This window comes from Dasypus novemcinctus, chromosome 30 (assembly GCF_030445035.2).
Source record: "Dasypus novemcinctus isolate mDasNov1 chromosome 30, mDasNov1.1.hap2, whole genome shotgun sequence".
Taxonomy (NCBI): domain Eukaryota; kingdom Metazoa; phylum Chordata; class Mammalia; order Cingulata; family Dasypodidae; genus Dasypus; species Dasypus novemcinctus.
This window is the reverse complement of record NC_080702.1, coordinates 34,445,401-34,517,489: the sequence shown is the minus strand read 5'-3', so window position 1 is coordinate 34,517,489 and position 72,089 is coordinate 34,445,401. Positions and strand designations below refer to the sequence as shown.

The 72,089-nt window shown below is 38.5% G+C and overlaps 1 protein-coding gene and 1 pseudogene across 1 annotated transcript in view; both read right to left on the bottom strand.

Moving 5' to 3' along the window:
- LOC101436905 (olfactory receptor 7A10-like) overlaps positions 1 to 699 on the bottom strand; it is a 972-nt gene extending 273 nt beyond the window's left edge. Inside the window, exon 1 of the mRNA XM_004466685.3 lies at positions 1 to 699. This exon is cut by the window's left edge and continues 273 nt beyond it. Coding sequence (XP_004466742.3) covers positions 1 to 699 — 699 coding nt within the window.
- Positions 700 to 20,398: 19,699 nt separating this feature from the next.
- LOC101440769 (olfactory receptor 7C2-like) lies at positions 20,399 to 44,423 on the bottom strand (annotated as a pseudogene).
- Positions 44,424 to 72,089: the final 27,666 nt, after the last annotated feature.

Genomic DNA, 72,089 nt, shown 5'->3' with positions numbered 1-72,089 from the left:
CCCTTGAACTGATGAGATTGCATGTACAGAGGAAACAATCTTACAGTAAGAGAAAAGGACCCCAGTTAGGGAACCCCCAGCCAGAACTCCAGCTACTAAATACATTGCTAAGTAATTGAAAAAAGTGTCAGAACAGGCAAGTTGGACCATCTGACGAATTTCACAGAAAAAATGGGGGATTTCCACATGTGAACAAAAGGACAGTCGTAACACCATTAGCCCCTGTAAACAGGAGTGCATAACACTCATGGTCCAACACCCCAGAACCAGAAGGACACAGAACTGGGGGTTCATGGTGACCATGTAGTGAAGGGGGTGGCAGATGGCCACGAAGCGGTCATAGGCCATCACAGCCAGGAGGAAGACCTCCAGTCCCGCAAAGACCATGAAAAAGCTCATCTGGGTGAGGCAGCCTGCGTAGGTTATGACTCTGCTCTGTGCCTGGATGTTCACCAGCATCTTTGGGACCACGGTGGAGGATAAACCAATGTCACAAAAGGACAAGTTGGAGAGGAAGAAGTACATGGGCATGTGGAGGTGGGAGTCTGAGATGATGGCCAGGATGATGAGCAGGTTCCCAAAGAGAGTGACCAGGAACATGGACAGGAAAAGCCCAAAGAGAAGATGTTGTAATTCTGGATCCTCTGTAAATCCCAGGAGAAGAAATTCTGAAATTTGTGTTTCATTTCCAGGTCCCATATGGTGGATGTCATTAACAGGATTTATAAAAGGAACTTGGCTAGTTTTCATATAAAGAAACAGCACTCTGAAAATAGAAATGCCAAAAATGGTACATTTTATTGAACATTTTAATCCCCATATTTTTATTTGGAAATCATGCCTTTAGCATATTTCTTGTGCTACCTGTGATTAGAAATTCCATCCTCTAATCTCAGACTTTCTCAAGCATTCATGAACTTTACAGATTTTATGAGAAATTAATTCAAATGTAGAATAAATATAGATTTATGACTAACAGACAAGTATAGTCGAAGCAATGAGCCTAGAGTCCTGTACTCAGAAGTCCAAAACTCAGAAGATAAAGAATATATATGAATAAAAGCATAATTATATTACAAATCAGCTGATAACATGTATTTAAGGAAAAGAAAATTGGCGAATAAGTCAAGCCCTCAATATTAATGCAAGTAACTATGAACCTAATTCTTCAAAAATTGAAAGTTCCTGCTTACCATAGGTTCCAAATGGAGGGAGAGGAAAGAATGTGTGGAGCATAGGGCATTTTTAGGGCAGTGGATTTGTTCCACATGATCTTGCAGTGACAGATACAGGCCAATATAAATTTTGTCAAAGCCTATTAAAGTGTACGGTGTGAAATGTAAACTGTAATGTAAAACATTGATTATGTTTAGTAGCAATGCTTCAATATTTTTTCATCATTTGCAACAAAACTACCATTCTCAAGTAAGAAGTTATTAGTAAAGTAAAATGTGAGAGGAGAAGGGCGTAAGGCATGTGGGAATGGCCTATATTTTCTCTGTGACTTTTCTGTAACCAAATGTTTCTTTGAAAATAAATAGAAAAAAACAAGACAATGGTGAAAAATGCTTTAAGGAAAAGAAAGAAGGTAAAAACATAGTGAAGTGAGCATGATATTTTTCAAACAGTGTTCAGGAAAGACCCGTATATGATGGGAAAATTGAAGAAGCAACCTAAGGAAGAGAAGGCTGGAGACATGATGATATAGAGGAATTTTGTGACCAGAAGAGAGAACATCCAGGGCAAAAACCCTATAAAAAAGACTCGTTTCAGATTTTCAGGGTGAACAAAGTAGGGAGAGTTGCAGGGAAATGAGTACGAGGACAGGGACAAGAGATGGATTCATAGAAGTTTTAAGAGCAGCAGCCTTGCTGCTGCTGAAACTAAAAATGCAGGAATTCCTTTATCCATATGGCAAGAATCTCACATTTCATTAATTTGCTTGGAAATCAATCCCACCAAATAGAATAGAATGAGTCCAGTTGGCATTTGTAGACTTGCATACAGACTCTGTTTTATAGTAGATATCCTCTGAAATAATGAGCTCAGATAACCCGCTCTGAGGACTGGTCACACCTGATGCATAACAGATACGCACAAAAACACACACAGGATGCACACTTTGGCATCTTAGGGCTGAATTAATACCATGCTCTTCTAACACCCAGCCACACTGACATACCAGGAGTAAATAAAATCCTGGCTGACAATATCATACTTTCTATTCCCCAAATATTTAGATATAGTTCTCTGAAATTCCAGCTGACATGCCATTCTTGGGCATGTAAACATGTTTCTCCCTTTTGTTATGGTCACTTTCTGCCCGTTGTTTAAAGAAACATAAAAATCTGCTCAATAATTGGAGAAGAAGGAATTAAAAAGCCTGAAAGGAAGAGAAAAGAAGTAAAATCAAGTATTCCTTGAGAGACAGTGATGAATTAATCCTTCCTTGGTTCTCAGGGCATTCTGATTCCAGTTATAGCTCCTTGAAACCCAGAAAAACAAAAAAAGTATTCATCCAAAAGATAAATGTGGTGATATCTGTTTATAGTGACAAGACACTTTATAAAGTGAACACTACAAGTATAAAATTAACAAAAGGAATAAACAAATATTTCACAATTGAAATATATAACATAAAAAAGTTTTTCACATGAAGCATCTGAAGTCTTTAAAATGATATTAAATGCACAATTTTTTGGAGACAGATAAACCTGCTTTGAATTTCAGATGTGCTGTATATTAGATGGTAAATTTTAAACGTTAAGATTTTCACCTACATAGTAGACATTATGCCATCCATCCTCATAAGGCATTTAATAGACATAATCCATACATGTGATAACCTCAGCATCACTCCATCCTCATGGTAAAAAAAAATCTGGTTATCACTGTTGATAGAAGGCACATTTTTCTACTGTCAAATGTATTATTATTTCTGCATCCCTCAGGGTCTATTCAACAGTCCCATTTACTTCCTCAGGATCCTTCCAGCAATTACATACTGGAAACTGTTCTAGATTATGAAAATAATAAAGGAAACCTGTGGTCCAAGGGAAAGAAAAATTCCTTCCAAATGATGGCAGAAGCTGATGCAATTTCAAAGGTATATCCAACCACAAAATTCCAAAAGGTACAATAAGGAAAACAGATATGAAAGACAAGTGAAAATAAGTATAAAATGGTGATCTAAAATTAAATCAATGAAAGCAGAGATTTCTAAGTTTGAAAAACAGTGAGAGAAACATCATATGTGACACTGGAAAACATTCACACATTCCCCCAAACACATTTATAGGGACATAGAAGACCTAAATGGCAAAGAGTAAAGTTTGAGAAAAACCTGTAGTTCTCTGATTGACAGATTATTTTTAAAAAAGAAGGTAGAGAAGAAAATCAGTGTAAAGAAGTGAATGAATAATTTTCAATAGGGAGAGTAAAAAAACAATAAAATATAGATAACTTCACTTATAAAAGAAAATTGTAAAATAAACATTATAGTATATTCCTTTCTACCCCTTAATAAAAATAGCCTTTTTATGTGAAAAAACAGTATAAGAGTATATGTCTTGAGAAATGCTGTTTCAAGGAAATATGTAACTCAATTGGATAATTCCCAGTCACTTTACACCCATGCTTAAATATACATAATATGAGTTGTTAAAGGAAAGCCTCACTTTACTACACATTATGCCGCAGCTAACTCTCCATTTCCCTACTTCCACTTAACTGCAGAGCTCCTTGGGCAGACATTCTGCTTTTCTTGGAACTGCTTAATCCCTGCAATTCCTTTTTCTGAAGGGTCTTCCATACCCAACTCTTAGTCATCCAGAATGAGCTCTGCAAATGGACACTCCCTTTTTAAAATAATAACAAAATATTTTATTTACTGAGCAAGTGGGTAAACAAGCAAAGGATCTCTCACCTCTGGGCTAGCTTGGATTTGCTCCCAGACAAGCTCAAGTGAAATATCTTGCCACCCATCAAACCTGAGTCTTCTCTGCAGGATCTGCTGGTCTTTCTAACTCACCTGGATGGAAGCTGTAAGAAGGGCTTTTAAAGGAAGTACAAATTTCTCCTTGTGTGGATGGTGATGTAGAAGGAAGTTCTATGCCAAAAACAAGACAGCAGGAAATAATCAGGCATCAGTCCCCTAACCAAAGTTAGGACCCCAAAAGGAAAAACCATGTGCAGTGTGCGTAAAGGTTACCAAGAATAAGGATGGCAGCAGAGGGGATATTTACGGATTTCATATATCTGTTTATTAGGCAACTTTCCTACCTGTTGCTACAATCCCTTAATAATCATTTCCCTGTGGGACAACGGACTGGACAGAATGAAAGTTTTGCTTATTGGTTCTCTGTTTTCCAAACACCAAGTTACGAGTCAGGGGAATCCAAGTTTTATTACTCTTCACACAAGAACACACTTCTATCCCTTATTTCTAACCTGGTAATAATTTAACTCATCCATTGACTCAAAATTTACTCCAAAATTTAACACTGGTAGTCCAATATTGACTAGTCTCATTGTTCTCCAAAACATTGACATGGGCTGAGGAAATAGGTGTAGTATTTGCCATCAGAAAATTTCTCTTTTCCTCTTCAACCAAAGAGAACTGTGTTCACTTGACTTCAAACCATGGATGCTGCAGTTTGATTATGCTATTCCAAAGCAATTAGGAATATTATGCTTGTAACACGAGTTAATTCCTGGAGTTTATTCTCTTAACTCTAAAATGATTGATCATGATGAAATACATATTTAGAAATGTTTATGTAGCATGTAGCTTATATTGAATGTCTCATTAAATTTACTCTTGTATAAAGAAACCTAATTATATATATGTATGTATACATATACATATATTTTTATTGTAGTAACATACATACGACTCAAAAATTGGATTTTTATCACTTCCAAGTATCCAGTATACTGGTGAAAATGGATTAACAATATTACACTATAATCAATATACATTGCATAAATTTTACATCATATCAAAACACAAAATCTAAAACTTACAAGCAATCATTTTCCATTCCCATTGCCCCAATTTCTAGGAAAACAGTAATCTAATCTTTTTCTCTATGAATTTGTTTCTTTTATTTCATGTGAGCAAGATCATACAACATTTCCCTTTTGTATCTGTTATTATTTCACTCATCATGATTTCTTCAAGATTTATCCATGTAGGAGCATTCAACAGATCTTTATTTCATTGTTCCAAGTAATTGTATTGAGGTGAAATTCACATAACATAAAAGTAACCATTTTAAAGTGAATAATTCAGTGGCATTTAGAATATTCACAATGTGTTGCATCCACCACTTCTATCTAGTTTCAAAACAATTTCTTCATCAGTAAATTTTTACCAGACCCATTTAGAATTTACATCCCATTTTCCCCTTTCTCTAGACACAAACAAATACCAATCTGCATATAGTTCCATGAATTTCTCAGTTACGCAAATTTCATATAAATAGAATCCTATAGTCTTTGACTCTTTCTGTCTGACTTCCATCACTTAGCATAATGTGCCCAAGAATCATCAACTTTCTAGAATGTATAAATGCTTCACCCCTATTGACTAGTGATGTTGAGCAATTTTTTTCACGTGCATATTGGCCATTTGTCTATTTTCGGGGAAATACACTTTTTGAAACCATTGCCTTTTTTTTTTCCTTTTTTCTTTTTCTTTTTCTGTTATTTTATTTTATTTTATTCTTCTTTATTTTCTTTTAAATGATATATTTAAAAAAATGAGGTCCCCATATACTCCCCATCCCCCTCACCCCACTCCTCCCACATCAACAACCTCTTCCTTCATCTTGGCACATTCACTGCACCTGGTAAATACATTTTGGAGCACCACATGGATAGTGGTCTACCTTATAGTCTACACTCTCCCCTAGTCCACACAGTGAGCCATGGCAGGACACACAATGTCCAGCATCTGTCCCTGTAGCACCACCCAGGACAACTCCAAATCCTGAAAATTCCCCCACATCATATCTCCTCTTCCTTCTCCCTATCATCAGCAGCTACCATGGCCACTTACTTCACATCAATGCTATGATTTCTTCCACTACTAATCACAATAGTTCCCCAGCAGAACACCAGTAAGTCCACTCTAATCCATACTCTATTCCTCCATCCTATGGACCCTGGGATGGTTATGTCCAGTTCCCCTCTACTTCAAGAGGGGGCTTAGATTCCACATGGATGATGGGTGTAATTCTCCTGCTTGCAATTGTAGGCACTCTTGGCTCCCTGGTGTGGTGGTTGACCTTCTTCACCTCCCTGTTAGATGGCCAGGGTAAGCCCAATTTTAAAATTGTATTGTTTGTATTATGTTGTTGAGTCGTAAGTATTCTGTGTCTATTGCGTATATTTAACCCTTATCAGATATATGGTTTCCGTGTAGGTTGTCTTTTCACTCTTTTTTATTTGAGAAGTTAGAGATTTACTGAAAATCATGTAGAAAATAAAGAATTCCTATATAATTACTATTAACACCTGCATTAATGTGGTACTTTTGTTACAATGGATCAATTATAATAACTATTACCTAGAGTCCATTGTTTACAATAGGGTTCCATTCTGGAGTTGTACAGTCCTTTGGTTATTTTGTTTTTTTTTTAATTTTTATTCTCTTAAGACATATGCAACCCAAAACATTCCCTTTTTTTCTTTTTTTTTATTGACTTTGTAATAATATTACATTAAAAATATATATGTGAGGTCCCATTCAACCCCACCCCCCCGACCCCCCTCTCCCCCCCCCCCCCCAACAACACTCATTCCCATCATCATGACACATCCATTGGATTTGGTAAGTACATCTTTGGGCACCTCTGCACCTCATAGACAATGGTTCACATCATGGCCCATACTCTCCTCCATTCCATCCAGTGGGCCCTGTGACGATTTACAATGTCCGGTGATTACCTCTGAAGCACCATCCAGGGCAGCTCCATGTCCCAAAGACGCCTCCACCTCTCATCTCTTCCTGCCTTTCCCCATACCCATCGTCAACCATGTCCACTTTTCCCAATCCAATGCCACCTCTTATATGTGGACATTGGATTGGTTGTGTCCATTGCACCTCTATGTCAAGAGGAGGCTCAGATTCCACATGGATGCTGGATGCAATCCTCCCATTTTCAGTTGTAATCACTCTAGGCTCCCTTTTAACTGGATTCAATTATATGTAATTAAATTACCTACTATGAATTTTATAATTATCCTCTGGAATAATGGGATCTACCCCTATTTTGGAAATGTTGCCCTTGGAACTCATTTACAAAGATACATTTTGAGGTTATGAGAATTAAATCAACTCAAAGATTTCCCCCTCCTCCTCTGCATCACTTTTCTTGAGACACATCTACTTTACTGAATTTTCCTTTTCATCCTGGTGTGTATTTTCTTATTTCAAGACTATATATCATCACCTTTTTAACTGCAATGTCTTTTCCTTTTTTTCTTTTTTTTTATTGACTTTGTAATAATATTACATTAAAAATATATATGTGAGGTCCCATTCAACCCCACCCCCCCACCCCACCTCTCCCCCCCCCCCCAGCAACACTCTTTCCCATCATCATGACACACCCATTGGATTTGGTAAGTACATCATTGGGCAACTCTGCACCTCATAGTCAATGGTCCACATCATGGCCCATACTCTCCCCCATTCCATCCAGTGGGCCCTGTGAGGATTTACAATGTCCGGTGATTGCCTCTGAAGCACCATCCAGGGCAGCTCCATGTCCCAAAGACGCCTCCACCTCTCATCTCTTCCTGCCTTTCCCCATACCCATCAGCCACCATGTCCACTTTTCCCAATCCAATGCCACCTCTTCTATGTGGACATTGGATTGGTTGTGTCCATTGCACCTCTATGTCAAGAGGAGGCTCAGATTCCACATGGATGCTGGATGCAATCCTCCCACTTTCAGTTGTAATCACTCTAGGCTCCATGGTGTGGTGGTTGTCCTTCTTCAACTCCATCTTAGCTGAGTGTGGTAAGTCCAATAAATCAGATTGTAGGTGCTGGAGTCTGTTGAGGCTCAGGACCTGGCTATCACATTGTCAGTTCAGAGATTCAAATCCCCTAAATATATCTTAAACCCCAACATTAACTGCACCTCCAGCACATTAGCATGAAAGTCTTATGAAGGGAGATCCCATCTGAGTCCAGATAATGTCTTTTAAATATCTTGCATGAGATATCATTTTTCAACTTTTCCCTTTTAACTTTGTCCTTTTTTGGGACTCAGCGAATAAATCTTTTTTTGTCATTCTCAAAATGTTATTATGATTATTTTCCTCCATGCACAGTAGTAGAGAGAACAGTAACATGTACTCCACAATTTCAATGGTCGTCAATATTCTACCCATCTGGTTTCAGCTGTACTTTCCTTCTTTGTAGTTCTTTTTTTTTTAATTAATTAATTTATTTATTTCTCTCCCCTTCCCTCCCCACCACCCTGGTTGTCTGTTCTCTGTGTCTATTTGCTGCGTCTTCTTTGTCCGCTTCTGTTGTCAGCGGCACAGGAATCTGTGTTTCTTTTTGCTGCATCATCTTGTTGTGTCAGCTCTCTCTGTGTGCGGCACCATTCCTGGGCAGGCTGCACTTTCTTTTGCACTGGGCGGCTCTCCTTACAGGGTGCACTCCTTGCACGTGGGGCTCCCGTACGCAGGGGACACCCCTGGGGTGGCAAGGCACTCCTTGCGCGCATCAGCTCTGCACGTGGGCCAGCTCCACACGGGTCAAGGAAGCCCGGGGTTTGAACCACGGACCTCTCATGTGGTAGACGGACGCCCTAACCATTGGGCCAAGTCCGCCGCCTTTGTTGTTCTTGTTCAATTTCTGCTGGAGTAAGTTAAAGCAAATTCAAGACATTTTAAAAATTGATGCACGAGTATTTCAGTATGTATTTCCAACAGACAAGGAATAGTTTTTAAAATAATCATACCATTTCGATACCTAATGAAATTATTTCTTTGTCTCACCTATCACCCAGACTGTGTTCATTTTCCCTGTCTCAAAAAGTCTTTATACAATAGTTTTGTACAGATCATGGTCCAAACAGGTCCACCAGTTGCACTTGGTTGGTGGGTCTCTCAAATCTTTCCACTCTAAAAAAAAATCATTATTATTGGCTGCCATGGTTTTGAAGTCCCAGACTGAATCAGCACAAATGAATTGTATGCTTTGTTAAAAATATTGGCTTTTACTGTTTTTCTGCTAGAGGTATAATAAGGAATGAATTATGAGCGTTTTTTGTTTTATATATTAATAACTAAAGTCCAAACTTTTCGTACATTTTCTTAGTTTTTAACTAATCTCCCTTTGTTCACTGCCCTGCTTCTTTCCTATATAATTGTAGTGAGAGGTATAGAATTGATGACAACATTTCGTTTGATGAAAGATTCCTACATAGGTAGTGCTCTGTTCCCTTGGATCCCACCAGGATCATGGCATCTAATTGCCCCTTCTTTGGTAAAACCATGATTGTTCAGTGAGTCAGTGGGGTGGCACCTTGTTCATCCATTTTAATAAGCCCTGTCAGTGTTTTCTGTAATAGTTTTTGGAATCCTAATCATCATTACCTGTACCCATACTTCATTAGTTAACTCCCAAGTACTTCTGAACTGACCACAGTTGTCCTGGAGGACTCGCTGTCACAAAATGTCTCATGATCATTTGCATATTTCCTGCCAATTTCTGTGTAACCATCCATTTCTCCAAGGATCCCTGTTTCCTTTTAGCGGGTGGTAGTACTTAGTGACCATAATCTTGACACTGAAGTTGCTCATTGTTCATGGGTTGTCATTATATCTAGACTTTGTCAGTGGATTTAGCTACAAAATATTATTTTAGAAAGAGAGGTCATGAGTTCATTTTGATATTTCTAATTAAAGTGAAAGATTATGGGTCACTAACTTCTTTGATTTTATATTTTTCTCTGTGTGGGTTTGGAGCTACATAATCCCAGGAAAATATGTTCTTAAATGTAATCCTTTCCTGTGGGTGTGAACCCACTGTAAATAGGGCCTTTTCATGATGTTTACTTTAGTTATAGTGTAGTCCCACTGAATCATGATGGGTCTTAATTCTATTACTGAATTTCTTACAAGGAATGGCACAGAGAGAAAGACACAGGAAAAGCAGCCAGAAGTTGTACATCAATGCAATCCAAAGAAATCAGGAGAGTCTGTCATGTGCTTTGTTAGGTGTTCATGATGGCATGTAATTCAGGGGGTAACAGATGGCTATGATAGAGTCATAGGCCATCACAGCCAGAGGAAGTCATCCAACCCTGCAAAGAGCATGAAAAAGTATATCTGGGTGAGGCAGCCTGCACAGGTTATGATTCTACTCTCTGTCTATAGATTTACCAGTATCTTTGACAATGTGGTTGTTAAACAGATGTCTACAAAGACAGGGCTGGCATGAAGAAATACAGGGACGTGTGGAGGTAGAAGTCAGAGATGGTGGCCAGAAAAATGACCAGGTGCCAAGGACAGTGTTCAGGTACATGGACAGAAAGAGGCCAAATAAATTCTACAATTCTTGTTCCTCTGAAAATCCCCAAAGGAGAAGTTCTGAAATTCCTGTGTGATTTCCTGGTTCCATGTTTTTGATGTGACTAATTGGAAAGAGAAATAAAATATGACAAATTTTCAAATAAACAACCATTACTAACCTATCTATAATGTGTAAGTTGGAGTCAAGAAAATAATTTATGAATTAGTTTATCAAATCTAAACAGAGTGCCAATCTTGATTAACAATTGCTTCCCTAGTTTCAAAATTTTGCTATCACACAATGTAAGCTTTTTATGGAAATACATTTGCTCATTTGTAGAATGAATATTAGACTACATAGCATGTCACACAGTGACCACTGCTAAAATGAAAAGAAAGCAAGTAAGGGCAAAAGACAGGAGAACATTTGGAGACACCTCAACACAGAAGGCAGAAGTCACAAGGGTATCAGATTTTTATGGCCAAATGAGGGAGTATCCAGGGCAGAAGCACTAAGGAATGGGCTTTATGCGATATTCAGGGTCAATAAATACCGATCAACAGATAAATGGATGCGCAAGCTTTGGTATATTTCCTGGGGCCATGAATCCTGCCTATGGGAGAAACCGCACCATAGATTTGTTGCTGATTTAGATTATCCTGGAGAACATTGTCCAACCTTGCAATGTATTTCTACCCAGCCTCCAGAATAATTGGTATTCCAAAGTTTGTTCCAATATTCTTATCAGGATGATGGTGAACATGGTAAGACCAATGGATTCCATAAGCATGTGCCCATTCCAACATTTTATTTACTATGAGGCTAGAAGTCTAAAATCTATGTGTTAGCAAGGCAACGTTTTGTTGGAAGCAGTCCAAATATCAATCAACAGATGAATGGATAAGCAAACTTAAGTATATACATGCAATGAAATATTACTCACCTGTAAGAAGGAAGGCAGTATTAACACACGGGATGACATGGATGACTCTTGATGACCACACTTTGAGTGAAATACACCAGTCACTGAAGGACAAATATTACATTACATCACTAATAAGACCTAAGCAAATTCAGCAACCTCAAAGTACTAGAGTCTGGAAGATAGGATAACAGGAGACAGTGAGTAGAGTGGGCCAAATCTAGGATAAGGTGGAAGGGGGTGGTTAGGCAGTGAATTGGTGTGAGAGTGGTGCAGTGATGTGAATGGTAGTGCAGTGCTGGTCTGTGAAGGGGAGTGAGGTGGAGGGGTTGTGTTGGATTAATCAACGAACTGGGGGTAGGGTTGGAGGAAGGAGCAGATGATCTCTGGGTATTTGTAGGTTGGTGGTTTAAACTACAATGGTGTGACTGTTCTTTTGGCAAATATGGCAGAGGAGGGTTATTAGTGTAGGGCTTTGAATGTGGGGGGATGAACAGGATAAGTCTCACCTGGGTCATGACTGAATGGAATATGTAAGTGTTTATTTTGTCATAGTGTGTTATCTCAGTGCTTGTAGACCCACACAGTAAACAAGAAAAGATTTAACTCCCATCTTGGAGAGTCCTGATATGTTCTGAATTAGAGGCACAAGCATATCTCAATAATACAGGCAATGCCTAATAAAAGAAAATGGAAAAATACATCATGCTCTCAATATTATTTCAAGTAATACATATTCAAAAGTTGAAACTCAGTGGTTACCCTAGGTTGCAAAGGTAAGAGGAGAGAAAGATAGAACTAATAGAACATAGGACATAATTAGGGCATTAGAATTGCTCTGCATTATCTTTTAAAAAATGATACAGGCCATTTTGAAAGTTGTCAAAACCTGTAAGGTGTACCCTGCAAAATTTTATCCATAATGTAAACCTTTGACAAAGGTTAGTAACAATGCTTCAATTTCTCTACATAAATTGTAACCAATGTACCTTCAACTCTAAAATATTAATAGGGGAAATGAAAAAGTGGAAGGACTTTGTGCATATGGGATTCCCCTATATTTTCTAAGTGATCTTTCTTTAACCTAAAGCCTCATTGAAGATAAAATGAAAAATATTAAGACACTGAGGGAACCTAAGGAAGAAATTATCACTTATAAGATTAAAGATCTTACAGTGATGAAAGATGTGATGTATAATATTTATTTAATTTCAACTTTGTTTTTTATTTTCTGTTGCTTGATACTTGTTAAATTATTATTATTTTATTTTATTAATTTTATTTGGTTATTCTTTGGCTTCATTTTTGGAAAAGCTTTGGATCTCAAAGGTGTCACAACTGTGGCAGGGAAGGTTCCCTGGTGTGGGGTGTTGGTAATGGGGTAATGTGTGGGGAGGGGTGCACTTGGACATGCTTCTATGTCATATGAATATATTCAACTGTTCGTGGGGTTTGGTCTTCATAGGTGGAGACCAACACAGTAACCAGAACAATACTGAATTTCCATCCTGGGGAGTCTGCTACATTCTCTAATAGAATGGCAAGAGTGCCCTGAGTGCAAGGGCAATGACTAGTGAAGGAAGATGGACCATTATGCCAGGCCCTCGATATGGATGATTCTATGAATCTTTCCTTGTGAAATTGAAACTTAGCCTAATATAGCATATTGCCTAAGAATTACCTTCTGAAAATCTTCTTGTTGTTCCAATGTGACATCTCTCTAAGCAAAACTCAGCACATAAATGCACTACCTTCCCCCTCACATGGGACATGACTTACAGGGATGAGCTTCCCTTTGACTGAGGGATTGTTACCAGCACCAACTAGCAATGCATCTGGAATAAGACATTGACCAAAAGTGGGAAATATTAAATACAAATTACTTTTTTTATGGCTAAGAGTTTTCAAAGTGGGTCTGGAGATCATTACAAAGATTATGCTTATGTATATCTTAGGAGACTCTCATTGAGAGGCAGATTAAACAATGCCTCAAATAGTCATTCTCCTGAGGGCTCTAGAGACATCTAGACAGTATAAGTAGGATAGAAAAAATCAGGTATATGGCACCTATTCGACACACTGTATTTGGCAATTTATGTTCCCCAGTGTAACAGAGTTAGAGTCATTTATAGTTTCCTTACATATGGCTCTTCTGGGCCCTTTTATTTGAACCTATAAATATCATTTTACTTGTTAAATATATGTCCCAGAGTCTTAAATCTTTGGTCTCTTCATGTGCCTGGTGAGCCATGAATCTCAGCAAACTTGTAACACCTACTCTCCATTTCTTTGGACTCACCCAAGAGAGCTGGTGATGATGGACAATGACCATCCCAAGGAACAGAGAGAGTCTACAACTGCAAGCAAGATAGCTCCATTCATCTGCCCCATGTGATTGAAACCTCTCTTTGAAAAAGATTGGGCATCACCATCTCCAAATCCGCAAGAGTGGGGATGAACATTGGAATAATAGTCTTACTATTATTCTATTATAGACTTATAATTCTAGCAAGTCAAGAAGTATTATCATTGATATAAAGGTAGTGGCTACAAGAGGTTTAGATGGGAGGGAGAGGAAGAGAAGGCATAGCATGGGGACATTTTGGGGAAATTGACATTTTCCTGCATGACACTGCAATGATGGATTGGAATTATCCATTGACATTGTCCATTTGGTCATAACCTATGAAATTGTGCAGAGCAGAGTGCTAACTAAGCCCAGGTAAGCCTGCATAAAGAGATCAAAATATATCTCACTTAATTAAAAATATTATTTAAATAAAGGACTATAATGGTACTTCTTGACTTATGTTACAGCAGGGCATTCCTAATTAATTGAACAAAATTGTGATTGAGGAAAGAGCTGTGTCCTGTTTTCCTTTTTATATTCTAGGATCACATTTCTCCATTTTGTTTCAAAAGGGAAAAGAATGTCCCGGAGAGAATGTCATGGGCTGTAACTTAACCACAATTCAAGGCTTTGGTGATTCAAAGGGCTAATGGAGATGGCATCATCAGTCATAGATATGGTAAAATCTTTAATTTGAAAGATGGCAAAAGTGCTAGAAGATTAGCCCTGCATGTGAAAGTAGAATCCATGAGGAGGAGCAGTGATGAAAGCTGGATTCTCCTGGCACAAACATAAAGGAGTGTATCTTAGTTCTGCTGATTCACAAACCACACTTTTAAGTACAGCAACTTAAGTACAGCAGTGTACATCAGCTTCAGTGATGTACCCTGTGGTCACACCCACGCTGAACCCCTTCATCTACAGTCTGAGGAATAAAGACATAAATGGGGCTCTAAAAAATTTCTTTGGATGGAAAATATAAAATGATCATTATTGCTTGGCTTAAGCAAGTGCCTGTGAATGCAGGACTCAAGGACATGTCCAGAGATTGTAATTCTTGTATCAGAATATGAAGCTAAAAACTGTCTCTTTCTATTCATTTCAGAATTTCAGTATGCTGGATTTCAAGCTATGCCTTATATGTATGCTCCAGGCGATCCTTCCCCAATGCACACCCATCCCTGACACCCACACCAATGATCCTCTGTTGTGATCCAAAATTTCTTCAAAAATGAAGCAAAAAAAAAAAAATTTTAAAAAAATGCCATGACATCAATGCTTTTACCCCGATTAACTGTCTTCAAATGCTGTGGCCCTATAAAAAAATCATGCCACACATTCAATTATTTTATTATACTCTGACTTCTCCAGTAAAATATCAGATTCAAATGAACAGAGATTTCACCTGTTTTTTCACAAAGATGTGAATATTTGAACATTAAAAAAGAAAGCATACTTTAAGAAAATTAAAAGTTAAAAAAATTAAAAGAATGTAAATGAAAATAACAGTTAAATATACTGGATTCAAAGCCACTGTATTAAACAATAGAATGGAAAATGTAAAACTAAAATTGGAAAGAAAACATGTAGCATAACAGTAATATATTGATATTAACATGGTTCACTAATTCAAAATTTAATTGACAAAGACCTGAGAATGAAAGTATATAAAAATACAGTAGTCTCAAATGCAAGGAGAAATTAGTATCAAAAGTTATACTTTAAACTGTATAAATTGATATTGATATATTCTGATGAAAACATTAAAGGTGATCTTTACTTGAATGAAAAACAAGAATGCTTTTCAACCAATGACATAGTTGCTGCTACTTTTTAAAAAATCTAACCACAAAAGGAAACATGGAACAATGAGAAAACAACATGAACAAACCTGTCGACATAAGCTTTTTTAAACTTATCAGTTTAACAATGCATACAATTCATCAAAAGGTACAATCAATAGTATTTGGTAAATTCACATATATGTACATTCACCACATAAATTATTATTAATGCATTTTTCATTAGTTCAATAATAATAAACAAAGGACAGATAAAAAAGCAATCAAGAAAATTCTTCACCCCTCAATCTATCTATATTATATTATTATATTAATAATTAATATAATTATTAATATATTAATAATTGTTAATATATTAAGAAGTTTCCTTGAGATGAATTTATATACCATATGATTTATTTAAAGTGTATAATCACTGCATTTTAGTATAAGCAAAATATTGTGAGAACCTGCAAGATGGTGGTGGATTAAGTTGCTCCTAGAGTCAGCTCCTGCTACAGGGCAATTAGTAAACACCCAGAGCTCTCTGGAGCTAGCGGAAGCCCCTGTTTGGAGGCTCCAGGAGGTCAGAAGAGCATCCTGCAATGTTCTTGGGGGAGTGGAGGGAGGAGATTGCCCATCTGCAGAGAAGACTCTTAAGTCTTAAGTAAAGTGCTCCATGCCCCAGAGGCCAGTGCTCATCCTCCACTGGAGGCACAAGCTGTTCCACAGCTGGAACTGAAAACTCCATCATGGCCCCTTTCTTCACACCAATGCCACATTTTCTTTGATTACTAATCACAATAGTTCATGAATAGAATATCAGTAAGTCCAGTCTAATCCATATTCTATTCCTCCACCTTGTGGACCTTGGATTGGTTATTTCCATTCCACATCTATATCAAGAGGGGGCTTAGATTGCACACGGATGCTGATTGCAATCCTCCTGCTTTCAGTTGTAGGCACTCTTTGCTCCATGGTGTGGTGGTTGACCTTCTTCAACTCCATGTTAGCTGAGTGGGGTAAGTCCAATAAACTAGAGTGTAGGAGCTGAAGTCTGTTGAGGCTCAGGGCCTGACTATCATGTGGTCAGTCCAGATATTCAGATCCCCTGGGTATAACTTAAACCCCAGCACCAAATACAATTCTGGTAACGTAACAGGAAAGGCTTGTAAAAAGAGATCGCATCTGAGTCTAGCTCCATCACACAGAAACACCAACTCCAAAGAAGGGCCAATTGACATGGCACTGAACTCAATCTGCCATGACCATAAAACCTGTGGGTCTCTATAGCCCTCAGAAGAACCAATACCTGGGATTGTATCTACTTTATCTGTCTCTGGAACTCTGCTCAGGTGTGCATTCGGGCAACCCCTCTCATAACCTCCTGGCTCTTTTTTAGGGACTCATAGCCATATAAATTCATTTGTCATTTCCATTTCCCCCTTGATTTAGGTCAAAAAGCATTTTTAACTACTGTAATTATATGTAGACAGAGATATTCTGCTGGTCTGAGTTGACCATTTTATTCAAGGTCATTTTCTAGTTACATCATCAGCTGTTACTTGGTGGTGATCCCTCAGTGCCAGGGAGGCTCATCGCCGGGAGTCATGTCCCATGCTGGGGGTAAGGCAATAATTTATATGCTGAGTTTGGCTTCAAGACTGGCCACATTTGAGCAACACGGAGGCACTCAGGAACATGCAGCCCTTTTATATAGTGGGAGATGGTACAAATTTCTCAAAGACAGTGTGTCTCAATAGGGATAACATTGGACTTCAAGTAACATAAAGCCCTACTAAAACAGTGACATATTAAGGATTAATAAACCACACATGAAAGGCCTGAGGTTAGGTAATCCAGGGGTGGTGTCGTAGCTCAGTGACATTGTTAGGGACTCATTGTTCTTTACTTTTCCCCACCACGATCCAAGTATAGTTTAATAAACCTGGTTAAAGAATAGCTGCTGAACCTCCCGACACTGAATCCATTGGCAAGGAAGAAAGAACAGGAAATGAATCAAGGGTGTAGTACAAGGGGGGTGCCAGATGTGCCTCAAAAATTCTTTTATTGAAATTTATCAAAAAATGGAAAAGTGCCATATCACAAGCTTAATGTATTTCATAAATGAAATAGTTTCCAGAACCAGAGTAAGACCAAAAAAACAAAAACAAAAAACACACAAACACACACATGCAAAAAACAAAATCATAAAAACAGACCTTGACCAATCTTCCTTAACCCCACAGCTTATTTTGTGCCAATTACAAGGACAACTCCGGCCTCCACCATAGCTACTATTCAGAAATATAACAGTATAGATGATGTTTTCATTTATTGAACTTTACCAAAAAATGGCAGTTTCTTTTGTATTTGGATGCTGTGGGGAACATTATGCCTGTGCCTTTTTAAATTTTTATCAGTAAGGAAAATACATGTTTAATATATTACTTGAGGGACATATCTTCACACCAATTACCATAGTAATTTGAAGTTAGAGGAAAAACCTAAAATAGCATAAGACTTCCACAATAAAATATACTTAAGTATTGGTAAAGAAATACACAGGAATAGAACTGAGAACATATTTGATGGACTCAAGTATGCTAAAAACCTGCATGGCAAAAACATTATAAAGAAAATAAAACATAAATGAAAATTTAGGGTCTGTATTTAGAATATATTGGGTATTAATACACATAAAATTGTAGATCTATCAATAGATGGATAAATCCAATAAAATTTAAAAACTCTTTCTATATAAATGATTAAATGATGCAAGCAAACAATTTAGAATGGATTACTACAAATATCATAAATATGAAAATATGCCCAAATGCACTATTAATCAAAGAAGGAATGAAATAATTAGGGAAACCAAATTTTCCTAGGACAAACTTGTTGAATAAAATTTTTAAAATCCAGGTGTGGTGAGGCTGAGATAAAACAGATAAATTTCCCAATGGAAGAATTAACAATGGAAGGAGGATTGTCAAAGAAAACGGCTTCCACTGAGAGTTCTTACTCCAATATTTTATCTTTCTCTAAGGTGAAAGCCCTAAAAGAGGTAACATTTCTTGGTTGAGAAACAGACTTCTAAATGTGAGTTTAAATCAGAACATATCCTGCTATTATTTTAACTATTATTTTAAATGGTTTATTTAGAGTCAATAAAAAGATGCTTAAGACACTGATTTCAATTTATACAGCCCAGGATTTGACCTTGCCTTGACCTCTTCCCCATCTGTAACTAATGGAAAATGATACTAGTCAGAAGAGTTATAGCAAGAATTAAATGAGGCAATGTGTATAAAATGTTTAATCATTGTTGTCATATAGGAAGTGTCATGGATAGTATTCAATAGATTTAAACTACTTTTTACTTGAAAAGCTTCTATAAATGCAATATGTTTGTATTCCTCTGATGTAGACACCACTTCATATTTAACAATCCACCTGTCCTGGTAACCCCATTCGACAATTAAACACTAAGGATAAACTCCATACCTAGCACTGTACAAGGCATTATGTGTACAAAGGTGGAGAGTTAAACTCGGAAAGTCAAGGAATTCACATTGGGAAGCATTGAAAAATTCAGGAAATTTGACATAAATGAAATGGAAGAAAATAAGATGATAGGAGGGGAAATCTTGAGGCAGACTCAGTTGCACAACCCTAGAAAAAACATCTCTGTAAATGGGTTTGCAGATAGCATTCACATATAGGTATAGATACAATCATCTCTGATGATGATGGCAATGTTATATACGTGTGTGTGTGTGTGTGTGTGTGTGTTAATATAAAGTTTGAGATAAGATTGTTTTTCCTTCTTCCCCCCCCCGCCCCTGCCTTGCTCCTTTAGCTGTCTGTATCCATGTACTGTGTGTTCATCTATTTCTTTTTTCTTCTATTCTCATCTTTCTCCTCTAGGAATCACCAGGTTTCATTCGTGGGGACCTCTGATGTCAAGAGAGGTTCCTTGTCAATTGTGCCACCTCAGTTACTGTGCTTCACCTTGTCTCTTCCCTTTGTCTCTTTTTTGTTGCATCATCTTCTAGCAACAGGAGCACTGGCTCACCACATGGGCACTCAGCTTGCTGCATGGGCACTCTTCTCACCATGCAGGCATTGGCTTGATGTGTGAGAACTGGCTCACCAGGTGGGCATTCACGGGGTCACTTAGCTCACCACTCAGACACTCTCATGGGCACTGGGCTCACTGCACAGGCACTTGGGTTGCCATGCAGGCACTTGGCTCACCATGTTGGTGCTCATGTGGGCATTTGACTTACCTTGTGGGTATCCAGCTCACCATACAGTCACCCACATGGGCACTTGGCTTTCTGGGTGGGCACTAGGCTCTCTGTGTGGGCCCTCAGTTCACCACATGGGCACTTGGCTTCCCATATGGGCACTGGCTCATCAAGCAAGCACGCTTTCTCTTCTCTTTCACCAGGAAGCCTCAGGGATCAAACCCAGGCACTCCCATATGGTAGTAGGGGCCCTTATCACTTGAGCCACATATGCTTCCCTTAAGATTTATTTTAAACCAAATCCAAATCAATAATATAGATAAGTGAGAGTATCAAGTTCAATTCAAATCACTGCATTTACCAATTAAGAAGTGAACAAGTAGATCTAAGTTATGGCTTTATAAACAGTAGAGTGAAAGGTAGGAAAAGCCTAAAGAAAGATCTGAGAAATTAGTTGATTAAAAATTTGTAAATGTGCATATACTCAAAATATTGATTTCTGGCTCTTAGTACTTTGAGCCTGCCTACTATGACAGTTCTCCAATGGCCCCATCATTGAGAGGCAGTTGAACAACCAAGGAGCCTCCCCAGGGTCCCCTTAATGCCCCTGTTCCTCAGGCTGTAGATGAAGGGGTTCAGCATGGGGGTGACAAGGGCATACATCACCGAGGCCACCAGACTTTTCCTAGAGGATGGTGTGACTGCAGAACTCAGGTAGACCCCAATGCCTGTGCCATAGAACAAAGAGACAACTAACAGGTGAGACCCGCAGGTGGAAAAAGCTTTGTACTTACCACCAGCTGATGAAATTCTCAGAATGGAGGAGATAATCTGATAATAGGAGAAGAGGATCCCAATGAGAGGAGAAACACCTGTAAGAGTAGCCACAAAATACACTAATATGTTATTGATGAGGGTGTCAGAACAGGCGAGCTTCAGGAGTTCAGGAAGGTCGCAGTAAAAGTGTGGGATTTCTATGTTTGTGCAGAAGGAGAGCCTCAAGACAGGCAAGGTCTCAAGCAGAGATAATGAGACAGTGACACACCAGGACCCCAGAACCAGCAGGACACAGAGCTGGGGGTTCATGATGACCATGTAGTGCAGGGGGTGGCAGATGGCCACGAAGCGGTCATAGGCCATTACAGTCAGGAGTAAACTGTCCGTCCAGGCATCCGAACACAAAGAAAAAAAATATCTGGGTTAGGCAGCCTGCATGGCTGATATTTATGTTCCGTGTCTCAATGCTCAGCAGCATTTTTGGGAGGGTGTTTGAGGTGAATCCGATGTCAGCCAAGGATAGGTTGGAGAGGAAGAAGTACATGGGCGTGTGAAGGTGAGAGTCTGAGATGATGACCAAGATGATGAGCAGGTTCCCCAAGAGTGTGATCAGGTACATGGACAGGAATAGCCCAAACAGCAGGGGCTGCAGGTCCTGCTCCTCTGTAAATCCCAGGAGGAGAAATTTTGCAAATCCTGTTTGGTTTCTTGTTTCCGTGGAACGGCTGGGTTTGCACAGATTTAGGAAAAAAGGAACAAAACCATCACACTAAATAGGTATTCTCAGAATGATAGCAATATCCGAAACTGAGTAGCTCATGATGTGGTACATTTTGCCTAATAATTGTTTCTCCTTGCTGACAAATTTTGGTTACTTTTGCTACCTGGAATCCAATGCTCTCCTGTTTGCTTATCTCTCCAAGGCTTCCCACCATAAAATGAAGCTGCTCTTGGCCTTTCAGTTCAAGAAATTTCCCCACTCAAGAGCAGATTTTTCCAATCATGAGAAATTTCCAAATTCCTTTCCTCTACCTTTGAATTATTTGTAAATGTTAAATTTTGGGGGACCATTGGCAATCATATGACTAAAAATTAATATCTGCTCTAATGATTAATCATTGCTTACACTTCATTTATATTGCAGTTTTTCCTATATAAATTCAACAGAAATAGAATCTAAATAAATACTGCTCTCTTTTCACATCAGGGAATCCAATGAACATTTTCCAATGTAATGCAATTCTCATCAAATTAAAAACATTCCACGACATGGAAGTAGCATATTCGATTTATGTAACACTATTTTTAGATATTTCATTCAGGTTTTTTTAATGATAAATAATTATTTGTTAAATTTTAATATACAATTTTTTAGACCATTGGTAGATTTACAGGAAAGTTATGAAAAAGTAGAGTTTCCATACACCACCTTGCACATGCAATTTTCCCAATTTTTCATAGTATATTTTCTCTTTGATCTAACTATAAGTCTTGGCTCAATGATTAAACTTCTGGTGTTCCTTTGGTCACTGTCTTAAAAGGATCATCTTTTTCATTATTATTTATGCTTTTAGAGTTATCAAGATTTAAAATCTTATGGTTCTTTTAAAAAATTACCTATCTTCTTAAATATTTAAATTTTATATGGAGAAAGTCACCTAGCATTCTATCCTATTTTCATTCTTGGTCCCAGCTAATTCTTGAATATGAATTCATAATCATTCTGCCACATGAAGGGATAATATTGTTGGAATTTTAATAAGGGTTCCATTAATGATTTAAATTAATTAATGAAGTGTTGGCTTTTTTTTTAGTTCCTTTTCCAATTCCAATAATAGGAAATGCCTTCTAGAGATATAAGGACCATTTTGGTAAATTTTCTCATGGTGTGGATAATGAAAAGCATGATTATTCATGTTTTGCAGTATTTTAGGTTTAATGTGTTTAAGAATGCAATTTGCCCATTTATCATATTCTTTACATTTCATTTACATTAGGGAACACTTTTTTTTTTGGTATTTATTATGTCATGATATTGTCTGCATTTTCTCAAATTTATTTACTTTCTCCAAATAATTTATAAATAATACCTTTTCCATTTAAATTCTAACAGCCACCCCCCCCACCCCCCCACCCCACTCCTCCCACATCAACAACCTCTTTCATCATCATGGCACATTCATTGCATTTGGTGAATACATTTTGGATCATTGTATGGATAATGTCTTGCTTTTTAGGTTACACTCTCCCAAAGTCCACCCAGTGGGCCATGGCAGGTCATACAGTGTCCAGCATCTGATCCTGCAGTACCACCCAGGACAACTCCATGTCCTGAAAAAGCCCCCACATCATATCTCTTCTTCCCTCTCCCTACCCTCTTATATTGTTTAATGTGACATTTAAACAATATTTAATTGTCAGACTTTCTTAAAATACATATTCTTGCCTTTGATTAAAACTAACTTATTACTGAAAAAGTAGAAATTTTTATACAATACTTGATGTTTCTAATGAATGCAGAAGTAATTTCTTTAGCTTAAATAAAAAATTCTAACAGTCATTTCCATGTTAACCACTGCATTGTCTTGAAATTCGAGACAAAATTTAAGAATAACAGAATGTGTGGCAATGATGTTTTTATTTCTGTTTTAAAGGGAATAACATTAGAAACATTAAATTTAATTTGATGCTAACCATTATTTAGGATATATTAAATTTTTCATATTAACCTGAATATATTTATTTCCTAGTTATCTTAGAGAGGTGTTTAAAAATTATGAAAAAGTGATAATTTAGGAAAATGTAACTTTAAATTGTACCTCTGTATTGTTAAATAAATTTCAAACCGTAGAAAAGGAAATCGTAGTTGATAGAAGCAATATAGATGAATGTATAGATATATGAATTATATAAATTTCTACATAGATTGATGTATGCTTTAAAAATCATGCTCATATTGGAATATTAAGTCTTTGGTAGAAATATGAGAGGAAAAGATGAAAAATAGGAACACAATACGGAAAAACTCAATGAGAAAATATTCCATGCAGAAAATTTTAATAGCAAAAAATTTACTTGATAGTTCTAATTATTAAACACAGAAAGGTTATTTATTTTTGAGGATAAAAGATATTGGGAGAGGGGGCAAGATGGCGGCTGAGTGAACATCCCTGTTAGAGTCTTCTGCAGGGAATCGGCTGGGCGGCGTTGGAGACTCTTTGGGACCGGATTGTTTCGGGATTTTTGCTGGTCCGGAGGTGTCTGGACATCGATTTGGAGGGAAGGTAACAGAGAGGATTCGTCTGTGAAATATACACGGAGATCCCAGCTACCTGTAGAGGATTCCCTCCTTGGGTAGGCGGAGACGAGGCATCTAGCCCCGCTCGGTGGGGCTGAGCCAGGCCGGGCCGCAGCGGCGGACGCCGGAGCCGGGCCGGGCTGCGCCGGCGGCGAGCGGGGCCGGGCGGGGCCGAGCCAGGCGGAGCCGGGCCGCGGTAGCGTTTGGAAGCGGGCGGGGCCGGTTCAGGCCAGGGCTGCGGGCCGCGGTAGCGTTTGGAGCCGGGCGGGGCCGGTTCAGGCCGCGGCTGCGGGCCGCGGTAGCGTTTGGAGCCGGGCGGGGCCGGTTCAGGCCGCGGCTGCGGGCCGCGGTAGCGTTTGGAGCCGGGCGGGGCCGGTTCAGGCCGCGGCTGCGGGCCGCGGTAGCGTTTGGAGCCGGGCGGGGCCGGTTCAGGCCGCGGCTGCGGGCCGCGGTAGCGTTTGGAGCCGGGCGGGGCCGGTTCAGGCCCCGGCTGCGGGCCGCGGTAGCGTTTGGAGCCGGGCGGGGCCGGTTCAGGCCCCGGCTGCGGGCCGCGGTAGCGTTTGGAGCCGGGCGGGGCCGGGTCAAGCCGAGGCGGGTACGGAGCCGGGCAGGGCCGGTCCAGGCCGTGGTGGCGGGAGGTGGACGCCGGAGCCGGCTGGGCCGCTGTAGCGAGCGGAGCTGGGCGGAGCCAGGCCAGGCCAAGGCAGCGTGAGGAGCCGGGCAGAGCCGGTCCAAGCCTCCGCGGCGGGCGGAGCCGGGCCTGCGGAGGGGTTTCTGTTTTTTTTTTTGTTTTGTTTTTTGTTTTTTTGTTTTTTTTTAATTTATTTTACTTAATTTTTTTTTTTTTTTTTTTTTTTTGGAGCATCTGCAGTACTGGGGAGTTCGTGGGCCCTGGGCGGCCTATTGGGGGTTTGTGGGAAGGGAGGTGCTTGCAGACCCATTTGGGCAGACAGACGGGGGTTTTAGGGCAAAGCGGGGGGAAGTTGTTGTTTTAGATAGTGTTGCAATTGTGACACGTGTGTACCTGTATCTCTCTTCTCCCTATCCGTTCCCCACCGTTTGCCCATCCTCTTTTTCTTTCTTCCTTTCTTCTTGCCTTTCTTTTTTCTTTATTATAATTAGTTTTTTTTTTTTTCGGTTTTCTCTTTCCCTCTTGTCCCTCATCTTCCACTTATTTTTACTTTAATTCAAGTATACAATAGGTGCTACAGGGAACACCTCACATTTGCTGGGTTTTCCCATCCTCCACTGCCTCATTTCTGTGTGAACTGATTTAGGCTACCTACACTATCCCCCTTCCCCTGCATCTTGATATCCACTATCATCTACTGTCTCTCCTATATTCCACCCCCCACCTCCCGTTCTTTGATCCACAAAGTGTCTAACTCTTAATTTCTAATACCTTTGTTCTGTTTTCTGTCTACTATCCACTCTTGAAACTATTACCTTTCTTTTCTTTTTCCCTCTCTCATGAAAACAATAGCTGTGTAATTCATACCATACACCTCCCAAATTCAGTCATCAACTTCATAAAAGGTACTCTACCTACAGCTATAACTCTATACAATCTACATGAATCTAACCTCCATCCTCCCAGATCTCATATTCTTGCTTTATTAACATACATCACCAATACAACTTTACACTTTTCCCTTGCTTACACAATTGCCTTTCCCCAACACTAATACTTTCCTCTAAAGTGAACTTAACCAACAACAAGTAACTAGAATAAGAAGAAAAAAGTGACAAAGAGAAGATATAACACCTGTGCAAAAATAACAACTAATTAACCTCCAAGAGCAGAAAAAGAAGCTAAGGAACTGATTAAATTCGTCAAAATAAAGAGATGACCAGAAAGCAACAAAAATCTACGAACCAAACCAATAATCAGGAAAACATGGCTGAATCCAATCAACAAACCAATAATCACGAAGGGGAGCAAAACTTGGCACAAGCAATGAAAGATCTCAGAACAATTATCACCGACAAATTTGATGCAGTAATGAAAGAGGTTAACAACATGAAGACATCACTTGGAGGGGAAATTGCAGACATACGCAAAAACATAACAGATATGATGGGAATGAACACCACAGTTCAAGAAATCAAAAATACACTTGCAGCAAATATCAGCGGACTAGAAGAGACAGAGCAGAGAATTAGTGATGTGGAAGACAGTACATCAGAAATCAAACAGATAGTAGAAGGGGTCAATAAGAAGATAGAAAAAATCCAATTAGGATTTCGGGACCTGAATGACAATGCAAAACGCTCAAACATACGTATTATAGGCATTCCAGAAGGTGAAGAGAAGGGAAAGGGGTCAGAAAGAGTGTTGCAGGAAATAATGGCTGAAAACTTCCCAAATCTACTGAAAGAGACAGATGTACATATCCAAGAAGCACAGCGCACTCCACAAGTCATAAACCCCAACAGGCCCACCCCAAGACATATACTTGTCAAATTATCCAATGCTCAAGACAAAGAGAAAATCCTAAAAGCAGCAAGAGAAAAGAAAACCATCACATACAAGGGAAGCTCAATTAGATTAAGTGCTGATTTCTCTTCTGAAACCATGGAGGCAAGAAAACAGTGGTATGATATAGTCAAGGTACTAAAGGAAAGAAATTTCCAACCAAGAATACTTTATCCAGCTAAACTAGCATTCAAATATGATGGAGAGTTCAAAATATTTGCAGACAAACAGAAACTGAAAGAGTATACCAACAAGAAACCTCCCCTTCAAGAAATTCTAAAGGGAGTGCTGCAGGAAGAAAGGAAAAAACAGGAAAGGCAAAGTTGGAGGAGAGTATAAGACTAACAACAACAACAAAAAAGACAAAAAAAATATACAAACAAAATATGACAAACACAAATCCAATCAAAGTATGGCTAACACAAATAATTCCTTGATAGTAATAACACTGAATGTCAATGGATTAAACTCACCTATCAAAAGATTCAGACTGGGACATTGGATAAGGAAATATGACCCATCCATATGCTGTCTACAAGAGACACATCTTAGACCCAGAGACGCATGGAGATTGAAAGTGAAAGGCTGGAAAACAATCATACAAGCTAACAATAACCAAAAAAAGGCAGGAGTAGCTATATTAATATCAGACAAAATAGACTTTAAATGTGAAACAATTGTGAGAGACAAAGAAGGATACTACATTTTAGTCCAAGGGAAAATCTGTCAAGAAGATCGAACAATCATAAATATCTATGCCCCTAACAAGGGTGCCTCTAAATACGTCAGGCAAACGCTGGAAAAACTAAGTGAAAGAATAGATACATCTACAATTATAGTGGGGGATTTCAATACACCACTATCAAATCTGGACAGAACATCTCAAAAGAGAATCACCAAAGAAACAAAACATCTGAATAGTATATTAGAGGAGCTCGAACTAATAGACATATATAGATCGCTACACCCAAACACAGCAGGATATACATTTTTCTCAAGCGCACATGGATCATTCTCCAAGATAGATCATATGCTAGGCCACAAAGAAAGGCTGAACGAATTCAGAAAGATTGAAATCATACAAAACATTATCTCTGACCACAGTGGAGTAAAGCTGGAGATTTGCAAGGGAAAGAAGCCCAGATTTCACACCACGATTTGGAAATTAAACAACACACTCTTAGAAAAACAGTGGGTCAAAGAGGAAATCTCAAAAGAAATCAATGACTACCTTGAAACAAATGATAATGATAACACAACATACCAAAATTTATGGGATGCACCAAAAGCAGTACTGAGAGGGAAGTTTATAGCCATAAATTCATATATCAAAAAAGAAGAAAGAGCAAAAATTGAAGAACTAACTGCACATTTGAAGGAATTAGAAAAACAACAACAAAGTAACCCAACAGGAAGAAGAAGGAAGGAAATAACAAAGATAAGAGCAGAACTAAATGAAATAGAAAATAAGAAAGCACTTGAACAGATAAACAAGACCAAGAGCTGGTTTTTTGAGAAGATTAACAAAATTGACAAACCTTTAGCAACACTAACAAAGAAAAAAAGAGAGAAGATGCAAATACACAAAATAAGAAATGAGAAAGGCGATATCACCACTGACCCCACAGAAATAAAGACTATCATAAGAGGATATTTTGAAAAACTATATTCCAACAAAAATGACAATCTAGAGGAAATGGACAAATTCCTAGAAACACATAAGCAGCCCATATTGACAAAAGAAGAAATTGATGATCTTAACAAACCAATCACAAGCAGAGAGATAGAATCAGTTATTAAAAATCTCCCAACTAAGAAGAGCCCAGGGCCAGATGGCTTCACAGGTGAATTCTACAAAACATTCCGGAAAGAACTGACACCAATCCTGCTGAAACTATTCCAAAACATCGAAACGGAAAGAACATTACCCAACTCCTTCTATGATGCCAACATTACCCTAGTACCAAAGCCAAACAAAGACATCACAAGAAAGGAAAATTACAGACCAATTTCTCTAATGAACCTAGACGCAAAAATACTTAACAAAATACTTGCTAATCGTATTCAACAACACATTAAACGAATTATACACCACGACCAAGTGGGATTCATCCCAGGTATGCAAGGATGGTTCAACATAAGAAAATCAATCAACGTAATACACCATATAAACAGATTGAAGGAAAAAAATCACATGATTATATCTATTGATGCAGAAAAAGCATTTGACAAAATACAGCACCCTTTCTTGATAAAAACACTCCAAATGATTGGAATACAAGGAAATTTTTTGAACATGATAAAGAGTATATATGAAAAACCTAAAGCCAATATTGTTTACAATGGAGAAATCCTAGACTCCTTCCCTCTAAACTCAGGAACAAGACAAGGATGCCCACTGTCGCCGCTCCTATTTAACATTGTCTTAGAAGTACTTGCTCGAGCACTGAGGCAAGAACCAGAAATAAAAGGCATTCAAATTGGAAAGGAAAAAGTCAAAATTTCATTATTTGCAGATGACATGATCCTATACATAGAAAACCCTGAGAGATCTACAACGAAGATTCTAGAACTCATAAATGAGTTTAGTAAAGTCGCAGGTTATAAGATCAATGCGCAAAAATCAGTAGCATTTCTGTACACCAATAATGAGCAAGATCAGGAGGAAATCAAGAAACAAATACCATTCACAATAGTAAATAAAAAAATCAAATACTTAGGAATAAATTTAACTAAAGAGGTAAAGAACTTATACACTGAGAACTATACAAGATTGTTCAAGGAAATCAAAGAAGACCTAAATAAATGGAAGACTATTCCTTGTTCATGGATAGGAAGACTGAACATTATTAAGATGTCTATCCTACCAAAATTGATCTACACATTCAATGCAATCCCAATAAAAATCAATGCAGCCTTCTTTAAGGAACTAGAAAAACTAACTATGAAATTTATTTGTAAAGGAAAGAGACCCCGAATAGCCAAAGACATACTGAAAAAGAAAAACAAAATTGGAGGAATCACACTACCTGACTTCAAAACATACTATAAAGCTACGGTGGTGAAAACAGCATGGTATTGGCATAAGGAGAGACATATAGACCAATGGAATCGAATTGAAAGCTCTGATATAGAACCTCACATATACAACCACATAATATTCGATAAAGCCACCAAACCCTCTCAACTGGGAGAGAGTGGCCTATTCAACAAATGGTGTCTGGAGAACTGGATAGCCATATGTAGAAGAATGAAAGAGGATTACCATCTCACACCTTATACAAAGATCAACTCAAGATGGATCAAAGACCTAAATATAAGAGCCAAGACCATAAAAACCTTAGAAAGCAGTGTAGGGAAACATCTACAGGACCTTGTAATAGGTAATGGATTTATGAATATCTCACCAAAAGCACGAGCAGCAAAAGAACTAATAGATAAATGGGACTTCCTCAAAATTAAAGCCTTCTGCACCTCAAAGGAGTTTGTCAAGAAAGTAAAAAGGGAGCCCACACAGTGGGAGAAAATATTTGGCAATCATATATCTGATAAGAAACTTATAACTTGCATATATAAAGAACTCCTATATCTTGAAAATAAAAAGATAAACAACCCATTTAAAAAATGGGAAAAAGACTTAAACAGACACTTCTCCGAAGAAGAAATACAAATGGCAAGAAAGCACATGAAAAAATGTTCCAAATCTCTAGCTATCAGGGAAATGCAAATCAAAACCACAATGAGATACCATCTTACACCCATAAGATTGGCAGCTATGAAAAAAACAGAAGAATACAAGTGCTGGAGAGGATGTGAAGGAAGGGGAACACTCATCCACTGCTGGTGGGAATGCAGAAGGACCCAACCATTCTGGAGAACAGTATGGCGGTTTCTCAAAAAACTAGCCATAGATTTGCCATATGACCCAGCAATACCACTGCTGGGAATATACCCAGCAGAACTGAAAACAAGAACACAAACCAATATATGTACACCAATGTTCATAGCAGCATTGTTCACTATTGCCAAAAGTTGGAATCAACCCAAATGCCCATCAACAGACGAGTGGATCAATAAAATGTGGTATATACACACAATGGAATACTACTCGGCTGTAAGAACAAACACACTACAAACACATGTGATAACATGGATGAATCTTGAGAACCTTATGTTGAGTGAAGCAACCCAGACATTGAAGGACAAATACTACATGACCTCAATGATATGAAATAAACAAGCTGCCCTAGATAGCAAGAGACTGAACGATAGGCTTGCAGGAAGTCGGAGGGTGGAGGAAGGATATGAGCCGATGTCTGCAGGGGTGGAATTTAAGACGAGATGGTGGTAAGTATGAACACAAAGAAGAGATAAAAGGGGGGCAAGGGGTTGCCTTTGCTTGCGGCTTTGCGGGTTTGAGGGTGGCTGGGGAGGGACGGATGGGTAACGTTGCCCAAAAGTGGGGGGAGGGAGGGGTAGCATACGAACCAGGAGAGGGTCAGGTGTTGGTGGAGAGTAAAATGCCGAGAAAATCATATCAAAATATAATAAAGAGGGTTACCTGTTTAGAATGCTCGGAGGGGAGGGTCTGATGCAGGACGGGCTCCTGGGGAATGTCTAAATGCTCATTCTGCCAGAGTGGGTGACACCATGGGGTAGAAACCCAAGTAGTGAGAGTGGGGGTGGACCCACATCCTGGGGAGGACTAATGCCATCCAATAGAGGGAACTGTATCCCTCGAGAGAAAGGGTGGCTCCCAGGGCATTGGGGCAGTTGAGCAAGTTAGGCCCTGAACACTATTCCATCTATCTCTGGAAGTGGCTCCTCAGGAAACGGAGGTTGGCTATCACTGAGGGCACCAAGGTGGAAGGGAAAATGGACGTTAAATGTGTGGAACCAAAGTAAATGGGGGGTAAGAGAGGAGTTTCTTGAGAGTACACAAGGATGGATATAAAACATGTAATATTACACCATAACATATAGGAGATGACAGACTGATAATGTAAACCATAATGTAAAACATAGGATAACTAAAAATGTAAAGAACTGTGTATCCTAAAGTATGCACCATAATGTAAGCACAGATGTCACCTTGTTAGAAAGCTAATGTCTCAGACTCTGTACATCACTTTAAGTAAATATGATATGAATAGGGCGTAAGAGTATCACTGTGGAAGGGAAAAGGTTTTCTGGTGGATGTGTGGGAGTGCTGTATATTATATATATATATATTGCTGTGGTCTAGGACTCCTGTGAAGAAAAGCTGAATAATTAGGGGGGGGGGGGGGAAAGAAAAAAATAGGATGTGGAATTTTTTCAAGTCAACATTCTTTATCTAAGTTCTTTATCTAACTTTATCCAAGTTCTTTATCTATCCTTTAAACTCATCGCTATATGCCATTCCCTAGTAAGGGACCATGACATTATATTGGGCTTCAAATTTCGGGGAGTTCTGGATCACAGAGTGTTTCAACAATGGCAATGGAGGGATACTGGTATGGGATACCAATGACAGGTGATATATGACTGACAGGGAGCTGTACAGAACATATGTCCAGAGTGCATGGTAATGTTTGGATATACTCATAGTGGCAACAATTAAAAACCACAGTAGGGGGGGTACTGGGTTCCTGGCCAGTGGTGCTCTGTTGTGGTCCCTAGGGGAGCAGCGACAGTCTCCCAGGTACAGTGGTGGGGACCGGGAGGGAGTGAGGGTTCAACAGTGAGCCCCTGATACTAATGACTATGCTTGTGAGCTGATAAACCCAAAATAAGAACAAGGCCTAGAGCAACTTTGTGCCTGGGAATTTCCTTCTGTCAGCCTTCATGTTACTCAAATGTGGCCAGTCTCGAAGCCAAACTCAGCATGTAAATGCAATGCCTTCCCCCCAGCGTGGGACATGACACCCGGGGATGAGCCTCCCTGGCAACGAGGGACCACTATCAACTACCAACTGATGATGCAACTGGAAAATGACCTTATACGGAAGGTTCAATGCGGATCAGCAGAATATCCATGTCTACATAAAATAACATGACTTTAAAATGCTGTTTGACCTAAAGTAAGGGGGAAATGGAAAGGAGAAATGAGTTTATATGGCTACGAGTTTCTAAAAAAGAGTCTGGAGGCTGGCAGAAGGTTTGCCCTCATGCACAACTGAGCAGAGTCAGAGAGACAGATAAAGCAGAAACAACCCCCAGATAGTGGTTCCTTTGAGGGCTAAAGAGACCCATGCGAGTTATGGTCATGGCCGATGGGGTTAACTACCAGGGCAGATGGCCCCTCTTTGGAAATGGTGTTTATGTGTGATGAATCTGGACTCAGATGGGATCTCCCTTCATAAGACTTTCATGCTAATGTGCTGGAGGTGCAGTTAATGTTGGGGTTTAAGATATATTTAGGGGATTTGAATCTCTGGACTGACAATGTGATAGCCAGATCCTGAGCCTCAACAGACTCCAGCACCTACAATCTGATTTATTGGACTTACCACACTCAGCTAAGATGGAGTTGAAGAAGGACAACCACCACACCATGGAGCCTAGAGTGATTACAACTGAAAATGGGAGGATTGCATCCAGCATCCAGGTGGAATCTGAGCCTCCTCTTGACATAAAGGTGCAACGGACACAATCAATCCAGTGTCCACATAGAAGAGGTGGCATTGGATTGGGAAAAGTGGACATAATGGACAAAGGGTATGGGGAAAGGCAGGAAGAGATGAGAGGTGGAGGCGTCTTCGGGACATGGAGCTGCTTGGATGGTGCTTCAGAGGTAATCACCGGACATTGTAAATCCTCACAGGGCCCACTTGATGGAATAGAGGAGAGTATGGGCCATGATGTGTACCAATGTATATGAGGTGCAGAGGTGCCCAAAGATGTACCTACCAAATCCAATGGATGTGTCATGATGATGGGAACGAGTGTTGTTGGGGGGGGGGGGGGAGAGGGGGGGTGGGGGGGTGGGGTTGAATGGGACCTCACATATATATTTTTAATGTAATATTATTACAAAGTCAATAAAAAATAAAAAAATTAAAAAAAAAAGATATTGGATGTTTACAATTCACAATGGATATGCACAAAATAAATGATGTTTGATAAAATTTGCATCGTACTCTTATTGCACTAAAATGAAATTAAAGCAGAGTGCCATCTTCACTAAAGGGAATTAAAATTCCTTTTCAAAAATGTAAGATTATAAATTTCTATCTAGTATGGAAATCTAATACTGTCATGTACTGTTATAAATAGATAAATTGTCTGCTGCTCTGGGATGAAGAAACTTAATTAGAACACAGACATTTTACAGAGAAACCCATATTTTCAATAGTCAAGGTAAAATGTGTGCAACAGTCTAAAATAAATTTTTAAGTGATCATCTTTGATCAACCCTGAGAGATGGGGAAGTGAAGAAATTTCTTATTTGTTTATTATTGTTATTATTAAAATAATGAAAATGCTGTAATCGTGTTTTAAGTGATGAATGCACAGCTATGTGATTATATCAAATTCCATTGATTGTGCACTTTGGATGAACTGATGATTTATTAATAAGTATCAATAAAATAGTTTTTAAACATGATCTCCTTTAAGTTGCAATGTTAATCCTGATTTTTAGATTCATTTTCTTCCAGTATATATTCCAAACTGCAAATGGACACATACACATTCAAGGAATAAAAATTTTTAAAGTTTGATATTGGTGGTAAAAATTCTGCAAAACAAAAACAGGCAAAGGAGAAGGGCGTAAATTGTAAAGATAATACCTATAGTTAATGAATTAAAAGGAAGTAAAACCCTAGAATTGAACAAAAAATTTCAAAGAAAACTCTGGCAAAAACCATCAAATAGGGAAAATTAGTCAGAAATCTATTCAATTGGAAAAATAGATATTGAATGGAAATACATAAAAGTAAGAATGAAACAAATTGCCACAGATGTAAGAAAATGCTACACTTGATAAGATCATCTAACTTGTGTCACCATGTCAAAATATTAAAATCTCCAGTAAGTGAACCTATTTTTGGAAAATACCTGTGTCCAAATTCAATTTGGGATGGAAAAAAGTAGATAAATCACTAAGGCAGAAATTAAAGTAAATGGCAAATACTCACCTCCCAAAATGACCTGGTGTCAGGATCAGTAGAAGAATTCCCCTTAAATATTAAAGAAGAAATATGACACTAATATGACTTACCAGCATGCTGGAATATCCCACCAGAGCAATGTGATGAGGAAAAGAAACAAGAGATATAAGTACTTGAAGGCAACAGTTCAAATTTTGCAAGTGACTCACTGGCAGCTGAATACCGATTTTTAATGAGTAGTTTCTAGGGTGGTAATTGATATCCAGTAAACGTGTAAAATTCAGTGGTATTTTGAACAGTCACAATATTGTGCTCCCATCACTTCTATCAAGTTCCAGTCACATGGGAGTTCTTTTTTTACATTATGCAAACCCTTCTTCTCACTATTAGAAAAGTATAAAAAGTGAGTACAAGAGACAAAAAGTTGTCACATTAGATGTATTCTTAGACTTTTAAAACAGAGCAGAATTACCTCCAATATTAACCAAAATATTAAACTCCTGATATAGAGAACGGAAATTTGTAAATATTAAATAACCGAGAATAAAAATAGTTAAAATCTATTGACACCACCATGTGACAAGTGCTATGCTGTGTTTTATATGCATTAGCTCAGTCTGTTTTTCATCAATACACTTTCTATTTACAAATTGGTAATGTATTTACAGTGGTGTAATAATTATATTAATGAACATTTGTAGGTGCTTAGTAACATTTTAGATGCTCTTGTAATTGTCTTCTAATCACAAGTATCCCCATTACAAAAATGGAAACTAGGGCAGAGGAATATTAAGTAATTGTCAGAAAATGTGTGAAAGGTTTGCAAGTGATGATTTCAGAGTGCCTAATAAATATCTCTTGATTGAATGAAAATGAATGAATGAATGAATGATGTTTTATAGATAATTGATCCAGGAGAATCCATGAGAGAGTAGAATGGAGACAATTTTATTGGCTACAGAAATATGTTTAATATACTGGGTAAGAAACACTTGAGAGATTGTGAAAAGAGAAGGTCAATTTTCACTAAGAGAGATACTTAGAATTGTCTTCTGGAACAGAGAGGTAGAGAAAATGTTTGAAGGGCCTGCATGACTGAGTACAGTCTTTAAGTGGATAGACTCACCATTTATTTTGCCCCATTAGAATTCATGTTCTGAAAGTTCTTCCTGCCAATCTACCAGTTTCCCATAGCAGATGCTCAAAATGCCTTCTTTGAGTTGCTTTTACCCCAAGTAATTTCCCTCATAAGTGATGGAACCTACAACTCAGCTTCAAGGATGAACAGGGAGGTGGCATTAGGCATAATTTCACCCCAAGAGCACAGTTATATTTCCTTCCTGTTGGTGCTATTAAGCTGAAGATAAAAGAGGAGTGGGCATATTTATGATGTCTCGGTTCCAAAAAGATTATTTCCCTCAGATGACCATTGAAAGAATTGTCACATTCTTACTGTATTCTCTGAGCAATTTGGTTCCCATGAGTTATATGCCCAAAATAGAAAAGAACTTCTTTTCCTTCTAATTTTGTGCCTTGGGAGGAACTTGGATGGCACATATGTTTATTCCTTTCCTTGGGGCCCCATCCATTTATTTATTTATTAACCCTGTTACCCATTTTTTGACATTTATATTCAAAACCATACTCAATGCAAATGATAAAGAATAGTGGGTACCCGTGCAATAATACCTCTTAGAATGGAAGCTTCTTTGTAAGTTCACAAGATATTCCTGCATAAAATTGCGTGACCTTCCAACATCTCCTATTTCCCTGGAATGGTCCCTGAAAGGTGGTCATAGTTAATCATTAGTTATCAAAAATTTTCTTGAATAACATTATGGTCAGTAGTGGTGTTCTGCACTGTCTGAAAGAAGAGTTAAAGTAAGGAGAAATTCATTGTTCTTTTTCTCCTCATTTTTAAAGTTTACTTTTTACATTGAATAATTGAAAACATAAACAATATTTTAAAAATAAAAATAAAATACAATTGAATAAAATACACTTTCCCTAATTAATCTACAATAAATCTACTTTCCCCAATAAATCTATCTATATATATACACATATACATAAATACATACATACGTATACATATATATAGAGAGAATTATACAATATATGATTTGGTTTATAGTAACACAATATATTATGTGTTTTTTTCTCTCTGGCTTTCTACACTCAACATAATGTCCTCCAGGCTCATTCATTTTGGTATATGCTTTATAAATTTATTTCTTCTTAGAGCTGAATATCCTTCCATCATGAATAGCCCTAGTCTGTTTATTCATTTTTAGGTGATGGGCACCTAGGTTGTTTTCAACTTTTGGGAATCAAGAATAATACCGCTGTGAACATAGGTGTACAGATGGTTGTCTGTGTCACTGTTTTCAATTCTTGTGGGTATATACCCAGGGATGGCATTGCACTGTCATGTGTCAAGTCTATATTCAACTTCTTTAGAAAATGCCTGTCTTCCACAGTGGCTGTACCATTCTGCATTTCCACAAACAGTGAATAAGTGCTTCTATCTCTCCACATCCTGTCTAACAGCTGTATATCTCTGTCTTCTGGATAGCATCCATTCTGATAAGCAGGAGATGATAGCTCATTGTAGCTCCGATTTGCATTTCCCTAGTCATTAGTGATGTTGAACATTTCTCATGTGTTTTTTATCGTTTGTATTTCTTTTTTGGACAAATGTATATTCAATTCTTTTTCTTGTTTTCAAAATATTTTAAATTTATTTTTTAAAATAAAATTAGATTACATAAATGCCACACAGAATAGGTAGGGATTCCCATATGTCCTGCTCCCTAGCCCTCCCACATTTTCCCACAACAGCAACACCCTAATTAGTGTGGTACATTTGTGACAATTGATGAACCCATCTTGGATCATTGTCACTAAGTGATGAGTACAGCTTAGAAAGTAGTTTACACCCACCGCCCCATTTTTGCAAGTTATTACATTATATACAATGTCCTGTACTTGTCATTGAAATGTCATTCAGTATAATTCCCAAGTCCCCAAAATGCCCCCCAATTACACCGACTTTTCCCCTCTCCTTTCCCTGAGAAACCCCTGTGGCCATTGCTTGCACATCCACGATAAAAGTTCTTTCATCACTAGGATCACAAATCCACAATAGAACAACTGTAAGATTATTCTAGTCCATTGTCCATTCCCCAATCTGGAGGATCCTGTAATAGTGATGCCCATTCCAACTCTACTTGAGAGGGCACTTAGGTACTATAGGGCAGATGGATGGGTCTCTCTTGCTTACTTTTGTAGATACTCTCTGTTCCTTGAGATGGTCCTTGTTAGTTGTCCTGCTGAGTCCAATGAACTGGAGATTAGGTGTTGCAAGTCTATTGAGATTCTGGGAACAACTGACATATATTTATTTTTTAAGTTCCTAAACTTACAACTATCATATCTAGTACTAACTATAGGCTCAGAAGGAGGGGTATCAGAGCAATGTGCAGGGAAAACACAACTGAGACGAGCTCTATCACACTGGGAACATAAATTACAACGTAGAGCCCATTGTCAGGGCACAAAACTCCGGAATTGTTTGCCCTGTCTAAAGTGTCTGTATTTCTCCAGAGCTGTCAAGAGCCCCAGTATTTGAGGCAATATTTACTTTGATGGTCTATAAGTTCCTACTGAGATGTGCATAAGTGTAACCTCGGAAATTACCTCCCAACACAGGTTGAAGTTGTTTAGCCATATAAATTCATTTGTCTTTAACTTTTTATTCTTTTGGTCAAGGTGTTTTTCTAGTTGCATTGCTAGTAGTTCCTTGGTAGTAATCTCTCAGTACCAGGGAGGCTCAAACCTGGAGTCATGTCCCACAATGGCAGAGAGGCAATGCATTAATATGCTGAGTACTGACTTAAAGAAAGGCCACATTTAAGCAACAAGGAAGATCTCAGGAGTTAATTCTTATGCAACTTATAATAATATGTTAAGTTTCAATTTCAGAAGTAAAGGTTCACAAGTACAGTCATCACAATCAAGGGTGCATCAATGGTCCATCCTCTTTCCTTAGTCTCTGCCCCTGTGCTTTGTGGATTCTTGCAGTTACAACAGAGAATATAGAAGATCTCCCCAGAAAGGGAATTTGATATTTCTTTGGTTACTGTGTGGATCTCCACCCACTGTGACAATGTCTCATGAACAATTGAGCACATTCATATGCCTTATATTTATGCCCCAGGTAAACCTCCTCCCATGCATTCCTGCTCTCTGACATCCCACACCAATGAACCTCACCTGCCACAGTTGTAACCCTTTTTGACCAAAACTTTTTCCAAATTGAAGCAAACAAAATAGCCAAATACAATTAATAGGAAAATGATACAATAATGATGATTTTTTAAAATAATGAATAAAGTTAAAAAACATTTTTAAAAAGTTTGAAACAATTAAAAAAAGAAAAAATATATGTAATATGGTTTTTATTACATTTTGTCTTTCATCACTGTAAGATCTGTTGTCTTGTAAACACAACGCATTTGCTTCCATTTTTTCACCCAGTGTCTTATTTTTTTTGCTTTGTTTTGTCTTCAAAGAAGCTTTAGGTTACAGAAAAGTCACATACAGAATATTGGTTATCCCCATATACCCAAAGACCTCTCCTTTTCCCCTTTCCCAATTGAAAGTAATATTTTCTCTCTTTATTTTTTTAAGTTACACGAAAATATATAAGAGTTTCCCATATACACCACTACTCCCTCATCCCACTCCTCCCACATCAGCAACCTCTTTCAGCACCGTGGGACATTCATTGCATTTGATGAATTCATCTTGGAGCACTGCTGCTCCACATGGATAATAGTCTACATTACATTGTAGTTTACACTCTCCCCCAGTCCACACAGTGGGCCATGGCAGGACATACAATGTCAAGCATCTGTCCCTGCAGTACCACTGAGGACAACTCCAAGTCCTGAAAATGCCCCCACATCACATCACTTCTTCCCTCTCACTAAACTCAGCAACTACTGTGGCCAATTTCTCAACATCAACGCTAAAATTTCTTCCATTACTAATCACAGTTGTTACATAGAAAAATATCAGCAAGTCCATTATAATCCATACATTTTTCCTCCATCCTGTGGGTGCTGGGAAGGTTATGTTCACGCCACCTCTATATCAAGAGGAGACTTAAATTCCACATGGATGATGGATGCTATTCTCCTATTTGCTGTTGTAAGCACTCTTGGCTCCCTGGTGTGGTGGTTGACCTTCTTCACCACCTCACTGTTACCTGGCCAGGGTTAGTCCAATAAAACAAAGGGTAAGATTTGCAAGTCTGCTGAGGCTAAGGGCCTGCCTATCACATGGCAGTCCAGAGATTCAGGGCTCCGGAGTATACAACAACCCCAGTGCCAACCATAGGTACAGTAAAAGTGACAGAAGACGCATGTGTAAAAAAGTCATATCTGAGTCCAACTCCATCACACTCAGGAAGACAAACTCCAAAGTAGGGCCAACTGACATGGCACTGAAACTCCAGAGGCATCTTCCATGACCATAGTACCTGAGGTCTCTGTAGCCCTCAGGAGAACCAGTACCTGTGGTTGTATCTACTTTGGCTGTCTCTGGGACAGGTGTGCATAAGCATGACCCCTCTGATGACTTACTGACTCTTTTTTGGAGACGTATAGCCATATAAACTCATTTGTTGTTTCCATTTCCCCCTTTTATTCAAGGTCATAAAGCGATTTTTCACACCTGATACTACATGAAGGCTGAGATATTCTGCTGGTCTGAGTTGTCCCCTTTATTCAAGGTATTTTTCTGGTTATATCATCAGCTGGTGCTTGGTAGCAATACCTTGGTGGCACCAAGGAGGCTCTTCCCCAGAAGTCATGTCCTACACTGGGGGGGAAGGTAATGTATTTACATGCTGAGTTTGGCTTAGAGAGTGACCACATTTGAGCAACATGCAGGCTCTCAGGAGGTAAATCTTAGACACCTTTCAGGCGCACAGCCTCATAAGCATAGTCAACAGTATCAAGTGCTCATTGTTGGATCATCCTTCTTTATTGGTCTTTCCCATTGCACTTGATGGATTGTTGCTGTTCCATTGGGTAATGTGATAGAGATGCCCTGGCTAGGCACACAGCACTACTTCAGTTGTCATTTTTAACTGTAAATACAATGAAAATATCCAAATATTTTTATGTACCATGTATACAGGCCCTGGAGAACATTTCCCCAACCATGTGTCCCCCATCAATAACACCCTACACCAGTGTTCCTCCCCCACCATAGTTGAACTCTTCTGTCATCCAAAATTTCTTGTAAATATCATCTTACTCCCATGAGACTGGCAACTATCAAAAAAAAAAAAAAAAACACACACACACAGCAGATTACAAATGATGCTGAGGATGTGGAGGAATGGGAACACTTACCCACTGCTGTTGTGAATGCAGAAAGATCCAGCCATTCTGGAGGACAAATTGGCAGTTTCTCAAAAACTATCTATAGTTTTTACATTTGACCCAGCATTTCCACTGTTGGGTATATACCCAGTAGAACTGAAGGCAAGGGCACAAATCGATATATGCACACCAATATTAACAGCAGCACTATTCACTAATGCCAAAAGTTGGAATGAACCCAAATGCCCATCAACAGATGAATGGATAAATAAGTGGTATATTCATACAATGGAATGCTACTTAGCTAGAACAAGGAACACAATGCAAACACATGTGAAAACATGGATGAATCTTGCGGACCGTATGTTGAGTGAAGCAAGCCAGGCATTGAAAAACAAATAGTACATGACCTCACTGATAAGAAATAAGTAAACCAAGCTGTCTCAGAGAACTAAAGACTGTATAATAGACTTAAAGGAGGTTAGGGGGAGAGGAAGGTTTTGAGCTGACACCTACATGGGTGAAATCTATGATAAGCTAGAGGTAAGTATTTGTACAGGGAAGGGACAAGATGGGGGCATAGAGATAACTTTTGTGGGGCTTTTTGGGGTTGAGGATGGCTAGGAAATGGGGGATGGGTTAGATGGCACGAGAAATTGGTGGGAGGTTCAGGGGAACATTTGAACATGGGAGATTGCCAGTTATGTGTTTGAAACTATACTGTTGAGAAAACTCTTTAGAAAATATAATAATGAAGTTTACCTGTTTAAGATGCTTAAGGAGGGACATCTGACCCAGGGCAGGCTTCATTTGTCATAGTGAGTATATCATTGGGTGGAGATCCATACAATGAGTGTGAAGGTATACCCACAACCTGTGGAGAACTGATGTTCTCAAACAAAGAGAATTGGGTCTCGGGAGAGACTTAGTGGATCACAATGGGTTAGGACATTGCAGCATGTCAAGCCCTCAGCATTGTTGAAAGTATCTGTGAATATGATCCTTCTAGTAATGACGATTGATTGTCATTGTGGGCCCTGAGGGGAGGGGGAAAGAGGTATTGAATAGATGGAATCAGTGTAACTGTGGGGCAATGGAAGTGCTCCACAAGGTCATGCAATGATGGATATAGGACATGTTAAATTACACCAAAAAAGTAAAAAATTCTATAGGCTAAAATGTAAACCATAATGTAAAATATAACATAACTAAAAGTTTAGAAAATTGTATAGTATAAAATATAAACCTTAATGTAAACCAAAATGAAACCATGTTTGAAAGCAATTGTTTCAATATCTGTACCTCAGCTGCAGCAAATATAATATGAACATGTAAAAAGATCATTGCTGGGGAAGGGACCAAGTGTTTGGTGTTGGATATTTAGGAGTACCCTATACTGTCTATGTGAATTACTGTGACTTAAAACTTTTAAAAATATAAACATAGTAATTGGAAAAAAACTAAAAGAATGAATGTAGATACTGAGGAAGAAATGAAAGAAATTTCCCTGCCATTATACATGCAGGGCAATACCTATTGCAGTGATGAAAGGCAAAAAGGCAAAAACTTCTTCGTTTTTTCATTTTTTGATACCCCAAATTATTTTTACTTTATTTCATTTTTCTAAATTAGTATATATTCTATATCTAACCTTCGAACCCATGACTATATTCCATTTGACTATTAATGGAAACTGGCAATAAATTAGGCTTCATTTTTTTAAGAAGTTTTGAACCAATTCATAGAATTTTAAATGTGGATGTTACATTTGTTACAATTGATGAATCAATATTGAAACATTGCTACTAACCTTGGTCAGTGATTCACATTGTGGTTTACATATTGAATCATAAACTGTTATAGATTTTGGTGAATTTTGACATGGTCTGTATCCATCCTTGCCGGATCAAGGCAATTCCATCATCCCCAATATGTCCCATGTTCCATCTATTCTATTCCTGCCTCTGTCTCCTCTCAGACTAATGGTAACCACCAAGATTAACTCGTTGAAGTACTAGAGTCATGGTTGTTAGCAACAACATTGAGGACTTAAAATAATGGTCTGTCCTCCCCTATTAGGTACTGCCTATGTTCTCAAGAAACTCCTGTCCCTCTATTTGTGTTCATAGCAGTACTCCCCACGATGGGAGTAAAACATATTGCTACTCATTATGTGAATCTCCATCCCCTGATACAACACACTATGACAAGATGAGTGCTACACACTCTCTAAAAGCCTGTTCCTGGCATGACCTTTCCCACATGCCCCCCACTTCCAACACCCTAAATCAGTAATCTACACCTGCTGTATTTGCCAAAAGAACAATCCCAATGTAGTTTCAACCCAATACCTGTAAATCTGAGTTCACATGTTCTGAATCCAACCCCCCCCCCCAAATTCCATGGACAGTCTAAACTATCCTCCCTACCTTATCCCCTTAGAGACCACCTAACCAGTATCACTGCACCACCAACACCACCCAACCAGTATCACTGGACCAATGTTTTGCCCATCCAATGGTCAATTGTGCCCTTCCACCTTATCAAATATTTTGTCCATTTGGGATTTGATTCACAAACTTCTTCTCCCTTCCTGTCTCCTTTAAACATATCTTCCAGACTTGCTCAATGAGCATGCTTGTGTTGCTTAATTCAAATCAGTGAGTTCATGTAATATTTTTCCTTCATTGCATGGCTTGCTTCACTCAACATAAGGTCTTCAAAGTTCATCCATGCTATCCCATGTGTTAATAGTGCATTCCTTCCTATGGCTGAGTAATATTCCATTTTATGTACATTCCAAATTTCTTTATCCATTCATCTGTTGATGGATATTTGTGTTGTTTCCAACTTGTGGCAAAAGTGAATAATGCTGTCATTAACACTGGTGTGCATATATCTTTTCATATTCTTGCTTTCTCTTGTTCTAGGTACATACCCAGCAATGAGCTTCCTGGATCATATGGCAGTTTTATAGTTAGCTTCCTGAGGAAATGCCAAACTGTCAGCCACAATTTGCACAATTCCACATTCCCACTCAGTGGATAATAGTTCCCATTCCTCAACATGCTCTCCAACACTTGTAGTGCTTTGTTGTTTTAATAGCTGCCATTCTAACGGGTGTAAGATGATATCTCATTTTAGTTTTGATTTGCATTTCATTGAAAGCTAGTGATTTTTAGTATCATTTCATGTGCTTTTTAGGGATTTCTGTTTTATCTTTGGAGAAATGTCTATTCAAGTAACTTGCCCATTTTTGAAATGGGTTGTCTTTTTATTTTCAGGATGCAGTGTTTATGTATGGTGGACATTAGGCCCCTATCGGATATATGGGTTACCAAATATTTTCACTCATTGAGTAGACTGCATTTTCACTTTCTTGATAAAACTTTTGAGATCCAAAAGTTTTAATTTTGAGGCAGTCCCATTTATCTATTTTTTCTTTCATTGTTGATGCTTTGGGGGCAAACTTAATGATACCATTTCCTAATACAAGATCCTGTAGATGCTTCCCTTTGTTATCTTCTAGGAATATCATGGTCTTGGATCTTATATTTAAACCTCTGATCCATCTTGAGTTAATTTTTGTATAATGTGTGAGAGGCCATTCATCTCTCATTCTTTGGAAATGGATCCAAGCACCATTTATTGAAGAGGCCATTCTCACCCAGTTGAATGGGCTTGGTGGCCTTGTCTAATATCAGGTGACTGTCTATTACAGGATCTATATCTGAACTCTAGATTTAATTCCATTCATCATTATGTATACCTTGGTGCCAATACCATGTAGTTTTGACCACTGTAGCTTTACAGTATGATTGAAGTCTGAAAGTGCAATTCCTCTATTTCATTTTTCTTTTTCAATATACCTTTGACTCTTTTGAGCCCCTTGCTTGTCCAAATAATTTTCTTAGTTAACTTTTCCAATTCAGTAAAAAATATTTCAATTTTAATTTGGATTCATTCAATCTATAATCAGTTTCAGGGGGATAGATATATTAATGATATTTAGTATTCCTATCATGAGGAGAGGAGATTCTGTCATTTATTACAGTCTTATTTGATTTCCTTTAAGAGTGTTTTGTAGTTTTCTGCATATAAGTAATTTACACCTTAGTTAAATTTATTCCTATGTATTTGATTCTTTGAGTTGCTATTGTAAATGGGATTTTTTTCTTGATTTCTTCCTCAGATTGCCCATAATAAGTGATTTTCAACTTTATTCTTGTAACTGGCTACTTTACTGAACTCTTATAACTTCTAAAAGTTTTATGTAGATTTTGCAGGGCTTTCTATATGTAGGATCATGTCGTTTGCAAATAGAAGCAAATTTTTACTTTCACTTTTCAATTAGAATTCCTTTTATAGGTTTTTCTGACCTAAGTGCTTGAGTCAGTACTTCTAACACAACGTGAAATAAGAGTAGTGAAAGGGGGAATCCTTGTCTTCTTCATGAACTTAGTGCGAATCTTAGGATTTTTGCCATTGAATATGATATTAGCTGTGGGTTTTCATATCTACCCTTTATCATGTTGAGGAAGTTTCCTTCTATTCCTATCTTTTGCACTACTTTTATCTGGAAAGAGGGCTGTATTTTGTCAAATGCCATTTTGTATCTATAGAAATGATCATGTGTTTACTTCCTTTAAAATTTTTACGTGGCGTTCTACATTGATTTTCTTATGTTGAAACATCCTTCTGTAGGAGGGATGAAATCCACTTGGCCATGGTGTATAATTCATTTAATGTGTTGTTGAATCTGATTATCAAGTATTTTGTTGAGAATTTTAGCTTTTTAGTTTCATTAGAGAGATTGTTAGTTGTCCTTTCTTACAGTGTCTTTGTTTGGCTTTGATATTAGAGTGATGTTGGCAGCATAGAATGAGTTAGGCACTGTTCCTTCCACTTCTATTTCTTTTAGAAGAGTTTAAGCAGAAAAGGTGTTATTTCTTTCAGGAACATTTGATAGAATTGACCCAGTAAGCCATCTGGTCCCGGGCTCTTCTTAGATTGGATTTTTGGATGACTAATTAAATCTCTTTACTTGTGATTGGTCTGTTGAATTCATCAATACCTTCTTTTGTGACTCTAGAGGATTTGCGAATTTCTAGAAATTTGTCCATTTCCTCTAAGTTATCTGATCTGTTAACATGTAATTTAGGGTTTACCAATTTGATTAAACTTCTTGAAGAACCATCATATTTTTGTTTATTTATTCTACTGTTTCTTAATATCAATTTCAATTAGTTTGATCTTATCTTTGTTATTTTACTTTCTTCTTCCTTAGGGATTACTTTGCTATTCTTTTTCTAATTCCTCCATGTTTGCAATTTGGTCTTGATTTTAGCACATTCTTTTTTTTTTTTTTAATATATACATTAGTGACTATGAATTTCCCTCTTACTATAGATTTGGTTATATCCCATAGATTTTGATACCTTTTGTTGTCGTTTTCATTCATTTCAAGGTAGTTACTGATTTCTTTTTTTATTTCCCCCTTGACCCACTTTTTCTCTTAGAGTGTATTTTTAACTTCCATATAATTATGCCTAATCTGTTTCTCTGCCCCTTACTCTTTCCCACCTGCATTCTACTCATGTCAGAGAAATTACTTTGTATAATTTCATTCTTTCTGAGTGTATTGAGAGTTGTTCTGTGGCCTAGTGTATGGTCTATCCTGGAGAATGTTACATGTGCACTCAAAAAGAATGTATATCCTCCTGTATTTGGGTGTAGTGTTGTGTATATATCTATTAGGTCCAGTTCCTTTAATATGTATTCAAAATTCTTTGTTTCTGTATCAATTCTTTGCTGAGGATTTCTGTTTAATGGGGACAATGGTGTATTAAGGTCCCACACTAAAATTATAGAGGCATATATTTCTCCAGTTAATTTTTTCAGTGTTTTCCTCATGTATTTTGAGGTGCCCTGGTTAGGTCATAAATATTTATCTTGTTCTTTCTTCTTGTCAAATGGCACCTTTCATTGATATATAGTGTCCTTCTTTGTCTATTACAATGGATTTGAATTAACATTCTGTTTTTCCTGGTATTAGTATAGCTACTCCAACCTATTTTTGGTTATTGTTTGCTTGTAAAATTGTTTTCCAGCCATTCGCTTTCAGTCTCCTTGCATCACTGATTCTAAGGATTGTTCCTTGTAGACAGGTATAGATGGGTCATATTCCCTATTCCATTCTTACAATCTGTGTCTTTTGACTGGTGAATTCAATGCATTAGTATTCAAATTTATTTTTTTTAATTTTTTAATGCATTTTTTAAAAATATTACATTCAAAAAATATGAGGTCCCATTCAACCCCACCACCACCACCCCACACTCTCCCCACAGCAACACTCTCTCCCACCATCATGACACATCCATTGCATTTGGTAAGTATATCTCTGGGCATCTCTGCACCTCATGGTCAGTGGTCGACATCAGAGCCCATACTCTCCCACCTTCCATCCAGTGGGCCCTGGGAGAATTTAATTTATTAATGTCAATTACTTACATACATTAGCTGTATTTTCCTTCAGTTTATGTATACCACATGTTGTTTTTACTTCCCTCTTTATAATTTTACTTATTCTTACACTCTCCTCCAACTCTCTCTGTCTTCTAATTTTTCTTCTTCATCTGAAGAATTTCTTTTAGTACTTCTTGAAGAGTAGGGGTTTTTTTTTCACATACTCTTTAAATTTCTATTTATCTGTGAATATTTTGAGCTCTCCCTAATTTTTAATGCCAGCTTTACTGGATAGAGCATTCTTGATTGGATTTTTTTTTTTTTTTTTTTTTTACTTTCAGAGCCTTTACTATGTCATACCACTGCCTTCTTGACTCCATGGTTTCATAAAATAAATCAGAACTTTATCTTATTGACCTTCTGTTTATGCGATGGTTCTCTTTTCCCTTGTTGCTTCAGTATTTTCTCTTTGTCTTGAGCATTGGACATATTGACAAGTGCTTCTCCTGCAGTAGGTCTGTTATGACTTATACAGTTTGGGAGGCTCTGCACTTCCTGAAAATGTATGTCCATGTACTTCAATTGGGTTGGTAAATTTTCAGGCATTATTTAATTCACCACACTTTGTATACCTTTTCTCTTCTCTTCTCTTCTCTTCTACGTCAGGGATACCTATAATGTGTGTTTGTGCATTTCATGTTGTCATTCAAATCCTTAAATCCCTGCTGTATTTTTCTTTTTTTTTTTTACTTTTGCCTTTCATTGCTGTAATAGGTGCTGCCCTGTATGTACAGTGGCAAGGCAATCTCTTCCGTTTCTCCTTCAGCATCTACATCTTTTGTTTTTTTATTATGTCTTTATATATTTTTTTCCAAATTCTACTCAATTTATTCATTTTTTAAAAAATATTACATTAAAAAAATATGAGGTCCCCATTCACCCCCACTGCCCCCACCCCTACCACTCCCCCCACAGTAACACTTTCCCCCATCATCATGACACATCCATTGCATCTGGTGAGTACATTTCTGGGCATTGCTGCACCCCATCGCCTGTGGTCCACACCATAGACCACACTCTCCCACGTTCCATCCAGTGGGCCATGGGAGGACGTACAATGTCCGGCAATTGTCCCTGGAGCACCACCCAGGACAACTCCAAGTCCCGAAATGCCTCTACATCTCATCTCTTCCTCCCGTTCCCTGCACACAACAGCCACCATGGCCACATTTTCCACAACAATGCCACATTTTCTCAATTATTAACCACAATAGTTCATGAATAGAATATCATTAAGTCCACTCTAATCCTTACTGTATTCCTCCTTCCACAGCTATGTCAAGAGGGGGCTTAGATTCCACATGGATACTGGATGCAATCCTCCTGCTTTCATTTGTAGGCACTCTAGGTTCCATAGTGTGGTGGTTGATATTCTTCGATTCCAAGTTAGCTGAGTGGAGTAAGTCCAATAAATCAGAGTGTAGGAGCTGAAGTCTGTTGAGGCTCAGGACCTAGCTATCATATTGTCAACCTAGAGATTCAAATCCCCTAGATATATCTTAAACCCCAGCACCAACTACAATTACAGTAAAGTAGCATGAAAGGCTTGTGAAAAGAAATCCCATCTGAGTCCAGCTCCATCACGCAGAAACACCAGCTCCAAAGAAGGGCCAACTGGCATGGCAGTGAACCCCATCTGCCATGACCATAGAACCTGTGAGTCTATTTACCCCTCAAAAGAACCAATACCTGGGGTTGAATCTACTTTACCTGTCTCTGAGACTCTGCTCAGGTGTGCATAAGGGCAATCCTTCTGACAACCTCCAGACTCTTTTTTAGAGAATCATAGCCATATAAACTCATTTGTCCTTTCTACTTCCCCCTTATTTTAGGTCAAACAGCATTTTAAACTCCTGTTATTATAAGTAGACAGGGATATTCTGCTGGTCCATGTTGAACCTTCAATTCAAGGTCATTTTCTAGTTACGTCATCAGCTGGTACTTGATAGTGATCACTCGGTTCCAGGGAGGCTCATCCCCAGGTGTCATGTCCCATGCTGGGGGGGAAGGCATTGCATTTACATGCTGAGTTTAGCTTCAAGACTGGTCACATTTGAATAACACGAAGGCTGTCAGGAGGAAACTTTTAGGCACAGTGCTGCTCTAGGCCTTGTTCTTATTTCAGGTGTATAGGCTCACAAGCATAGTCATTAGTATCAGGGGCTCACTGTTGGACCCTCATTCTTTCCTGGTCCTTACTGTTGCACCTGGGGGACTGCCACTGCTCACCTAGGGACCACGACAGAACCCCCCTGGCCAGTAAACCAGTACCCCTCCTGCTGTTGTTTTTTATTTTTTCTACTATGAGTATATCCAAACATTTCCATGCACCCTGGACACCTGCCCTGTATAACTCCCTGTCAAGCATATATCGCCTGTCAATAACATCCCATACCAGTATTCCTCCACTGCCATGTTGAACCACTCTGTGATCCAAAACTTCCTGAAAAGTGAAGCCCAATATAATGCCAGGTCTCCTTACTAGGAAAATGGAATATAGCAATGAGTTTAAAGGTTATAGAATAAATACTGATTTGGAAAAATTCTACATCCTATCTTTTTCTTTTCTTTTTTCCTAATTACAGAGATTCTCTTCACAAGTGCCTTAGATCACAGTAATTCATGTATACAATATACAGTACTCCCACATATCCATTATAAAACCTTTTCCCTTCCACAGTGATAATCTTTTAACTTATTCGCATCACCTTTACTGAAACTGATGTACAGATATTGAGACATTAGCTTTCAAACAAGGTGACATTTGTTTTTACATTGTGGTTTATACTTTATGCTATAGAGTTTTCTAAATTTTTTAGTTATTCTATGTTTTACATTATGGCTTACATTATTAGTCTGTTGTCACCTATATGTTTTTGGTGTAATATTACATGTTTTATATCCATCCTTGTGTACTCTTGTGAAAAACTTCTTTTGACCTCACATTTACTTTGGTTCCATCTATTCAATATCTAATTCCCCCTCCCCTTGGGCCCCACAGTGAGAGTCAAACTTCATTTTGTGAGGAGCCATGTTCAGAAATACTTGCAAGAGTGTTGAGAGCTTGACTTGCTCAACTGCCCTAATGCCCTGGGAGCCACCCTTTCTCTTGAGAGATACAGTTCCCTCTATTTGATGGCATTAGTCCTCCCCAGGATGTGGGTCTAAATTCACTCTCATCATATGGGTCTGTACCCAATGGTGTAACCTACTCTGGCAAAATGAGCATTCAGATATTCCATAGGAGTCTTTCCTATATCAGATTATCCCCTTTGAGTATCTTAAACAGGTAACTTTCCTAATTATATTTTGAAAAGGTTTTCTCAGCATTTTGCTTTCAACAAACTCCTGACAATCCCCTATGTCCGTATGTTGCCCCACCCTCCCCCAAATTTCTTGGGCAAAATTACCCATCGGCCCACCCCCACCCCCCCAGATCCACAAAGCACCACCCAAAGGTAACCCTATGCCCCCATTTATCTCTTCCATGTGCACATACTTACTGCCAGCTTATCATAGATTTCGCCCATGTAGATGTCAGCTTACATCCTTCCTCTACCCCCCGATTTCCTGTAAGCCTAGCTTCCAGTCTCTAGCTCTCTGAGGCAGCTTGCTTATTTCATATCATTGAGGTAATGTAGTATTTTCCCTTCAATGCCTGGGTTGCTTCACTCAACATAAGATTCTCAAGATTCATCCATGTTATCATATGTGTTTGTAGTGTATTTGTTCTTAAAGCTGAGTAGTATTCCATTGTATGTATATACCACCTTTTATTGATCCACTCATCTGTTGATGGGCTATTGGGTTGATTCCAATTTTTGGCTATAGTGAACAATGCTGCTATGAACATTGGTGTGCATATATCAGTTTATGTCCTTGTTTTCAGTTCTGCTGGGTATATACCCAGGAGTGGAATTGCTGGGTCATATGGCAAATCTATGGGTTTTGAGAAACCACCAAACTGTCCTCCAGAATGGTTGGATCCTTCTGCATTCCCACCAGCAGTGGATGAGGGTTCCCATTTCTTCACATCCTCTCCAGCATTTGTATTCTTCTGTTTTTTTCATAGCTGCCAATCTTATGGGAGTAAGACGATGTCTCATTGTAGTTTTGATTCGCATTTCCCTAATAGCTTAAGATTTGGAGCATTTTTTCATGTGCTTTTTAGCCATTTGTATTTCTTCTTTGGAGAAGTGTCTGTTTAAATCTTTTTCCCATTTTTTAAATGGGTTATATATCTTTTTATTTTCAAGATATAGGAGTACTTTATATATGCAAGTTATAAGTCTCTTATCAGATATATGGCTGCCAAATATTTTCTCCCATTGTGTAAGTTCCCTTTTTACTCTCTTGACAAACTCCTTTGAGGTGCAGAAGGCTTTAATTTTGAGGAAGTCCCATTTATCTATTTGTTCTTTTGCTGCTCGTGCTTCTGGTGTGATGTTCATGATGCCATTTCCTATTACAAGGTCTTGTAGATGTTTCCCTACACTGCTTTCCAAGGTCTTTATGGTCTTGGCTCTTATATTTAGGTCGTTGATCCATCTTGAGTTGATCATTTTTTTTTTTTAAAGATTTATTTATTTTATTTAATTTCCCCCCCTCCCCTGGTTGTCTGTTCTTGGTGTCTATTTGCTGCGTCTTGTTTCTTTGTCCGCTTCTGTTGTCGTCAGCGGCACGGGAAGTGTGGGCGGCGCCATTCCTGGGCAGGCTGCTCTTTTCTTTTCACAGCTGGGCGGCTTTTTCCTCACGGGCGCACTCCTTGCACGTGGGGCTCCCCCACGCGGGGGACACCCTGGCATGGCAGGCACTCCTTGCGCACATCAGCGCTGCACATGGCCAGCTCCACACGGGTCAAGGAGGCCGGGGGTTTGAACCGCGGACCTCCCATATGGTAGACGGACGCCCTAACCACTGGGCCAAAGTCCGTTTCCTTTTTTTTTTTTTTTTAAAGATTTATTTATTTATTTAATTTCCCCTCCTCCCCTGGTTGTCTGTTCTTGGTGTCTATTTGCTGCGTCTTGTTTCTTTGTCCACTTCTGTTGTCGTCAGCGGCACGGGAAGTGTGGGCGGCACCATTCCTGGGCAGGCTGCTCTTTCTTTTCACGCTGAGCGGCTTTCCTCACGGGCGCACTCCTTGCACGTGGGGCTCCCCCACGAGGGGGACACCCTTGCGTGGCACGGCACTCCTTGCGCGCATCAGCACTGCGCATGGCCAGCTCCACACGGGTCAAGGAGGCCCGGGGTTTGAACCGCGGACCTGCCATATGGTAGACGGACGCCGTAACCACTGGGCCAAAGTCCGTTTCCCAGAGTTGATCATTGTATAAGATGTGAGATGGTAATCCTCTTTCATTCTTCTACATATGGATATCAAGTTCTCCAGGCACCATTCTAAAAAGGCCATTCTCTCCCAATTGAGAGGGTTTTGTGGCTTTATCGAATATTATATGGCTATATATATGAGGTTCTATATCAAAACTTTCAGTTCAATTCCATTTGTCTGTGTGTCTCTCCTTATGCCACTACCATGCTGTTTTCACTACTGTAGCTTTGTAGTATGTTTGAAGCCAGGTAGTGTGATTCCTCCAATTTCATTTTTCTTTTTCAATCTGCCTTTGGCTATTCGGGGCCTCTTTCCTTTCCAAATAAATTTCATAGTTAATTTTTCTAGTTCCTTAAAGAAGGCTGTATTGATTTTTATTGGGATTGCATTGAATGTGTAGATGATCAGTTTTGGTAGGATAGACATCTCTAATAATATTTAGTCTTCTTATCCATGAACAGGGAATATTCTTCCATTTATTTAGGTCTTCTTTGATTTCCTTGAACAGTCTTGTATAGTTCTCGGTGTATACGTTTTTTATATCTTTAGTTAAAATTTTTCATAAATATTTGATTTTTTTATTTACTACTGTGAATGGTATTTGTTTCTTGATTTCTTCCTCATCTTGCTCATTATTGGTGTACAGAAATGCTACTGATTTTTTGCATTGATCTTATAACCTGAGGCTTTACTAAACTCATTTATGAGTTCTAGAAGCTTTGTTGTAGATCTCTCAGGGTTTTCTATATATAGGATCATGTCACCTGCAAATAATGAAATTTTTACTTCTTCCTTTCCAATTTGAATGCCTTTTATATCTGGTTCTTGCCTCAGTGCTTGAGCAAGTACTTCTAAGGCAATGTTAAATAGAAGAGGAGACAGTGGGCATCCTTGTCTTGTTCCTGACTTTAGAGGGAAGGATTTTAGGATTTCTCCACTGTAAATGATGTTGGCTGTAGGTTTTTCTTATATACTCTTTACCACGTTCAAGAAATTTCCTTGTATTCTGATCTTTTGGAGTGTTGTTATCAAGAAAAGGTGCTGTATTTTGTCAAATGCTTTTTCTGCATCTATAGATATAATCATGTGATTTTTCTCCTTTAATCCGTTTATATGGTGTATTACATTGATTGATTTTCTTATGTTGAACCAACCTTGCATACCTGGAATGAATCCCACTTGGTCGTTCTGTGTAATTCATTTAATGGGTTGTTGAATATGATTAGCAAATATTTTGCTAAGTATCTTTGTGTTTAGGTTCATTAGAGAAATTGGTCCATAATTTTCGTTTCTTTTGGTATCTTTGTTTGGCTTTGGTACTAGGGTAATGTTGGCAACATAGAAGGAGTTAGGCAATGTTCCTTCTGTTTCGTTTTTTTGGAATAGTTTCAGCAGGATTGGTATTATTTTTTTCCAGAATATTTTGTAGAATTCACCTGTGAAGCCGTCTGGCCCTGGGTCTCCTCAGTTGGGAGGTTTTAAATGACTGCTTCTATCTCTTTACTTGTGATTGGTTTGTTGAGATCATCAATTTCTTCTTCCATCAATATGAGCTGCTTATGTGTTTCTAGGAATTTGTCCATTTCCTCTGAATTGTCATTTTTGTTGGAATATAGTTTTTCAAAGTATCCTCTTATGATAGTCTTTATTTCTGTGGGGTCAGTGGTGATGTCTCCTTTCTCATTTCTTATTTTGTGTATTTGCATCTTCTCTCTTTTTGTCTTTGTTAGTCTCACTGAAGGATTGTCATTTTTATTGATCTTCTCAAAAAACCAGCTTTTGATCTTGTTTATCTTTTCAAGTGCTTTCTTATTTTCTATTTCATTTAGTTATGCTCTTATCTTGGTTATTTCCTTCCTTCTTCTTCCTGTGGGATTAATTTGTTGTTTTTTTTCCTAATTCCTCCAAATGTGCAATTAGTACAATTTTTGATCTTTCTTCTTTTTTGATGTATGAATTTATGGCTATAAATTTCCCTCTCAGTACTGCTTTTGTTGCATCCCATAAATTTTGGTATGTTGTGTTATCATTATCATTTGTTTCAATGTAGCCATTGATTTCTTTTGACATTTTCTCTTTGATCCACTGTTTTTCTAAGTGTCTGCTGTTTAATTTCCATATCTTGGTGTGAAATCTGGACCTCTGGCCCTTGCAGATTTCCAGCTTCACTCCACTGTGGTCAGAGGTATTATTTTTTATGATTTTGATATTTCTGATTTCATTAAGTCTTTCTTTGTGGCCTAGCATATGGTCTATCTTGGAGAATGATTCATGTGCGCTTGAGAAAAATGTATATCCAGCTGTGTTTGGGTGTAATGATCTGTATATGTCTATTAGATCCATCTCCTCTAATATACTGTTCAAATATTTCTTTTCTTTAGTGATTCTCTTTTGAGATGTTCTGCCAGAGTTGATAGTGGTGTATTAAAATCCCCCAGTATATTTGTAGATGCATCTATTTTTTCACTTAGTTTATCCAGTGTTTGCCTCACGTATTTAGAGGCGCCCTTGTTAGGAGCATAAATATTTATGATTATTCGTTCTTCTTGACAGATTGTCCCTTTCACTAATATGTAGTATCCTTCTTTGTCTCTCACAATTGTTTCACGTTTAAAGTCAATTTTGTCTGATATTAATATAGCATCTCCTGCCTTTTTTTGGTTATTGTTTGCTTGTAAGATTGTTTTCCAACCATTCACTTTCAGCCTCCATGAGCCTGTGGGTCTAAGATGTGTCTCTTGTAGACAGCATATAGATGGGTCATATTTCCTTATCCAATGTCCCAGTCTGAATCTTTTGATAGGTCAGTTTAATCCATTGACATTCAGTGTTATTACTTTCAAGGAATTATTTATGTTAGCCATAATTTGATTGGACTTGTGTTTGTCATATTTTGGTTTTTTTTTCCTTCTGTCTTTGTCTTTTTTGTTGCTCTTACACTCTCCTCCAACTCTGCCTGGCCTGTTTTTTCCTTTCTTCCTGCAGAACTTCCTTTAGAATTTCTTGAAGGGGAGATTTCTTGTTGGCATACTCTTTCAATTTCAGTTTATCTGTGAATATTTTGAACTCTCCATCATTTTTGAATGCTAGTTTAGCTGGATAGAGTATTCTTGGTTGGAATTATTTTTCTTTTAGTACCTTGGCTATATCATACCACTGCCTTCTTGCCTCCATGGTTTCAGATGAGATATCAGCACGTAATCTTATGGAGCTTCCCTTGTATGTGATGGTTTTCTTTTCTCTTGCTGCTTTTAGAATTTTCTCTTTGTCTTGAGCGTTGGATAATTTTTCAAGTATATTTCTTGGGGTGGGCCTGTTGGGGTATATGATGCTTGGTGTAAGCTGTGCTTCTTGGATATGTACATATGTCTTTCAGTAGATTTGGGAAGTTTTCAGCCATTATTTCCTGCAACACTCCTTCTGACCCCTTTCCCTTCTCTTCTCCTTCTGGGATGCCTATATACATATGTTTTTCCATTTTGCATTATCATTCGGGTGCCTAAGTCCTAGCTGGATTTTTTCTATCTTTTTATCTATCAATTCTACTATCTGTTTGATTGCAGGTATATTGTCTTCCACATCGCTCATTCTCTGCTCTGCCTCTTCTAATCTTCTGTTATTTGCTTCAAGTGTATTTTTGATTTCTTGAACTGTGGTGTTCATTCCCGTATCTGTTATGTTTTTGCATATGTCTGCAATTTCCCCTCCAAGTGTTGTCTTCATATTTTTAACCTCTTCCTTTACTTCATTAAATTTGTCTGTGATATTTGTTCTGAGATCTTTAATTACTCGTTGGATATTCTGCTCCCCTAACTGGTTTTTAGTTTGTTCATTGGATTCCACCATGTTTTCCTGATTACTGGTTTGGTTTGTAGATTTTTGTTGCTCTCTGGTCATCATTTTATCTTGATGGGTTTAATCAGTTCCTTAACTTCTTTGTCTTGTCTTTGTGATTGATTAGCTGTTGTTTTTCCTTAAGTGTTATATCTTCTCTTTGTCACTTTGTTCTTCTTATTGTAATTTCTTAGTGCTGGCTGAGTTCACTTTGAAGGAAAGTATTAGGGCCAGGGAAAGGCAATTGTCTAAGCAAGGAAAATGTGTAAAGTAGTATTCATAATAAATGTTAACAGAACAACAATATGAGATCTGGGAGGATGGATATTAGACTCATGTAAGTTGTGTAGATTTATAGCAGTAGGTAGAGTACCTATAATGAGGCAGTTGGCTGAATATGGGAGGAATATGGTATGAATTAAAAAGCTAGTGTTTTCATGAGAGAGGGAAAGAGGAAAGAAAGGCAATAGTTTCAAGAGTGGATAAAAGACAGAAAACAAGACAAAGGTATTAGAAATTAAGAGTAGGACACTTTGGGGATCAAAGAAAGGAGGTGGAATATAGGAGAGACAGTAAATGATGGAGGATATCAAGATGTAGGGGAAAGGGGATAGTATAGAGAGCCAAAATCAATTCACAGAGAAATGTGGCAATGGAAGATGAGGAAACCCAGCAAATGTGAGGTGTTCCCTGCAGCACCTATTGTATAATTATGATAAAACAAAATAAGAAGAAAATGAGGGACCAGAGGAAAAAAAAAAGACTTTGTGGGATACGATGGGAGAAAAGAATAGGAGATAATGCAAGGTTAGCAATCAGGACAATAAAAAATAAAATAAAAACAAATAAAACAAAAAAGAAAAAATGCAATCATTGAGCGCTAGGACATTCAAGGACCTCAGATGGACCTCAGGGCATGATGGATTCAGGGATGGAAAGTCTGTGATAATGCAGACTCAAGAGGTGTGAATCTCTGGGGTGTGGGCCACCAGGGTTTAGGGGACTCAGACCTGGCATCCTCAAATCTGGATAACTGGGAGCCTGGGAGCACCGCAGTGCAGCACACCCTTCAGGGATACCCACACCTGGGTGCCAGCCCTATGAGGGAGGTCACATCCACAAACTCTGACCTATGTGTCAGAACCCCATAATTTACTCTCTCACTCGGGTCTCTTCTGTGGCTGTATAACCAATTCCATTTCAGGACACCTCCCGCCCTGTAAACCCCTGAAACATCCAACTGTGGGTGCCTCTACACTGCAGCCAATTTAATGATGCTGCAGATTAGTAGCCAGGCCCAGGGGGAGGGGCTCCAGCTGGAAATGCTGATATCAGAGTCCAAAATAGAAATTCCCATGCTTTGCAAAATATTCCCCAAATCAGCTTCCAGACCTCTCCCCCCCTGCCAGTCCCTGAAACAGCCTCCTGGTGACGTCTTTTTATTGCCAGCAAGTTAAGCCTGCTGCAGATTGGCAGCTGGCCTTGGGGGCAGGGCACTAGCTGGAAGCACTATTATTTGTGTCCACAATCAAAAATTCCCCACCTCACAATAAAACTCCCATTTGTCTGCCCAAATTGGTCTGTGAAGGCCTCCTGCCCTGTTAGCCCCCAAATTGCCCACTCAGGGCTTATGAATTCCCCAGTACCACAGAGCCTCCAGGAATTGCCACCGCAGCACTTGTGCTGTGGCTCCACCCACCCCAGGAGGGAGCGTCCCGTGCGCAGCCCCCACCTCCGTGTAATAGAGCCTCAATTTTATCTTATACACGAATTTTCTCTGTTACCTTCCCAACAAATCGATGTCCGGACACCTCCTGCCCTGCAAAATCCTGAAAGAGCCAGTCCCGAAGAATTTCCAATGCTGCCCATCCCCTTCTTTGCAGGAGAGAATATCAGGTGGGCTCACTCAGCCACCATCTTGCCCCACCCCTCTCCCTGCTGTATTTTCCTATGTTTTTATCTATCTGTTCTACTCTCTGATTTCAAAATTACTTCCTCTACCTCACTGATTCTTTCTTTTGCCTGTTCAAATCTGCTGTTATGTGCCTTCAGTGTATTTTTCATTTCTTACACTGGGCCATTCATGAACATCATATCCTTTATCTTTTTATGTATGTTTACAATTTCTTTGGTGTGTTCTCTCAGTGTCTTATTAATATCCCTAATTTCTTACTTCACTTCAGTAAGTTGATTCATGATGTTTGTCTGAATATCTCTAATAAATTCTTCCATGTTCTGCATCTGTTCCTGGCTTGCATTGGGTCATGCATTCCTATTTCTTAGTATGGCTTGTAATTTTTTTGTTGGTGTCTAGGCATCTGTTTATCTTGATGAGTGTATTCAGTTGATTAGTTTCTCTCTTTACACTATGGTTTTATTTTCTTGTTGTTGTGTGTGCAGTATGGTTTCAACTTGATACTCCTCCTTTTATTCTATTTACTTGCTGCTGTCTATGTTTCCTTGAAAAAAAATTAGGACCAGAGATAAGGAGAGAGATAAGAAGAGAAAATAAAAAAATAGTAATAATAATAGTAAGGTTAGAGGAGGAACCATAGAAGACATATGAAAATAAATAATTAACATGAACAAATGTACAGAAGAATGTGATTTAAAATAGGAATGAAAGCAATGCAACAAAGGACAGAATAGAGAAAATTATATAAAATGATTTAAAAGGGTGGAATGATGAGAAGATATGAAACGAATACAAAAAAGAAAGAAAGAAGAAGAACATAGAGAAATAAGGAGAGAGAAGTAAAAACAGAAAATTTGATGACTAAGGAAAATGTGTTGGAATGAAAGAAAACAGAAGATAGGAAGATGAATTTGTTAAAATAAATAGTATAAGTAGAAAAAAAACAGTAAATATAAAAAAAACAAATGGAAACAGAGGAAGAGGAAACACAACAAACATGAATGAGTACAGCAGCTACTCATTTTTAAAAAAAGGAGAAATAAAGAGAAAAACAATAGCAATAACACACAAAAAATAAACACCGATAAACTGCCTCTCCTCTGACACTCCTACATATCTTCTCAGGTTGCTGGGGTTCATTAATCAATCAAAACACAGTATTGAACCAAATTTTACTGAGTAAAATGAAAAATTTTTAAAAGAAACTTAAAAAAAGATGGAGACCCAAAGAAACCTAATATAAAGAGAATGTCTGTCTTCCTGTCATAAAATTTCAGTTGGATGCCTGATAATCTAGTGGACCACTTCTCTAAGAAGAGATGCAAATCAAACCAGGGAACTTTTATAGAAGGCAGGAATTATTCCACTGAATTAAACTGTCTCCTTGGGTTAGGTAGAATTTCAGAAGGCTGTCTACAACCTTTCCCTAAGGCAGGTTAGACTCCTTGCAGATTGCCAGAGTCCTGCAGATTAGGTGCCTATCCCTCCCTCTTCTGCAATCAAATCCCTCACTTTACCTGGGTGGCTTGTCAGGACAGTCTGAGTGAGGAGATACCCCTCTCCCTGTGGAGTGAATGTACCTTCTGATAGTCAAAGGAAACTCATCTGGTTAAACTTACCATCCATGTAGAAATCACTCTCCATCCACCCAGACCCCTCGTGGTCCCAGGGAATTCACCTACACACCTCTCAGAGTGGCTCCCCCTAGTCTATTTGCACTGTGTGTGGGGTGTATGTGCCATTCCCAGTCATAGGGATGAGCAACTCATTGTTTTTGCTTGGCTGTGATATCCCTCCAGTGCCCTCCTAGATGACTCAGAATACCCTCACATTCTATATGTATCTAAATCAATGTGCAAGGAGGAAGACCTCCACTCTCCTCTTAGATGCAATTCACTGGGACTTTTACACTGGCTCAATATCTCAGGGATTAGGGTAGGGAAGCTTTTCCCAGCATCTAGGAGTTTCAACAACTCACCACTTGCTGATTCAGCTTATTTATCTCCCTTTCCCTCACACTTCTGAGTACTGTGAAGGGGTGTCGTGGTTTGCTGTATCCCAAAGCAGGTCCCCAAAGCACTGTTTGGCTCTTTATTTGTTGTTTTAGTGAGAGCTGAGCTTTATCTGCCTAACCTGATTGCTATGTTTCCACAATCCCCCTATCTCTCTACATCCTCACTAACATGTCTTTTAGAATAGTTCATTCTGATATATGTGAGATGCTATCTCATTGTAGTTTTGATTTGTGTTCCCAAAATTATTTTTTATTTTTTTATTTTTATTTTTTCAGTATTGTCAATATTTATAATTTTCAAAATACTTCCAATATAATACATGACATATTAAATGACATTAATTTTGCCACAATTATGTAAATGAACAGGTATTTTACTTTAACAGTATAGGGGAAACTACTTTCTCCAGTATTTTATGAAAACTAAGGGTTCACAATGCAATCAAGATTATCTTTCCATAACACCACTTTAACATGCAGATTGAGGTGGCCTCTGACAGGTTTCCCTGCTATCAAGTTACCTTTCATTATTAATGTCAATTTACATTTCTAATTAATAATGGGTTCCTGGAATTAGTCATTTATTTATTTATTTATTTATTTATTTATTTATTATATTTTATTTTTTTAATTCATTTTTTAAAAAAATATTATATTCAAAAAATATGAGGTCCCATTCAACCCGACCACAACCACTCCCCACTCCCCCCACAGCAGGACTCTCTCCCATCATCATGACACATTCATTGCACCTGGTAAGTACATCTTTGGTCATCGCTGCACCCCATAGTCAATGGTCCACATCATAGCCCACACTCTCCCATGTTCCATCCAGTGGGCACTGGGCGGATCTACAATGTACCGTAGTTGTCCGAGAAGCAACACCCAGGACAACTCCACGTCCCGAAAACACCTCCCCATCTCATCTCTTCCTCCCATTCCCCACCCAGCAGCCACCAAGGCCACCCTTCCCAAACCAATGACACATTTTCTCTGTGGACATTGGATTGGTTGTGTCCATTGCACATCTATGTCAAGTGGGGGCTTAGATTCCACATGGATACTGGATGCCATCCTCCTGCTTTCAGTTGTAGGCACTCTAGGCTCCATGGTGTGGTGGTTGACCTTCTTCAACTCCATGTTAGCTGAGTGGGGTAAGTCCAATAAATCAGAGTGTAGGAGTTGAAGTCTGTTGAGGCTCAGGGCCTGGCTATCATATTGTCAGTCCAGAGATTCAAATCCCGTAAATATATCTTAAACCCCAGCACCAACTACAATTCCAGTAAAGTAGCATGAAAGTCTTGTGAAAAGAGATCCCATCTGAGTCCAGTTCCATCATGCAGAAACACCAGCTCCAAAGAAGGGCCATCTGCCATGGCAGTGAACCCCATCTGCCATGACCATAGAACCCATGGGTCTCTGTAGCCCTCAAAAGAACCGATACCTGGGGTTGTATCTACGTTATCTGTCTCTTAGACTCTGCTCAGTTGTGCATAAGGGCCATCCTTCTGATAACCTCCACACTCTTTTTTAAAGACTCGTAGCCATATAAACTCATTTCTCCTTCCCATTTCCCCCTTACATTAGGTCAAACAGCATTTTGAAGTCATGTTATTGTATGTAGACAGGGATATTCTGCTGATCTGCATTGAACTTTTAATTCAAGGTCATTTTCTAGTTGCATCTTCAGCTGGTATTTGGTAGTGATCCCTCGGTGACAGGGAGGCTCATGCCCAGGTGTCATGTCCCACACTGGGGAGAATGCGCTGCATCTACATGTTGAGTTTGGCTTCGAGAGTGGCCACATTTGAGTAACATGAAGGCTGTCAGGAGGAAACTCCCAGGCACAATGCTGCTCTAGGCCTTGTTCTTATTGCAGGTGTATAGGCTCACAAGCATAGCCATTAGTATCAGAAGCCCACTGTTGGACCCTCATTCCTTCCTGGTTCTTACCATTGCACCTGGGGGACTGCTGCTGCTCCCTTAGGGACCATGACAGAGCCCCCCTGGCCGGGAATCCAGCACCCTGCAGCTGTTGTTTTTAATTGTTTCCACTATGAGTATATCTAAACATTACCATGCACCCTGGATATATGCCCTGTATAACTCCCTGTCAACCATATATAGCCTGTCAATAACATCCCATACCACTATTCCTCCGCCACCATTGTTGAACCACTCTGTGATCCAAAACTTCCTGTAAAGTGAATCCCAATATAATGTCAGTTTCCCTTACTAGTAAAATGGAACATAGCGATAGTTTAAAGGTTAGATTTAGAGTACATATTGATTTGGAAAAATTTCTACATCCTATCTTTTTCTTTTCTTTTTTCCTAATTATTGAGCTTCTGTTCACAAGAGTCTTAGATCACAGTAATTCATATATACAATATACAGTACTCCACACATCCACCATAAAACCTTTTCCCTTCCACAGCAATAATCTTTTAAATTATTCATATCATATTTCCTGAAACTGATGTACAGACTCCGAAACAATAGCTTTCAAACAAGGTGACATCTGCACTTACAATGTGGTCCATACATTAGGATATACAGTTTTCTAAAATTTTTAGTTATCCTATGTTTTACATTATGGTTTACATTATTAGTCTGTCATCCCCTGTATGTTTTTGGTGTCATATTACATGTTTTATATTCATCCTAGTGTACTCTCACGAAACTCCTCTCTTGCCCCCACATTTACCTTGGTTCCATCCATTCCACATCCATTTTCCCCTCCCCTTGGGGCCCACAGTGACAGCCAATCTCCATTTCCTGAGGAGCCACATCCAGAGATACTTACAACAGTGTTCAGGGCCTGACTTGCTCAACTGCCCTAATGCCCTGGGAGATGCCCTTTCTCTTGAGAGATTCAGTTCTCTCTATTTGATGGCATTAGTCCTCCCCAGGATGTTGGTCCACCCCAACACTCACTTCTAGGGTCTCTACCCAATGGTACAACCCACCGTGGCAAAATGAGCCTTCAGCCATTCCCCAGGAGTCCATCCTGCATCAGACCATCCCATCTGAGCATCCTCAACAGGTAACCCTCCTAATTGTATTTTGATACAATTTTCTCAGCATTTTACTTTCAACCAACACCTGACACTCTCCTATGTTCGTACGTTGCCCCACCCTCCCCCCAATATTTTGGGCAATATTACCCCTCCGCCCAATTCCAGCCCCCCTCAAACCCACAAAGAACCACCCTAAGGCAACCCCTTGCCCCCATTTTATCACTTCTTTTTGCTCATACTTAGGGCCAGCTCATCATAGATTCCACCCCTGTAGACGTTGGCTCACATCTTTCCTCCACTCCCCAATTTCCTGTAGGCATATTTTCCAGTCTCTAGCTCTCTGAGGCAGGTTGCTTATTTTATATCATTGAGGTCATGTAGTATTTGTCCTTCAATGCCTGGGTTGCTTCACTCAACATAAGGTTCTCAAGATTCACCCATGTTATCACGTGTGTTTGTAGTGTATTTTTTCTTACAGCCAATTAGTATTCCACTGTGTGTATAAACCACATTTTATTGATCCACTCATCTGTTGATGGGCATTTCGATTGATTCCAACTTTTGGCGATAGTGAACAATGCTGCTATGAACATTGGTGTACATATATCGGTTAGTGTCCTTGTTTTCAGTTCTGCTGGGTATATACCCAGCGGTGGTATTGCTGGGACATATGGCAAATCTATGGTTAGTTTTTTGAGAAACCACCAAACTGTCCTCCAGAATGGTTGGATCCTTCTGCATTCCCACCAGCAGTGGATGAGTGTTCCCCTTTCTTCACATCCTCTCCAGCATTTGTATTCTTCTCTTTTTTTCATAGCTGCCAATCTTATGGGAGTAAGATGGTATCTCATTGTAGTTTTGATTTGCATTTCCCTGATAGCTAGAGATTTGGAGCATTTTTTCATGTGCTTTTTAGCCTTTTGTATTTCTTGTTTGGAGAAGTGTCTGTTTGAATCTTTTTCCCATTTTTTAAATGGGTTGTTTATCTTTTTATTTTCAAGATATAAGAGTTCTTTATATATGCAAGTTATAAGTCTCTTATCAGATATATGGTTGCCAAATATTTTTTCCCATTGTGTGGGTTCCTTTTTTACTTTCTTGACAAACTCCTTTGAGGTGCAGAAGGCTTTAATTTTGAGGAAGTCCCATTTATCTGTTTGTTCTTTTGCTGCTCGTGCTTTTGGTGTGATATTCATGAAGCCATTTCCTATTACAAGGTCCTGTAGATGTTTCCCTACACTGCTTTCCAAGATCTTTATGGACTTGGCTCTAATATTTAGGTCTTTGATCCATCTTGAGTTGATCTTGAGATAAGGTGTGAGATGATAATCCTCTTTCATTTTCTACATATGGCTATCCATTTCTCCAGGCACCATTTGTTGAATAGGCCATTCTCCCCCAGTTGAGAGGGTTTGGTGGCTTTATCAAATATTATATGGTGATATATATGAGGTTCTATATCAGAACTTTCAATTCAATTCCATTGGTCTGTGTGTCTCTCCTTATGCCAATACCATGCTGTTTTCACTACTGTAGCTTTGTAATATGTTTTGAAGTCAGGAAGTGTGATTCCTCCAATTTCATTTTTCTTTTTCAATATGTCTTTGGCTATTCAGGGCCTCTTTCCTTTCCAAATAAATTTCATAGTTAGTTTTCCTAGTTCCTTTAAGAACACTGTTTATTTTTATTGAGATTGCATTGAATGTGTAGATCAGTTTTGGTAGGATAGACATCTTAATAATATTCAGTCTTCCTATCCATGAACAAGGAATATTCTTCCATTTATTTAGGTCTTCTTTGATTTCCTTGAAAAGTCTTGTATAGTTCTTGGTGTGTAAGTTTTTTACCTCTTTAGTTAAATTCATTCCTAAGTATTTGATTTTTTTATTTACTATTGTGGATGGTATTTGTTTCTTGATTTCCTCCTAATCTTGCTTATTATTGGTGTATAGAAATGCTACTGATTTTTGCGCTTTGATCTTATAACCTGCAACTTTACTAAACTCATTTATGATTTCTAGATGCTTCGTTGTAGATCTTTCAATGTTTTCTATGTATAGGTCATGTCATCTGCAAATAATGAAATTTTGACTTCTTCCTTTCCAATTTGAATGCCTTTTATATCTGGTTCTTGCCTCAGTGTTCGAGCAAGTACTTCTAAGGCCATGTTAAATAGGAGTGGAGACAATGGGCATCCTTGTCGTGTTCATGAGTTTAGACAGAAGGATTTTAGGATTTCTCCATTGTAAACAATGTTGGCTGTAGGTTTTTCATATATACTCTTTATCATGTTCAAAAAGTTTCCTTGTATTCCAATCTTTTGGAGTGTTTTTATCAAGAAAGTGTGCTGTATTTTGTCAAATGCTTTTTCTGCATCTATAGATATAATCATGTGATTTTTTTCCTTTAGTCCATTTATGTGGTGTATTACATTGATTGATTTTCTTATGTTCAACCATCCTTGCATACCTGGAATGAATCCCACTTGGTCATGGTGTATAATTCATTTAATGTGTTGGTGAATATGATTAGCAAGTATTTTGTTAAGTATTTTTGCATCTAGGCTCATTAGAGAAATTGCTCTGTAATTTTCCTTTCTTGTGGTGTCTTTGTTTGGCTTTGGTACTAGGGTAAAGTTGGCATCATAGAAGGAGTTTGGCAATGTTCCTACTGTTTCAATTTTTTGGAAGAATTTCAGTAGGTTTGGTGTTAGTTCTTTACGGAATGTTTTGTAGAATTCAGCTGTGACGTCATCTGGCCCTGGGCTCTTCTTAGTTGGGAGATTTTTAATGACTGATTCTATCTCTTTGCTTGTGATTGGTTTGTTAAGATCATCAATTTCTTCTTTTGTCATATATGGGCTGCTTATGTGTTTCTAGGAATTTGTCCATTTCCTCTGAATTGTCATTTTTGTTGGAATATAGTTTTTCAAAGTATCCTCTTATGAGAGTCTTTATTTCTGTGAGGTCAGTGGTGATATCACCTTTCTCATTTCTTATTTTGTGTATTTCCATCTTCTCTCTTTTTTTCTTTCTTAGTCTTGCTAAAGGTTTGTCAACTTTGTTGATCTTCTCAAAAAAACAGCTCTTGGTCTTGTTTATCTTTTCAAGTGCTTTCTTATTTTCTATTTCATTTAGTTCTGCTCTTATCTTTGTTATTTCCTTCCTTCTTCTTCCTGTTGCATTACTTTGTTGTTGTTTTTCTAATTCCTTCAAAAGTGCACTTAGTTCTTCAATTTTTGCTCTTTCTTCTTTTTTGATATATGAATTTATGGCTATAAATTTCCCTCTCAGTACTGCTTTTGCTGCGTCCCATAAATTTTGGTATGTTGTGTTATCATTATCATTTGTTTCAAGGTAGTCATTGATTTCTTTTGAGATTTCCTCTTTGACCCACTGTTTTTCTAAGAATGTGCTGTTTAATATCAAATCCGTGGTGTGAAATCTGGGCCTCTGTCCCTTGCAGATTTCCAGCTTCATTCCATTGTGGTCAGAGATATTATTTTGTATGATTTCAATATTTCTGATTTCATTAAGCCTTTCTTTGTGGACCAGCATATGGTCTATCTTGGAGAGTGATCCATGTGTGCTTGAGAAAAATGTATATCCGGCTGTGTTCGGGTGTAATGATCTGTAAATGTCTATTAGATCCATCTCCTCTAATATACTGTTCAAATATTTCTTTTCTTTAGTGATTCTCTTTTGAGACGTTCTATCCAGGGTTGATAGTGGTGTATTAAAATCCCCCACTATGATTGTAGATGCAACTATTTTTTTCAATTAGTTTATCCAGTGTTTGCCTCATGTATTTAGAGGCGCCCTTGTTAGAAACATAAATATTTATGATTATTCATTCTTCTTGACAGATTGTCCCTTTCACTAATATGTAGGATCCTTCTTTGTCTCTCACAATTGTTTCACATTTAAAGTCAATTTTGTCTGATATTAATATAGGTACTCCTATCTTTTTTTGGTTATTGTTTGCTTGTAAGATTGTTTTCCAACCATTCACTTTCAGCCTTCATGAGCCTCTGGGTCTAAGATGTGTCTCTTGTCGACAGCATATAGATGGGTCATATTTCCTTATCCAATGTCCCAGGCTGAATCTTTTGATAGGTCAGTTTAATCCATTGACATTCAGTGTTATTACTTTCAAGGAATTATTTATGTTAGCCATATTTTGATTGCACTTGTGCTTGTCATATTTTGTTTTTTTTTCTTCTGTCTTTTTCATTTTTGTTGCTCTTACACTCCCCTCCAACTCTGCCTGTCCTGTTTTTTTCCTTTCTTCCTGCAGAACTTCCTTTAGAATTTCTTGAAGGGTAGATTTCTTGTTAGCATACTCTTTCAATTTCAGTTTATCTGTGAATATTTTGAACTCTCCATCATTTTTGAATGCTAGTTTAGCTGGATAGAGTATTCTTGGTTGGAAATTTTTTTCTTTTAATACCTTGACTATATCATACCACTGCCTTCTTGCCTCCATGGTTTCAGATGAGATATCAGCATGTAATCTTACGGAGCTTCCCTTGTATGTGATGGTTTTCTTTTCTCTTGCTGCTTTTAGAATTTTCTCTTTGTCTTGAGCATTGGATAATTTGACAAGTACATGTCTTGGGGTGGGCCTGTTGGGGTTTATGACCAGTGGAGTTTGCTGTGCTTCTTGGATATGTACATCTGTCTCTTTCAGTGGATTTGGGAAGTTTTCAGCCATTATTTCCTGCAACACTCCTTCTGACCCCTTTCCCTTCTCTTCTCCTTCTTGAATGACTATAATATGTATGTTTGAGCATTTTGCATTATCATTCAGGTCCCTAAGTCCTAGCTTGATTTTTTCTATCTTTTTATCGACTGCTTCTGCTATCTCTTTGATTTCTGATGTACTGTCTTCCACATCACTAATTCTCTGCTCTGCCTCTTCTAGTCTGCTGATACTTGCTGCAAGTGTATTTTTGATTTCTTGAACTGTGGTGTTCATTTCCATCATATCTGTTCTCTTTTTGCATATGTCTGCAATTTCCCCTCCAAGTGTTGTCTTCATGTTTTTAACCTCTTCCTTTACTTCATCAAATTTTTCGGTGATAAATGTTCTGAGATCTTTCATTGCTTGTGCGAAGTTGTGCTCCCCTTCCTGGTTTTTAGTTTGTTGATTGGATTCAGCCATGTTTTCCTTATTACTGGTATGGTTTGTAGATTTTTGTTGCTGTCTGGTCATCATTTTTTCTTGACGGGTTTAATCAGTTCCCTAGCTTCTTTGTCTAGTTTTGGAGATTAATTAACTCTTGTTTTTGCATAAGTGTTATATCTTCTCTTTGTCACTTTGTTCTTCTTATTCTAATTTCTTATTCCTGGTTAAGTTCACTTTAAAGGAAAGTATTAGTGCTGGAGAAAGGCAATTGTGTAAGCACGGAAAAAGTGTAAAGTAGTATTGGTGATATATGTTATCAAAGCAACGATATGAGATCTGGGAGGATGGCGTTTAGATTCATATAAATTGTGTAGAGTTATAGCAGTAGGTAGAGTACCTATAATGAGGTAGATGACTGAATATGGGAGGAATATGGTATGAACTAAAAAGCTATTGTTTTCGTGAGAGAGGGAAAGAGAAAAGAAAGGCAATAGTTTCAAGCGTGGATACCAGACAGAAAGCAAAACAAAGGTATTAGAAATTAAGAGTTAGACACTTTGTGGATCAATGAAAGGGAGGTGGAATATAGGAGAGATAGAAGATGATGGAGGATATCAAGATGTAGGGGAAAGGGGATAGTGTAGATAGCCAAAATCTATTCATACTGAAATGAGGCAGTGGAGGATGAGGAAACCCAGAAAATGTGAGGTGTTTCCTGCAGCACCTATTGTATAGTTAAGATAAAATAGAATAAGAAGAAGATGGGGGACAAGAAAGAGAGAGGGAAAAAAGCCTTTGGGGGATATGCTGGGAGAAAAGAATAGGGGATAATGAAATGTTAGGAATCAGAACATTAAAAAAATGGAATAAAAAATAAAAAAAGAATAAAAATAAAAACAAAACAAAACAAAAAAGAAAAAACGCAAATGTTGAGGGCTAGGACATTCAAAGACCTCAGATGGACCTCAGGGCGTGATGGATTCTGGGATGAAAATTCTGAGATATTGAGGACTCAAGAGGTGTGAATCTCTGAGGTGTGGACCACCAGGGTTTAGGGGACTCAGTCCAGGCAACCTCAAGTCCAGTTAACAGGAAGCCTGGGAGCACCACAGTGCATCACAGCGTTCTGGGATCCCCACAGCTTGGTGCCAGCCCTATGGGTGAGGTCACATCCACAAGCTCTATCCTGTGTTCGGTACCCTACAATTCACTCACTCACTAGGGTCTATTCTGTGGATATATCACCAATTGACTTCAGGACCCCTCCCACACTATGATCCCCCAGAACGGCCACCGGGGTCTCCTCTAGGCTGCAGCCAATTTAATGACTCAGCTCTATAGCCAGGCCCCGTGCTCCAGCCAGAAATGTTAATAATAGAGTCCAAACCCAAAATTCCCACGCTTCACAAAATATTCCCGTAATAAGCTTCCGAACGTCTCCCACCCTACCAGACCCTGGTGGCGTCTCTTTATTGCTATCACTTTAAGATCACTGTAGTTTGGTAGCCAGGCTTGGGGGGGGGCGTGGCTCTAGGCAGAAGCGCTATTGTTTGTGTCTGCAATCAAAAATTCACCCCACTTTACCATAAAACTCCCATTTGTCTGCAAGCGCCTCCCATCCTATCAACGCCCCAATAGTCCGTCCAGGGCCCACAAATTCCCCAGTACTGCAGAACCTCTAAAAAAGAAAACTGCCATGGTAGCTCACCCTGCCACGGCAGTGCCCAATGCCTGGGCTCCGCCCACCCAAGGAGGGAACTTTCCATGGGCAGCTGGGACCTCCTTGTATACTTTATAGATGTATCCTCTGTTACCTTCCCACCAAATCGATGTCCAGACACCTCCCAACCAGCAAAAATCCTGAAACAGCCCAGTCCCAAAGAGCCTGCAATGCTGCCCAGCCACCTCCCTGCAGGAGATACTATCAGGCAAGTTCACTCAGCCACCTTCTTGCCTCCCCTCCCCAAAATCATTATTGATGTTGAGCATTCATTCTTTTTTTTTTTTGCCATTTGGATTTCTTCTTTTGACAAAGGCCCATTTTAATCTTTTTCCCACTTTCTAATTGAGTCCTTTGTCTTTTTATTGTTAAGCAGTAACATCTCTTTATATATCCTGATTATTAAACACTTATCTGACACTTTTTTTCCAAATATGTTATCACCCTTCTGACAAAGTGTTGTGAAGTGCAAAATTGTTGAATTTTGTGCAGGTCACATTTATCTATTTTGTGTGTGTGTGTGTGATGATGTGTTTTGGGTAAAAGTTCCAAGACTACTACCTACTACAAAGTATGGGAGATATTTTTCTATATTTTCTTTTAGTAGTTTTATGGGCCTAGCTATTATATTTAGGTATATGATATATTTTAAGTTTAATCTTCTATAGGTAGTGAGATTGAGGTCCTAATGGAATGCATTGATTAGTCAAAAAACAGTTGGCAATAGAGGTGATCACTTATTACTGGATTTACAATTCTTTCCACTGATTGATGTATCAATCTTTATGACAGTAGCATGCTGTTTTGACTACTATAGCTTTGTAACATGTTTCAAGGTTGTGCAATGAAATTCCTCACATGTCACTTTTCTTTTATAGAATGCTGATGGCTAATCAAGTGGACTTTCCCTTCCACATACATTTGGAAATTGCTTTTTCTAATTCTGTAAAGTAGGCTGTTTGAATTTTTTAAAAATTTCTCTCCACTTCCCCACTCCCCCATGCCCAAGTTGTCTATTCTGTGTCCATTTGCTGTGTGTGTTGTTCTTCTTGTCTGCTTCTGTTGTTGTCAGCAGCACAGGAATCTGTGTTACTTTTTGTTGCATCATCTTGTGTCAGCTCTCCATGTGTGTGGCTTCATTCTTGGGCAGACTGCACTTTCTTTTGCACTGGGCACCTCTCCTTATGGGGCACACTCCTTGCGTGTGGGGCTGCCCTATGTGGGGCACCTCTGCATGGCATGGCACTCCTTATGAGCACCAGCACTGCACATTTGCCAGCTCCCACATGGCTCAAGAAGGCCCAGGGTTTGAACCACAAACCTCCCATGTGGAAAACAGATGCCCAATCTACTGCATCAAGTCCACTTCCCAAGCTGTTTGAATTTTGATTACCTCTGCATTAAATTTATAAATAAATTTTAGAGGATTGACATAGTCACCATGTTTAATCTTTCGGTTCATGAATATGGAAGGTCTTTCCCTTTGTTTTGGACTTCACTGATTTTTTTAGTAATATTTTGTAGTTTTTTGCATGTAAATCCTGTATTCTTTGGTTGAATTAATTCCTAGGTATTTGAGTCTTATTGCTGCTCTGGTAAATGGAATTTCCCCCCTATTTCTCCCTAGATTATTTGGCAATAGTGTAGAAAAACTTTACTGATTATTGCATATTGATCTTTATTCTGCTTCTTTGTGGAACACTTTTATTTTAAATTG